The 65,227-nt window shown below is 44.5% G+C and overlaps 5 protein-coding genes across 6 annotated transcripts; 1 reads left to right on the top strand and 4 right to left on the bottom strand.

Moving 5' to 3' along the window:
- Nucleotides 1–14,477: 14,477 nt before the first annotated feature.
- LOC127338091 (tetraketide alpha-pyrone reductase 2) lies at nt 14,478–15,822 on the bottom strand. Its single transcript, XM_051364345.2, has 2 exons — nt 14,807–15,822; nt 14,478–14,717 (listed from the first exon to the last, which is right to left on the bottom strand). Exons 1-2 carry the CDS (start codon nt 15,703–15,705, stop codon nt 14,573–14,575), a joined length of 1,044 nt encoding a protein of 347 aa, XP_051220305.1. The 5' UTR covers nt 15,706–15,822; the 3' UTR covers nt 14,478–14,572.
- A 1,616-nt stretch (nt 15,823–17,438) lies between these two features.
- On the top strand, nt 17,439–18,344 carry LOC127338090 (uncharacterized). Its single transcript, XM_051364342.2, has 2 exons — nt 17,439–17,640; nt 17,719–18,344. The coding sequence occupies exons 1-2, from the start codon at nt 17,439–17,441 to the stop codon at nt 18,147–18,149; spliced, it is 633 nt and encodes a 210-aa protein (XP_051220302.2). The 3' UTR covers nt 18,150–18,344.
- Nucleotides 18,345–31,091: 12,747 nt separating this feature from the next.
- LOC139837821 (uncharacterized) lies at nt 31,092–32,184 on the bottom strand. Its single transcript, XM_071827112.1, has 2 exons — nt 31,746–32,184; nt 31,092–31,567 (listed from the first exon to the last, which is right to left on the bottom strand). The coding sequence occupies exons 1-2, from the start codon at nt 32,182–32,184 to the stop codon at nt 31,092–31,094; spliced, it is 915 nt and encodes a 304-aa protein (XP_071683213.1).
- Nucleotides 32,185–34,947: 2,763 nt separating this feature from the next.
- On the bottom strand, nt 34,948–42,483 carry LOC127340975 (disease resistance protein RGA5). 2 transcript variants are annotated; one of them, XM_051366745.2, is made up of 3 exons: nt 42,067–42,483; nt 39,106–40,866; nt 34,948–37,166 (listed from the first exon to the last, which is right to left on the bottom strand). In XM_051366745.2, exons 2-3 carry the CDS (start codon nt 39,903–39,905, stop codon nt 35,138–35,140), a joined length of 2,829 nt encoding a protein of 942 aa, XP_051222705.1. In that variant the 5' UTR covers nt 39,906–40,866; nt 42,067–42,483; the 3' UTR covers nt 34,948–35,137. The 2 variants fall into 2 exon arrangements, with proteins under 2 accessions (XP_051222705.1, XP_051222704.1); XM_051366744.2 differs by lacking the exon at nt 42,067–42,483 and having other exon boundaries at nt 39,106–42,060.
- A 21,413-nt stretch (nt 42,484–63,896) lies between these two features.
- Nucleotides 63,897–64,562, bottom strand: LOC139837820 (uncharacterized). The gene has a single exon (XM_071827111.1). The coding sequence runs from the start codon at nt 64,560–64,562 to the stop codon at nt 63,897–63,899; it is 666 nt and encodes a 221-aa protein (XP_071683212.1).
- Between the last annotated feature and the right edge of the window lie 665 nt (nt 64,563–65,227).

The following is a 65,227-nucleotide window of genomic DNA, read 5'->3' as shown; positions in this document are numbered from 1 at the left end:
TGATGTTGACGTAGCGTGTCGCCGAGGTTTCTTCTTCTCCTGATTCGTTTGACGATGTATAGCTTGAAAAATCGGAATCGGCCACTGATGATTCCGACGAAATCGGAATCTCGACACGATACGATCCTTCCTTCTCGACGCGAAAGTGGAACCTTCCGAACGTCATCTCCATGGGCTCCGCCAGATACGCATATGCATCCAAACGGGAGGGTGGGTGAGGAACAAAATCGACAAGACCAGTAGCGATCTGTTTACCTCGATCCATTGTGTTGCTTGCGGTTGACGATGTCGAAGATCTTGAGCGTGCCATCGAGATCAGCTCCTTACGCCTCTAATTCCCACAGACGGCGCCAATTGACAAGGTATTGCCTTGTCAATGCCTATGGATTGTAGGCTAGGGTTTAGTTAGAAGTAGAGGGCAAGTAGATCTCGAAGGTTTCAGCCGAAAAGTACTCGACGACTATGAAAACTAGGGTTTGCAGACAATGATTCGATTGATTCTTCGTCCCTCGACTCCCCCTTTATATAGGAGGTGGAGTCGAAGGATTCGTGTTGTACAAGTTTACAGAGTTCGGGACGGTTTCTAACTCATCCCGCCAGATTACAAGTAACACTTCCTATTACAACTCTATTTCTTCCTTAAACGCATCTTGGGCTCCCGAATCTTCTTATTCTTCGGGTAGTGGGCCTTCAATAAACCCCGGGTACTATATTCGGCAGGCCCATTTGGGATGCCTATGTCAGGGATTTAGTCTAGTGCTTTCGCTTCATATAGTTGATTAATCTTCATTGTTTTGATAAGTGTTGTGTGGGTGAACCTATGCTAATGCACCGCCCTTCCTAGGACTAATACATACTTGTGATTAAACCCCTTGCAAGCATCCGCAAATACAAGAAAGTAATTAAGATAAATCTAACCACAGCCTTAAACTCTGAGATCCTGCTATCCCTCATGCATCGATATACCAACGGGGTCAGGTTCTTTGTCACTCCGGCAACCCCACAATTAGCAAACGAATACAAGATGCATTCCCCTAGGCCCATAAAGGTGAAGTATCATGTAGTCGACGTTCACATGACACCACTAGAAGAATAACACCACAACTTAAATATCAAACCATTAAATATTACTCAACATAGTTCACTACTAACATTTAGACTTCACCCATGTCCTCAAGAACTAAACGAACTACTCACAAGACATCATATGGAACATGATCAGAGGTGATATGATGATGAATAACAATCTGAACATAAACCTTGATTCAATGGTTTCACTCAATAGCATCAATAACAAGGAGTAATCAACACCGGGAGAGTTTCCCCTATGAAATAATCAAGATTCAACCCTAGATGTTACAGCGGAGACGAGGTGCAGCGGTGGAGATGACGGTGTCAGTGGTGGAGATGATGATGATGATGATCCCAATGAAGTCCAGCTCGATGACGGTGACGATGGCGACGATTTCCCCCTCCGGGAGGGAATTTCCCCGGCAGATTTCAGCCTGCCGGAGAGCTCTTTTCTCTCTGGTGTTTTCCGCCCCGCAGAGGCGGCTGTGTCTATTCTCGATCGTCCTCTGCACCTTAGGGTTTCGGGTAGATGAAGTACGCGAAAGGGAGATGGCCGAGGGGGGTCGTGGGCCCCCTCCCCACGTGGCGGCGCGCCTGGCCTGGTGGCCGCGCTGGCCTATGGGGAGGGCCCATGGCGGCCCTCCTCGGCCTCCCCTTTTGGCTGGCTCCTTCTTCTGGAAAAATAAGAGCTTCGGTATATTTTCCGTCAATTGTTGATCTTCAGAAATATTGTATCCTGGCGGTGCTTTTTCCAGCAGAATCCTGACTCCGGTGAGTAATTCTCCAATAATCATGAAACATGCAAAATAGGTGAAATAACATAAGTATCATCTCTAAATATGAAATATATCAATGAATAACAGTAAATTATGATATAAAATAGTGATGCAAAATGGACGTATCAACTCCCCCCAAGCTTAGACCTCGCTTGTCCCCAAGGGAAACTGAACTCAGTAAACAAGACCACATGTTTATGGAGTGAAGAGTCGATAAATAAAATACGAACAAGAAGCATCACATTTATTAATTCACACAAGACATTCTAGTAAACAACTTCCTCATATAACTCAACTTGAAACAAGTAAAGGGAAATCACAAATAAAGGTGCATAGGAAATCATAATTGGTGATGGCAAACTTCGTTCTTGGTCAAAGAACAATTAACAGGTTGTACTTATCTTTCGAGCAGAGCCTTTATATTAGAGCTTATATGGCAGATCTTACATGCTCAGTCATAACAATCTCCTCATAATCATTGATAACCTTCAAAGTCATATTCATTCAGATAAAATTTGTACTAAACAAGGAAGAATAAAAGACATGATTAATAGATCACAATATAAATGGTTGGATCACAACAACTCAATTGCTTGCTTAAGATAGAGGGAAATAGGTTTACTGACTCAACATAAAGTAAAGATAGGCCCTTCACAGAGGGAAGCAGGGATTACTCATGTGCTAGAGCTTTTTATTTTGAAAACATGGAAACAATTTTGTCAACGGTAGTAATAATTCATATGTGTTATGCATAAAACCTCCTATAAGTTGCAAGCCTCATGCATCGAATACTAATAGTGCCCGCTCCTTGTCCTAATTAGCTCGGATTTCCATGGATTATCATTGCATTACATATGTTTCAACCAAGTGTCACAAAGGGGTACCTCTATGCCACCTGTACAAAGGTCCAAGGAGATAGATCGCATTTGATCTCTCAATTTTGATAGATCTCAACTTGAGGACATCCATACCGGGACAACATAGAAAACAGATAATGGACTCCTCTTTTATGCTTTAAGCATTCAACAAGATTTGAGGGTTAATGTCCAAGCTGAAACTTCCACCATGATACATGGCTTTGGTTGGCGGCCCAAAGTTCTTCTCTAACAATATGCATACTCAAACCATTTAACTCATGGCAAATCTCCCTTACTTCAGACAAGACGAACATGCATAGCAACTCACATGATATTCAACAAAGGTGACAGGTTGATGGCGTCCCCAGAAACATGGTTACCGCTCAACAAGCAACTTATAAGAACTAAGATACATAAGCGACATATTCTTTACTACAATAGTTTTTTAGGCTACTTTCCCATGAGCTGTGTATTGCAAAGACAAGGAATGAATTTTTAAAGGTAGCACGCAAGCAATTTACTTGGAATGGCAGAAAAATACCACATAGTAGGTAGTTATGGTGGACACACATGGCATAGGTTTGGTTTAAGGTTTTGGATGCACGAGAAGCATTCCTTCTCAGTACAGGGCTTTGGCTAGCAAAGTTGTTTGAAGCAAGCATAAGAGTTGAGGGAAACAAACAAATATACATGTGATAGAAACAATCATGCATCTTCCTTGTAAGCACAAACAATTTTAACTTCAGAATACTAAACTCATTAGCTAACAAGAAAGAAAGATAATGAAATAATATATCTACATGTATTTCCCTCTTTTCTACTTAAACCTCAAAGTATTGTTGCTGTTGACCAATGCTAAGTTTGCCAAAACCAAATAGATTTACTTAATGCTCCCAAAGTGATACCAATACTAACAACAAGATCAATCATATAACAGAAATTGCAAACTAAAATAAGGTGTGCAAAATGTAAATGATAAAACTTCTCATTAATATTCCATAACGATAACTCACATCAAGGGATACATAGATAACCAACTAAAAGAGAGATACTTTCATACTGCAACCATCTTATATGATAACTTCCCTACTCATGATATGACACTACTTGATAGTAAAAAGGTAAAAGATAGTGATGATGTGATACCGCGGCACTCCCCCAAGCTTGGAACAAACCAAGGGAGCGCCAATACCAATGATGAATTACTCCTTCGGCGGTGGTGAATTCTTCCCGTCATCAGACTTCCAAGGAAGAGGCTCTCCATCAACAAACGACATCTTGGTCTCAGGAATCCTGAAACTGGCAGCATAGCTTATGTGTTTAAACCTGTTTTCATACTCACAGTTTTGATTCTGAACATCATAAAGTTGCGCTTGGAGTTTGTTGGTAGTGTTGTGAAGCGAGAGGATATCGTCCCATAGCTTTGAAGTCTCCTTCTTGTGTTCATCAATAAGTTCAGACACAATTTTGTGGAAGATGTCCACTTCACGTTCAGCCATCTTCTTGTAGGTGAAGACCTCTTGTTCTAGTTTCTCCATCCTGTCCTCCAAACTTCCTTCTCCTTTAGGACCCCGGACATCTTCAATCTGCAACTCTCCATCTACGAGCAGCAATTCCTTGGGATGCATCTTCAGCTCGTTCATGTACGGGTTGACGACGTTCTCAAAGAAGCTATCCTTCGGAGTTCCCGACGAAGACATGGTGGCTCTAGATCTGAAAACAGTATCTGGCAGAAAACAGCTTGAAACAAAACACGACGAGAAGACGATATATGGACCTCGGGGGATCCGGGGGATTATATAGCAAAAATTTTCACGACAGAAGGAAAGCACCAGGTCGAACCTGAGTGGGAGAGGGACTCCGAGGAGCCATCCCCATATGGCGGCGCGGCCAGGGTGGGGCCCGCGCCACCACGTGGGGACACGCCCTCGTGCGTCTCCTCCGCTCCGATTCGATCTCGTAATTTTTCATATTTTCTAAAAATAGCAAAAACATTGTTCGGAAAGTTAAACGCGAAATTTTTATTACCAAAACGGTTACCTATTCGAAGTCGAACTCTGCAGAACTATCAATTTGATCTTTGATGAAAGTTTCCGGAGTCATCACTTGAATAACATCAACATCTTCATTATAAGAATCTCCAGAAATATAATGCTTGAGTCTTTGTCCATTCACCACTTGTGTGGTATCACCTTTCAGCGAACCAATTTTTATTGCCCCTGAACGATACACCTCCACAATGACATATGGTCCTTCCCATTTTGAGAGTAATTTCCCTGCAAAAAATCTGAGACGAGACCGATACAATAGGACTTTATCTCCAACATTAAATTCTCTTTTGATAATTCTTCTATCATGCCATTTCTTAACTTTCTCCTTAAAAAGTTTAGCATTTTCATAAGCTTCACTCCTCCACTCATCTAAAGAACTCAATTGTAGCAACCTTTTCTTACCGGCAAGTTTAGGATCTTTATTAAGTTCTCTTACAGCCCAATAAGCTTTGTGCTCTAGTTCTAAAGGTAAATGACAGGCTTTTCCATAAACCATTTTATAAGGAGACATACCCATAGGATTTTTATAAGCAGTTCTATAAGCCCATAGTGCTTCCTTCAACTTACTAGCCCAATTTTTCCTAGATTTATTAACAGTCTTTTGCAAGATAGATTTAATTTCTCTATTTGATAATTCTACTTGTCCACTAGTTTGAGGATGATAAGCTGAAGCAATTCTATGATTAATACCATATTTAGCAAGAGTTTTTCTAAAACCACCATGAATAAAATGAGAACCTCCATCAGTCATAAGATATCTAGGTACTCCAAACCTAGGAAAAATAACATCTAAAAGCATTTTTAAAGAGGTCTCACCATCAGCACTTTTTGTGGGTATGGCTTCCACCCATTTAGTAACATAATCAACAGCGACAAGTATATGAGTGTTACCTTCTGAAGAAGGGAAAGGACCCATGAAGTCAAATCCCCAACAATCAAATGGTTCAATAACAAGAGTATAATTCATAGGCATTTCATTGCGTCTAGAGATATTACCAACTCTTTGACATTCATCACAAGATAAAATAAACTTTCTTGCATCTTTAAAGAGAGTTGGCCAATAAAAACCTGACTGTAGAACCTTTTGCGCGGTTCTATCTCCGGCGTGATGTCCTCCATAAACACTACCATGACACTTACTCAATATCTCTTGTTCTTCATATTCGAGAACACATCTTCGCATAATACCATCCACTCCTTCTTTATATAAGTGTGGGTCATCCCAAAAATAATGCCTCAAGTCATAAAAGAATTTCCTCCTTTCTTTGTCTTGAAAAGGTTGGAGGCAAGTACTTGGAAACAATAAAGTTAGCATAATCAGCATACCAAGGACTATCTCGCGAGCTCACCGTTATTGCAGCCAATTGTTCATTTGGAAAACTATCATTAACAGGAACAGGATCATAAACAATATTTTCCAATCTAGACAAATTATCAGCAACAGGATTATCAGCACCTTTCCTATCTATAATATGTAAATCAAATTCTTGCAAAAGAAGCACCCATCTAATAAGCCTTGGCTTAGCATCTTTCTTTTCCATAAGGTACCTAATTGCAGCATGATCAGTATGGATTGTGACTTTTGAATCAACAATATAAGGTCTAAACTTGTCGCAAGCAAAAACCACAGCTAATAATTCTTTTTCAGTTGTAGCATAATTTCTTTGAGCAGCATCAAGAGTTTTACTAGCGTAATGAATAACATTCAATTTTTTATCTACTCGCTGTCCAAGGACAGCACCTACAGCAAAATCACTAGCATCACACATAATTTCAAAAGGTAAATTCCAGTCAGGAGGTTCAACTACGGGAGCAGTTGTTAAGGCTTTCTTTAGAGTTTCAAAAGCTTCCTTACAATCATCATCAAAAACAAAAGGTACATCTTTTTGAAGAAGATTAGTAAGAGGCTTTGAAATTTTAGAGAAATCTTTAATAAATCTCCTATAAAAACCAGCATGACCAAGAACACTACGAATACCTTTAACATCCCTCGGATAGGGCATCTTCTCAATTGCTTCGACTTTAGCTCTATCAACTTCAATACCTCTCTCAGAAATTTTATGTCCCAATACAATTCCTTCATTAACCATAAAGTGACATTTCTCCCAATTAAGAACAAGGTTAGTTTCTTCACATCTCTGCAAAACTTTATCAAGGTTTCGCAAACAATTATCAAAAGAATTCCCATAGACAGAAAAATCATCCATGAATACCTCTACAATCTTTTCACAAAAGCCATGAAAAATAGCAGACATGCATCTTTGAAAAGTAGCAGGAGCATTACATAAACCAAAAGGCATACGCCTATAAGCATAAGTTCCATAGGGACAAGTGAAAGTGGTTTTCTCTTGATCTTTAGTTCTAACAGCAATTTGTGAAAACCCAGAATAACCATCAAGAAAACAGAAATGAGTATTTTTAGACAATCTTTCTAGCATTTGATCAATAAAGGGTAAAGGGCAATGATCTTTCTTAGTAACTTTATTAACTTTTCGAAAATCAATGCACATTCTATATCCTATAACTACTCTTTGAGGGATGAGCTCATCATTATCATTAGGTAGAACAGTTATTCCTCCTTTCTTAGGAACACAATGCACAGGACTAACCCATCTACTATCAGCAATAGGATATATAATGCCAGCTTCAAGAAGTTTTAATACCTCATTCCTTACCACATCATTCATCTTAGGAATTAGACGACGCTGGTGTTCAACAACAGGCTTTGCATCATCTTCCATGTTGATGGCATGTTGGCAAATAGAGGGAGAAATCCCCTTCAAGTCATCAAGAGTGTAGCCAATAGCTCCTCGGTGTTTCTTCAATATTTCCAATAACCTTTCTTCCTCAAAATCTGAAAGCTTAGCACTAATAATAACAGGATATGTTTTCTTATCATCAATATATGCATACTTAAGATTATCAGGCAACGGTTTCAAATCAAAAACAGGATCTTCCTTTGGTGGTGGTGTTGTACCTAGATCTTCAACCGGTAAGTCATGTTTAAGAATAGGTTGACGAAGGAAAATTTCATCAAGCTCATTCCTTTCTTCCCTAAAGACTTCACTCTCATGATCCTCCAAATGTTGCTGCAAAGGATTATTAGGAGCAAGAGCAATAGATGCAAGCTGTTCAACTCTAAAATCATTATTGGGCAATTCAGCTTCATAAGGAACTTTGGCAAATTTAGAGAAATTAAACTCATAAGATTCACCAGCAAATTTAGTCACAATTTTCTATTTCTTGCAATCTATAATAGCTCCACAAGTATTTAGAAAAGGTCTACCAAAAATGATAGGATAAGTCTTACTAACAGCAGAACCAAGTACCAAAAAGTCAGCAGGATATTTAATCTTACCGCATAGAACTTCCACATCTTGAACAATAACAATAGGAGAGATAGTTTCTCTATTAGCTAGCCGAATAACCACATCAATATCTTCAAGTTCACAAGAACCAATTTCATGCATGATTTTCCTGTAAAGCTCATAAGGAATGGCACTAATACTTGCACCAATATCACATAAACCATAATAACAATGATCACCAATTCTAACAGAGAGCATAGGAACACTGGCTTTCCTAGACTTACTAGGATGTGAAACAATATTAGAAGCATCTTCACAGAAAATGATGTGACCATCTTCTACATTTTCAGTCACAAGGTCTTTAACTATTGCAACAGCAGGTTCAACATTTATTTGTTCCTCAGGTTCTATAGGTTTCTTTGCACTTTTGTTAACCACACTAGTTATAACAGAATACTCCTTCATTTTAGCAGGAAAAGGGGTTTTCTCAATATAAGCTTCAGGAAGAATGTGATCAATAGTTTTAACTTCAATACATTTACCTATAGGTGAATCGGTTTTATCTTTATAGGGTTCATGATACTTATTAAAATTCTTCCTAGGCAATTCAAAATGAGAGGCAAAAGCTTTATAAAAGTTTGCAACAACTTGAGAGTCAAGACCATAAGTAGCACTCATATTACGAAATCTATCAGTATCCATAAAAGTTTCAATGCATTCATAATCATAATTTATACCTGACTCTCTATCTTTGTCGTTCTCCCATCCTTCAGTATTCTCCTAAATCCGATCAAGAAGGTCCCATTTAAACTCTTCTTTGTTGCGTGTGAATGATCCAGAACAAGTAGTATCCAGCAAGGTTTTATCTTGAAAAGAAAGTCTTGCGTAGAAATTATCAATGATGATATTACCAGGAAGCTCATGAATGGGGCATTTGAGCATTAAAGACTTCAATCTCCCCCATGCTTGGGCAATACTCTCTCCATCATGAGGCCAGAAATTATATATGCGGTTTCGGTCTTTGTGAATTTCACTTGGAGGATAGAATTTAGAATAAAATAGAGGCACAATATCCTTCCAATCAAGAGAATTCCCATTCTTCAGCAATTTATACCAATGCGCCGCTTTACCAGACAGCGATATAGAGAATAGTTTCTTCCTAACTTCATCCATAGAAATACCTGCACACTTGAATAACCTGCATAATTCATGTAAAAACAGTAAATGATCTCCAGGATGGACAGTTCCATCCCCTTCATAGCGGTTATCCACAACACGTTCAATAATTTTCATAGGTATTTTATATGGAACCTCTTTCTCACCTGGCACCTCATCCACTACCTTTGCAGTAGTAGTAGATTTTCCAAATAGGAATTCAAGAGAAGATCTCTCCATAATGAATTATGGCAGCAGGCAGAAATAAAAACAGCACGTACAGTAAAAGTTTTCCTTACCAATTCCACTTACCAATAGCGCTTCACTCCCCGGCAACGGCACCAGAAAATAGTCTTGATGACCCACAATTATAGGGGGTGTATCGTAGTACTTTCGATAAATAAGAGTGTCGAACCCAACGAGGAGCAGAAGGTGATGACAAGCAGTTTCGATGAAGGATTCACTGTAAATGCTCACAGACAAGTTTTCAGGGGGTTTTGATATAGCAGATAAATAAAATACAAGTAAGTAAAATGCGGGAATAATAATTGCAGCAAGTGGCCCAATCCTTTTTAGCACAAAGGACAAGCCGGTTTGTTTACTTATGATGACCAAACATTCTTGAGGACACACGGGGATTTAGTCTAGTGCTTTCGCTTCATATAGTTGATTAATCTTCATTGTTTTGATAAGTGTTGTGTGGGTGAACCTATGCTAATGCACCGCCCTTCCTAGGACTAATACATACTTGTGATTAAACCCCTTGCAAGCATCCGCAAATACAAGAAAGTAATTAAGATAAATCTAACCACAGCCTTAAACTCTGAGATCCTGCTATCCCTCATGCATCGATATACCAACGGGGGTTCAGGTTGCTGTCACTCCGGCAACCCCACAATTAGCAAACGAATACAAGATGCATTCCCCTAGGCCCATAAAGGTGAAGTATCATGTAGTCGACGTTCACATGACACCACTAGAAGAATAACACCACAACTTAAATATCAAACCATTAAATATTACTCAACATAGTTCACTACTAACATTTAGACTTCACCCATGTCCTCAAGAACTAAACGAACTACTCACAAGACATCATATGGAACATGATCAGAGGTGATATGATGATGAATAACAATCTGAACATAAACCTTGATTCAATGGTTTCACTCAATAGCATCAATAACAAGGAGTAATCAACACCGGGAGAGTTTCCCCTATGAAATCATCAAGATTCAACCCTAGATGTTACAGCGGAGACGAGGTGCAGCGGTGGAGATGACGGTGTCAGTGGTGGAGATGATGATGATGATGATCCCAATGAAGTCCAGCTCGATGACGGTGACGATGGCGACGATTTCCCCCTCCGGGAGGGAATTTCCTCGGCAGATTTCAGCCTGCCGGAGAGCTCTTTTCTCTCTGGTGTTTTCCGCCCCGCAGAGGCGGCTGTGTCTATTCTCGATCGTCCTCTGCACCTTAGGGTTTCGGGTAGATGAAGTACGCGAAAGGGAGATGGCCGAGGGGGGTCGTGGGCCCCCTCCCCACGTGGCGGCGCGCCTGGCCTGGTGGCCGCGCCGGCCTATGGGGAGGGCCCATGGCGGCCCTCCTCGGCCTCCCCTTTTGGCTGGCTCCTTCTTCTGGAAAAATAAGAGCTTCGGTATATTTTCCGTCAATTGTTGATCTTCAGAAATATTGTATCCTGACGGTGCTTTTTCCAGCAGAATCCTGACTCCGGTGAGTAATTCTCCAATAATCATGAAACATGCAAAATAGGTGAAATAACATAAGTATCATCTCTAAATATGAAATATATCAATGAATAACAGTAAATTATGATATAAAATAGTGATGCAAAATGGACGTATCAATGTTCTCAACCCTATTGTCATCGTCTAGCTTGTAGTCATAATAAAACCTAGGATCATCCTCTTTTAGCTTCTCAAAGTATTTCAACAACTCAGGGATGTTTTTGATTTTGTGCTCTTCACTATGTTGGGCTCTGTAATTGCTTATGGTTTTAGTACTGTAAGGCACTTGCTTCCATATAATTCCGCCATGATTTCCATAATCCTACCTGAACTGAGTTTTACATCACTTAGCAAATCAATGAACTTCTTCTCTTCTTTTGGAATTTTGTTGTGCGACCTCAGGAATTTTTTCAGAGCAAATTTCTCAACAAATTCATGCGTATATTCCTCGACAAACTGAGCAACTTCCCATCTGGCACCAGATCTTTTAATCCTCATTTTTGCCTTGCAATCTGCCAATTTTGTGTTTGCACAATTTCTAATCTTCACAGGAGTAGGTGGTAATGTATTGTTCCCTGTTTTATTGCAAACAAACAAGCATCTGTCTTTCTCTCCATCTTCTGTAGACTTCCTAGATGATTCAATCCTAACAGAGAAGCCAACATGATGCGCATACCTATTGTAATGTGACAGAGCAGCTTCCCAGGTGTCAAATTTCATGCCAAGAAATGGTGTTTTGGGGGAAATCCCTTCTGGTGTTGACTGAACTTCACCTTCCTCACCACTGTCCTCACTTGGTAAAGTTACACCTGTCTGGAAACCTGATCCGGCGTTAGTGCCTCTGTTCGAAGTGTCCATCGGGTCGACATTTGCATAACCCGTTTGACCAGCCGAACATGGAAGAAATGGCCCAGTTGCATCAGCATTTTCCCAATTAGGAGGACCATGAGATGTTCCTGGAGCATTGCCATTACTCCCAGGAACAAAACCTTGATCAGCAGCATTTTCCCAATCAGGAGGAGCATGAGATGATCCAGCTTCATTGTCATTGCTTCCAGGAGCAAAACCTTGGTCAGCTGGCTCATTAAGATCAATTCCGAACCAGAAATCAAAACCTCTCGGCATCTGCAACAGTTGCACACAATTATAAAAAGAAAATTATACAGTGGAATCACTAAATGAACAAGAATTTCTTTTTTACATCGCAAGTAATTACTAACTTATGGATGTTGTTCAACATATTTTCATTTCATCTACTAACTTATTACATTTTTTTTGCCCCAGGTACTGAAGTGATTGGCTGAAGATCAAGCAAAGACAATATCGACAAATATCCAGATGCAGGTACTCAAAATAGTTAAGACCAAAAACACGGATCAAGTACGACATGAACCATGCACCTCAGATGTTATTACTGTTGTAGTCGTTTTGTAGATTCTGTGAGGAACATGGTGATGTAAGTAGTAAGGCATGCTACTACCTAGTACCTTACGTAGTATCATCCGAGAACTATCCCAGGGAATAAAACCATGCTGTTACTTTTGGATCGAAATATATCCAGCAGATGTTACTATCTGGATGATTTCCTGTTTGATCTATCTTCAGCAAATTACTTTTGGATGGAAACTAATGCATGAACTGAATCAGCTGATATATTTTCTCCATATGCATAACTGAATTTCGTGCTTTTCTTCTAGATTTTTTGTGTGGAACATGATAACTCAACATGACTGGATGTTGTCATGTTAAGATTGGCATGCAACTACCTAGTACATTACATGTTATCACCCGAAAACTTTCCCTGTAAAGAGAAATATGATGTTACTTTTCCTGTTTGATCTATCTTGAGCAAATTAATGAATTTTCTGAACAACAACTATTGCAGAAACTACTGTACCAACTACATTGATGTTTTTTTTCATTTGCAAGTAGTACATGTTATTTTTCTTTCTTCCCAGAATAGGAAAGTTTGCTTCTATATTATCTTTCCAGGAAAAAATATAAGAAAAACTAGTGGATTTACTGGATGTTATACTCAGTGCTAGTTTTCTGGAAGATGTTCTTCATCTATAATGAAGATGTATTATACCCCTTTTCCCCTGAAACTTTCTTGACATGGACAAATCAGGTAATGTTCCCCTTTTTCTGTGCATAACTGAATTTTCGTGCCTGTACTCTTGGTAGATGTAAGCAGGATGGATGAAGAACAAATCAGGTAAGCAACAGACTATTGGGTAGATGTAAGCAGGATTCTTATGTAGATGTCATGGAAAAAAGGTTGGTCCTTCTCAGGTAGATGTAAGGATTCAGTGGGTACCTGATTTGAAGCTACTGGTAGATATAACTTGCTGAAGGCTGACGGGGTGTTGTTTTACTCCCTGATAGAGTTCACAGATCGAAACTGCTGGGTAGATTCTTCAACATTGCTGGGGGATGTTTTTCGCTGAGTTGAATCTTCAGGGTCTTCTTCTTCCTGGTAGATGTAATTTCTGGATCTGGTTTCGGGAGCAGGGGGAAGCAAACGAAGAAGAACGTACGGCCAGAGAGGGGAAAGTTACACGATTTTCTTGGGGCTGGGGATGATCTTCCTACGACTGGGTCCCACCATTTTTTGTCCGGAAGCTCGGCTGGTGCCACCCTGTGTTCCCACGGGACGGCACGTGGTGGTCCACGTTTTTTCTATTTCGGGAAGTTAATACCGTACGGAAAAGGAAAGATACCGGACCTAAAGTTAACTTAAATCTAGGTTGACCTGAATGTAGTCGCGTCCATGATACAATGGAGAAAATAGTCTTCCCTTATTTCCTAAGAGATGATCCCTTAGCTAAGTGAAGACAACCTTCTCTCTTTTCATTCTTTCTCCTTCAACTAAGCAAAAATCTGACGTGGCATCTCTAAGGGAAGGCTGACATCACCCCATTGTACGTGCCCTTATATCCCACTTTCAAATCCATAGGTGTAATGCCTCTACTAATTCAGAGATCTATAACTGGCAAAAAAAAAAAAATCAGAGATCTATAAAAACGGGGGATGACTGAGTTGCCAGCGGTTTGATTCTTTGGTTCACGGTGGATGTCAAGTTGTCAACTGCCAGACCATTGTCACGTGGCAACTCCTGGATGCGTCCGCTATGCGAAATATTGACACCGTATTGGAGTCTAAAAAAGGAGGGTGACATTGTGTGATCGGCTGACGTTCGCAATTGTTATTGATTCTCGGTGGTTTAATTTTTTTTAAGGTTTCTGTCGATTTCTTAAAAGGACTCCGTACATCTTTTACGCGGGACGTACGTGGGTGGAAAACGCACATAAGTGCAAGTTGTGCAAATTGACTTAAGATGATGTTCGTCCACAGACCTCAGACCTTTGGCTAAACAGTTGGTGTTTACATGCATGCATATATACTTCGGTCCTTGAATGTTGCGCCTTACGAAACAAGTAATATAAACGATACATAGGATCCTACCGCATTTCGCATAGTGAGTTAGTGACTATATCTTCCTCACAAAGTTCGAACCTCAGCACCGGCCGTTAATTTCTTGATAAGTTAAGGTAATCCTATATTGCATGGAGTGGCTCTGAATTCTGATCGATCGATGTATGGCTTTCACGCAAGAATGCCTTTGTCGTGGAAGCTCTTGATGCAGTCGTCGAACATCTGCTGGATGGACAGGAACGGCGGGAACCCCAGCGCCTCCATCTTGCTCGTGTCCATCTTGTGCGCCCTGTCGTCCCCCTTCCCGCCGCTACACCTGATTCAGCACAATCCAAACACCATCCATGAGAGTTTGATCGATGAATACGTACGTAACAACATGGCCAGGTAGTTATAAACGCTTACTCCGTCGGGATTGGGTACTGCGGGTACCGCTCCCTGAGCTCCCCGAGCACCTCGGACCAGTGCGCGACGTCGCCGGAGCAGATGAGCCGCCCGGAGGCCCTGCCGTCCTCCATGGCCAGGACGTGGGCGAGCACCACGTCGTCCACGTGCACGAACCCGATCGTCGTGTTCGGGTACTTGGCCAGGTCGCCCCTCAGCAGCGCCAGCACCACCAGCGCCGTGCTGGTGGGCGCCGCCCGGCCCAGCACCGGCCCGACCACGAACGACGGGTTCACGACGACGAGGTCCAGCGCGTGCTCCTTCGCGAGCCGCCACGCCTCCTTCTCCGCCACCGTCTTGGCGTACGCGTACCACAGCCCGTACGTGCGGCAGTACTCCGCGTCGCTCCAGTGCGACTCGTTCAGCGCCGGCGCTGCCGCGCCGCCGTGGTGGTGGCGGTACCGGACGCAGGAGCAGGAGGAGGTGAACACGACGCGGCGCGGCGGAGGGGCCGCCCTGGCGCAGGAGCGGAGCACGTTGCCGGCGCCCTTCACGATCGGGTCCACCAGCTTCTCCTGCGCGTCCTTGCCGTCCTCGTAGGAGACGACGACCGGGGAGGCCGCGTGGAAGACGCCGTCGACTCCGCTCACGGCCGCGTCGAACGACCCTTCCACCAGCAGGTCGGCGCGCACCAGCTGCAGCCGCTCGTCGGCGCCCTCCAGGTCCCACAGGAACCCGACCTTGGACTCGTCATTCGGGTCACGCACGGTGGCGCGCACCGTGTGCCCGGCGGCGAGCAGCGCCCGGATCAAGTGCGACGCGATGAACCCCGTCCCGCCCGTCACGCAGTACTCCGGCATCTCGACCGGCCGGCCGATCGATCTGTATGTCCTCTGTGTTCTGAACTGTCGTTGGAACATCCGATGCAATGGTGCGAATTTATACCGTATATTTCCTTGCTCGATCTCGTGAGGAGAAAGAAGGTGGTGGATAAGTTGGCATGAAGATGCAACGCAAATGTGGCGCCATCCAGTTCGGTTTGGATTAGGTCGATCATCTTCTTGCAGCATCATAGTGCAAGGCCTATTAATGTTCATCAACTTCATTTCTTTATACTCCTACAGAAGATGTGAAGACAAGCAACTGCAGCACACATGCATACATATACAGTACTACTCATGGAGCGCGAAAACTTCAAACAAAAGCCCAGCTACACGTAACTCTTTATATTCAAACGCTCAAATAGAATTTCAAAATTTTGGAAAATCTGAATCAAAAATTGAGAGATAGATAAAATGATGTATGCTACAATGGTGTAAAATCTCAATACAAACTACTTTATATTCTAGGCTACACAAAAATAACAAATTTTATAGAGTATTGAATAGTACAAATTTAAGACTACTAATTTTGTCAGATTCATGTAGTCTATAATACAAATCAGTTTGCATTGAGATTTTGCACCATTTATAGCACACATCATTGGCTACCTCTAAGATTTTGTTTCAGACCTTTTTGAAATATTGAAATACGATTTTTGAGTCTTTGAAAATAAAGAGCCAAATGTAGCTCGGCCTAAAAAACGCCACACTCGAGCGGAGCGGGCTTATAAAGTGCCGATGGTTGAGTTTTAGTAACAAATTTTGGTTCATTATCATCCTGCTATTATGGACCGCGGTAATCATAATATCTCCATTCCAAAGCTTAAGGTTTATATTAATTTCAGAACGGAAAATTATGTCGAGTTTGATCAAGTCTTACAAGAAATCATTAACATGCAAAATACAACATCAATATCAGTAGATAGATAGTGAAATTGTATCATATTTATTGATACATTTTTCTAAAAATTTGGTTAGACTTTACTTTGTTTGACTTAAGAAAAGTCTTAAGCTTTGGAACGGAGATAGTATCGATTTTGCACAATATATATTCTTTTTGAGAGTACGAACAAAGGCGTACCATATTTTTATTTTCCGATGAAGAGCGCTTTATTACCTAATAGTTTTAAGCATTACAAACGATCTATGCATAGCAAAGATGCACACATTGATCCAAGATAAGACTAAACATATAAGCCGGTACAAAAACAAACACTAAAAATCTGAATAGTCCTAAGATTTTGTAGCTACCTATGTTAGGTAATAAATTTCGTAAAAGTCCACTTACATTTTCTCTCCCCTCCAACTAAACACTAATATTATATTTAAATTCTTATATCCTGCTCACTAATAAGTTTTACTTGTACTTGCTCTTATAACCCACATCGGCCAGGTTTAAAGACGATTCCTTCCATAGACGTAACTGTATTCTACTCCACTCGTTATCTTGTTGGCTCGTCACCTCGTATTCAAATCGCTGGAAAATCTTATAGCTTCTCGATCCACTAGTCGGACATGACGAGGCGAGTGCGTGGACGAAGTGTCGGCCGGGCACCGACCGGCATTGACATTACGGTTATCTAGGCAGCAAGTCTGCGCATGGGCATTCGGTATTGGATCCGACATGGGGTGCTGCGCACGCACGCGTGACGCGCCTCGTGCCATGGCCATGAACGTGCAAACTCGAGATCGATCAGACCTACCACGCGCCACGTGTTCGCCTCTCTGCAGCTTCCTGATTGGTCCGACGAGGCTACATAAGGCCCAGCCAAATGCGATGCGAGCGCCACACCATACTTGTCTACCCACCTATGCTTGCTTCAGCAAAACACAAAGCCATGAAGACCAGCGGCACCGCCATCCTGATGATGCTGCTCTCGCTCGCGGCGGCGGCCCTCCTTGCCGCCGATGCCACCGTCGTCGCCGACGTGGACATGGACATTATCCGCCTCCCCAGCGACGGCGACGAAGGAGGTGATCGATCGATCCACGCATGAACTGCATACCGTCCTAGCTAGTAGTTTCTTGCACTGATCTTGTCTTACGTTCTAGGTTCTGCAGCAGGCCTTGTTGCAAGCCAGGTCATGGAGGTTGCTGCGACGGACGCAGTGGTGGAGGAGAAGGAGGATGAACCGGTGGCGGCGGTGAAGAACATCGGCGGCGGCGTCCTCAACGAGGAGATTAGGCCGTGGGCGTGCTGCAACGAGACCCTGTGCACCAAGTCGTCCCCGCCGACATGCCACTGCCTGGATGTGGTCGATCGGTGCGCCGCCGCATGCAAGCTATGCGAGCCGTCTGCAACGAGCCCGTTCCGCCACGTCTGCAACGACGAGTACCATGGACTCCCCGGGCCAGCTTGCTCCGATGAGGATGACGAAGACTTCCCAAGCGCCGCGCATAGCCGTAGCTACCCGTCGCTCGCCGCTGCCGCGCAGTTGCTGTTAGCGTTTGTAGTCGTGTTCTTTACCCACAGTCATTACTAGCATGTCGCCTAGCGTGTGCGTGAGTTAAGTGGTAACTATGTTTGACCTGGCCGTTTGCTTGTGTTCCAAATATGAAGGGAACCGAATAATACAGCGAAGAAAAGCTCAGTTATTTTGAGGTGTGTAGATGGCTAGGACAAGTTTTGCGCCGAAATCGGCTTCGAATAAAGATATCCATATCTGATTTCAAATAAATCTTGAAGTTGTGGTCCAGATATGGTATAGATTGTGTTATAGCAAATAACATGCGGATATGAATTATCCAAAATTTAATTAGAATAATTTAAAGGTTTTAAACCGGATAATATGATTTCAAAAGCCAACACCAACCTCACAAAGTTAGTTTATATTGAGTTATCAATTTTTTTTTGGCAAACATATGTTTGATCAAAACTTATATCAATGCTTGAGTTTAGTGTATTCCGTCTCTTTTTTTAAACTACATAAACAAGGCCTCTCTTCCAATAAAATCTTCTCTACTTCAACCCGCATCTTGACGACAACATCAAGAAGCTTATGAGAGTGTTGTGGTCTTGAAGAGCTTCTTCTAGCTGTGAGGATTTTTGGAGGGTCAAGGAGCTTCCATTCGAGGAATTTCCATCCGCAACCAACAACATCAGGCTGGCACTGGTTGGGTGGGGGAGGGGTGCGGGTGCGATAGCGGTGGCACGCTATTGACACGGCCTAAAGTTTAAAGATGAAGGGCTTCTCAAGAATTGTTGCAATTTTTTCTTGATGTGCTTTGTACTATTCGTTATTTTTTTAATGGTAGGGTTTTATTCGTAAAAATCCCTCTCAAAATTTGTAAAAACTATAACTATCTACAGATGGAGAATACATCTATTTTTTTTTTGTTTCCAGTCCGAATCCGTTCTATTTCCGATTCAACTTCGCAATCTGGTAGTCCGCATTCAAAACCGGAACGGACCAAAATCCCGCTCTGATCCAAGTCTGGGAAAAATGGGTGGTAACGGACATGATATGAGCAAAGTCCAATCCTATCGGATCAGTTTACACCCTAGTAATTTACATCTAAAAAAATTCAATTTTTTTTTTCTACCTCAGTATCTCCATTAGCAGCCCATGAGGACATATTCAGGCCCAAAAGCAGTTCCGGAGGCATGAGGCTAAACTTTTTTTTAGATTGAAGGCTCGAGCAGAGCCCGACTTTAAATTAATAAAGCTACAATGGCCAGAGTAAAACAAGGTTCTCAACAACACGGACACCGACAAGAAAAAAAAACAAAGCTGAGGTCCAGCCAAGCAAAACAACACAATGCTCTAGACATAAGAGCACACACACAGTACAGTACAACAGCTAGTGCCCCAACACCTCAACACCTCCCTACAATACAACTCCGGAGATACATGACCCAAGGGAGACCGCCTAGTCTTGGTCCCTGGTAGTCGCATGAAGAGAGTGAATCCGGGTGATCGCCTCCTCCACCGCCGCGTGATCCTGGCTCCTAGCCATTGGCTTTCACACCTACATATAAATAGTCATTTTGTATAGCCCGTCAGCAGGTTGGCTCGGGAAAATCCGTTGATAGTAAACTTCTTTCTAAGATTCCAAAGCGTCCAAAGAAGCGCCGCACAAGCGATCCAAAGAACTCGTCTAGTTTTCCCCACTTGGTTCTGAAGGAGCCGGAAAATATCCGCAAAGCAAGATGGATTCCAAGTGTGACCAAGCAGTTCCCTAACTGCGCTCCACAGGAATTTGGCCAATGGGCAAGAGAAGAAGATATGGTTATTATCTTTCGTCTCCCGATAGAGGGCACAAGCGCCCATCATGGTCCCCTACGCCTCCTAATGTTCTCATTAGATGGGAGGCGCTTCCTGGCAAGCTGCCAAAGGAAGGTACGCACCTTCATGGGGACCGCAATCCGCCAAAGGTCTCTGAAATATTTGCTAGGGGTGCCCTGACACAGCTTAAAGTACAATGATCGGATCGAGAACCTCCCCGAACGCTCAAGCGCCCAAACCATGGTGTACTGCTGTTGGGATAACTAGGGTATAGAGACCTCTCTAGAAATATTGGCCCAATCAATGTGCTCCCCAACTCCCAACTGGCGTCGGAAGGGGATGTGCCAGCTCCCTTCCCTACGCGCTACCTCAACTGAGACCTCTGGCTCCTCTGCAATGGCGAAAAGAGAAGGGAATCTAGTACACAGGGGCCTCGACCCTTGCCACCAGTCCTGCCAAAAACTGGCCGCCTTCCCGTTATGCACCACATGTTTGGCCCTAAGCCGGAACAAGTGATTGAGTTTCTGGACCGCATTCCAAAATTGCGAACCGGCCCGATGGGTATCCAGCAGATCCTTATCTCTAAGGTATTTGTTCTGAATAATGTCAGCCCAAAGGCCCTGCTCTGCGTCGTACAACCTCCAAATCCATTCTACAAGGAGGCACATGTTCATTAGCCGCGTATCGACTATTCCCAACCCCCCTAGGCTTTTCGGCTTGCACATAGCCGACCAACGTACCCAATGGTACTTGCGCTTCGTGCTATTGGCTTCCCAAAAGAAGCACGAGCGATGTTTGTCCAAAGTGACATGGGTACCCTCTCCCAGCAGGCAGACTGCCATAGCGTGTAGGGGCAAGTTCGACAAACAAGCGTTGATAAGGGTTAAACGTGTTGGAGATCTGCCCAAGAGGCAAGAATAAAATGGTTATTAAAATATATCTTTGTGTTTATGATAAATGTTTGCATACCATGCTATAATTGTATTAACCGAAATATTGATACATGTGTGTTATGTAAACAACAAGGAGTCCCTAGTAAGCCTCTTGTATAACTAGCTTGTTGATTAATAGATGATCATGGTTTCGTGATCATGAACATTGAAGTTATTAATAACAAGGTTATGTCATTAGGTGAATGATATAATGGACACACACCCAAATAAGCGTAGCATAAGATCATGTCATTAAGTTCAGTTTGCTATAAGCTTTCGATACATAGTTACCTAGTCCTTCGACCATGAGATCATGTAAATCACTTATACCGGAAGGGTACTTTGATTACATCAAACGCCACTGCGTAAATGGGTGGTTATAAAGGTGGGATTAAGTATTCGGAAAGTATGAGTTGAGGCATATGGATCAAGAGTGGGATTTATCCATCCTGATGACGGATAGATATACTCTGGGCCCTCTCGGTGGAATGTCGTCTGATTAGCTTGCAAGCATGTGAATGGTTCACAAGAGATGATATGCCACGGTATGAGTAAAGAGTACTTGTCGGAGACGAGGTTGAACAAGGTATCGTGATACCGATGATCAAACCTCGGACAAGTAAAATATCGCGAGACAAAGGGAATCGGTATCGTATGTAAATGGTTCAATCGATCACTAAGTTATCGTTGAATATGTGGGAGCCATTATGGATCTCCAAATCCTGCTATTGGTTATTGGTTAGAGAAGAGTCTCAACCATGTCTGCATAGTTCACGAACCGTAGGGTGACACACTTAAGGTTTGATGTTGTTTTAAGTAGATATGGAATATGGAATGGAGTTCCAATGTTTGTTCGGAGTCTCGGATGGGATCCAGGACATCAAGAGGAGGTCCGGAATGGTCCGGAGAATAAGATTCATATATAGGAAGTCATTTTCTAGGTTTGAAAATGATCCGATGTATTTATGGAAGGTTCTAGAAGGTTCTAGAAAAGTCCGGAAGAAATCACCGCGGAAGGTGGAGTCCCGGAGGGACTCCAGCCACCTTGGCCGGCCAGCCTAAGGGAGGAGGAGTCCCAGGTGGACTCCACCCCATGGTGGCTGGCCACCCCACCAAGGAAGGGGTGGGAGTCCCACCTTGAGTAGGAGTCTCACCTTGGGTAGGTTTCGTCCTTATGGAAGGTTTAGGAGTTGGACTCTTATTCGTTTTCTGGGCAAACCCTTGGGGCTATTCCACCTATATATAGATGAGGAGAGGGAGGGGGCCGGCCACACCTTGGCCGCACCACCCTTTCCCCCAGAGGTCGGCGCCCATAGCCCCCTCTCCCCAAACCCTAGCCGCCCTCCTCCTCCACCTCTCCCGCATACGCTTTGGCGAAGCTCTGCCGGAGATCTCCACCACCACCGCCACCACGCCGTCGTGCTGCCGGGATTCCGAGGAGGATCTACTACTTCCGCTGCCCGCTGAAACAGGGAGAAGGACGTCGTCATCAACACCGTACGTGTGACCGAGTACGGAGGTGCTGCCCGACTGTGGCACCATCAAGATCTTCTACGCGCTTTCGAAAGCGGCAAGTGATCGACTACAGCAACAACGAGATCTAATCTCGTAGGCTTTGGAAATCTTCGAGGGTTAGTCTCATGATCTTCTCGTTGCTACCATCTTCTAGATTGGATCTTGGCTTGTTATTCGTTCTTGCGGTAGGAAATTTTTTGTTTTCTATGCTACGAATCCCTTAAGTGGTATCAGAGCCGTGTCTATGCATAGATTGGTTGCACGAGTAGAACACAATGGTTTTGTGGGCGTTGATGCTTTGTTGTCTTAATTTCGTGTACTTTGCATCTTGCGGCATGGTGGGATGAAGCGGCTCGGGCTAACTTTACATGACCGCGTTCATGAGATTTGCTCCACGCTCGACATGCAACTTGTATTGCATAAGTGGCTTTGCGGGTGTCTGTCTCTCTCACCATAGTGAAGATTTAATTTACTCTTTCTATTGACAACACTAGTATCACCGTTGTGGTTCATGTTCGTAGGTAGATTGGATCTTACTCGAAAACCCTAAACCACGTAAAATATGCAAACCAAATTAGAGGCGTCTAACTTGTTTTTGCAGGGTTTGGTGATGTGATATGGCCATGATGTGATGATGAATATGTATGAGATGATCATTATTGTATTGTGGCAACCGGCAGGAGCCTTATGGTTGTCTTTATGTTTCATGTAGTAGTGTTATTTCAAAATAGTTGTAATCACTACTAGAAAAAGGCTTATTAGTGGCGCACTGATTTTTGCTATCAGTGGCGCACCAGCGGTGCGCCACTGATATCACGCCACTGCTAGCCATTGCTAATCCAAATAGCAGTGGCGCACCACCTAGTGCGCCACTGCTAACCATAGAGGTGCGCCACTGCTGTGATATTAGGATGCGCCACTTTATATATGTAGAGGTGCGCCACTGCTGTGATATTAGGATGCGCCACTTTATATTAGTTAGGGTGCGCCACTGCTTGGAGAATCAATAAAAAAATAAAAAAAGCCGGCCACATGGGCCTGGTCGTGGCAGCGGTGGATTTGACCATCAATAATTATTACAGCGCCTTCAGTACTTCACCCTGTTTTTATTACTTTGTTTATTTATTACACCTGGATTATTACAGAACACTAAAAGAGACAAGTCCCTAATTTTACAACTAAAACCCTACAAAAATTAAAAAAAAGCAATCAGGTCCCTGAATCAAAAAATTAAAAAAAAGCAATCAGGTCCCTGAATCAACAGGGACGGAGCACACCAGATCCTGCAGCCGCCGCCGCCAGAGCACGCGCTTGACGGCGGCGTTGCTCTGCTCCCAGACCGCCGCCACTGAGTCGACCGCCACCCTCTCCTCCTTCCTGCAGGTGGCCGAGGGGATGCACTACGCAGCGTAGGTGCTGCCGGCAGCCGGCGTTGACGAGGGCCAAGACGAGCTGCATCGCCTGCGTGAAGTGGGGTGGCACGGCGACAGCCGCGTTCTGCACGGGCAGGCCGACGTGCGCATCGACGTAGTGGAGAAGGGGACGGTGGCGGGGGAGAGGACCAGGGGCGGTGGCGTGGGAGAGGACCAGGGGGCGGTGGCGGGGGAGAGGACTAGGGGCGTCGCCAGAGACCATGGTGCGGTGACGTAGCGTGGCCAAGGGACGGCGTCGCCGTGGTCGCCCCGGCCGTGAGCATCGCCTCCCCTCAGCCATCGACGACGCCGCCACCGCCGCGCTCATATGGCCGGCCTCGCAGGCGGCGGCTTCGGTGGGGCACGACGCCGTCGTGGTCACCCATCGCACAACCTCGCAGGCGGTTGAGAGGGGATAAGATTGGGGGGCGGTGGCGGGGGAGAGGACCAGGGAAGATTGCGGTGCGAGCCTGCGAGAAGATTGGGAAGAGAGAGACGAATGGGTGCGGTGGTGAGCAGATAAGATTGGGGAAGAGAGAGAGAGGGGTGAGTGCGTTTTGGTTCGTTGGGGCACGTGGTGGGTGGCCGGTGGCTTGGGTGGGGCATGTGGGCATGCAGCAAAATTATTTTGGAAGAGGCGGTGGCGCATTAGTAGGGGTGCGCCATAACTAACAAGTACCAGTGGAGCACTATAAACAGGTGCGCCACTACTATCTTAAATATGTGAGAATAGCAATGGCGCACCACTAAAGGGGTGCGCCACTGCTAAGTTTGGGGAGGTGTGAGATCTGGACGACCTTTAGTGGTGGCGCACCTCAAAAGCAGTGCGCCACTGCTATGTTTGTATTAGTGGAGCACCACTTTTTGTTGCGCCACTGCTAGTTAGCAGTGGTGCACCAATATAGGGGTGCGCCACTGATACCATTCTTACGGCTAGGCCTTTTCCTAGTAGTGAATAGTTGCTACATGTGGTGAAAAACCATGAAGACGGTGCCATGGACCTTAGTGCTACGCCGACGATGATGGAGATCATGCCCGTTGATGATGGCGATCATGTCCGTGCTTTGGAGATGAAGATCAAAGGCGCAAAGACTAAAGGGCCATATCATATCACATATGAATTGCATGTGATGTTAATCCTTTATGCATCTTATCTTGCTTAGATCGCGACGGTAGCATTATAAGATGATCCCTCACATTAATATCAAGATAATAAAGTGTTCTCCCTTCGTATGCACCGTTGCTACAGTTCGTTGTTTTGAAGCATCTCGTGATGATCGGATGTGATAGATTCTACGTTCACATACAACGGGTGTAAGCCATGTTGCACACGCAGAAATACTTGGGTTTGCTTGACGAGCCTAGCATGTACAGACATGGCCTCGGAACACAGGAAACCGAAAGGTTGAACACGAGTCATATGGATGATATGATCAACATGTTGATGTTCACCATTGAAGCTACATCATCTCACGGGATGATCGGATTTGGTGTAGTGGATATGGATCGTGTGCCTCTTAACAACTATGAGGGATGTTGTATTAAGTGGGAGTTCATTAGTAATTAGATTAAAACATGAACTAATTATCATGAACATAGTCTGAATAGTATTTTGAATTAATTTGTAGAACTGGCATCCGTTTTCTACCATGCGCTAGTCTTGTAATTGAGATAGAAATAATGTTAAGTCTGATAAGCAACTTTACGGACTGGTACTGTATTGTTAAAGAATCAAGAAATGATTAAGTCCTATTGCAAACTTTTAGTAAACCTCACTTTGCTGATTCAAAGAACAATGGTTTCAATTAGTACCTATAATCATCTTGTCTCCGTGAAACTTGAAGTTCAAATCTGTTTGAAAAGTAAGGAGCTGAAAATTTTGTTTTCAGAAATAAGCGAGGTATGATATATATGTGATATCTAAGACCTTATTGTAAGGTGATAGAATATAATTTGGTGAGATTACATAAACTCATAAGTTTTATGGGAATGTATGAAGGTTGAAGACGCCAGGCGTCTCAATCCTCCAACTATTGGGGCACTAACGATATTTTCATATCCATGAAATGATTGTCCTTAGTATGCACCGTTGCTAAGACTCGTCGTTTCGAAGCATCTCGTGATGATCGGGTGTTATAGATTATGCGTGTGCATACAACAGGTGCAAGCCAGATTTGTACATGCGAATACTAAGGTTAATCTTTATGAGCCTAGCATGTACAAACATGGTCTCAGAAAGTCATCATGATTTGATGGATAAAAATTATGAGTGAAATTGTTCATCACATTAAAAGGTTACTAATAGTGAAATCCGGAACACTTGTCATATGATGATCAACTTCAAAGTAAAAACCTCAAGGTTATTGGTATTTGACCAACAAACCTAGAAGTTATTGATGTTGAAGTGTTTTTCTGAGAATGAGGAAAGCTAAAAGAGAAACTACAAAAGTTTATTGGCAGAAAGAGAGAAAAGACTAGAAAGTCTAGCTCAGGTGTATATAGATGATATACATGTTATGAATGTATTCCTAGTTTGGTCACACAATGAAATTCTTGGGTATTTGTACTATATTGGTTGGTATGAAGTTTCATACAAAACAACGCAATACAAGAATACAATGGCCTAAGTGACTGACAAGGAATATGATAGGAATGCACGTCTGGAACAAAAATAAAGTGTTATTATGTTCGTCGTTGGCACTCTATCTAGCCCTTAGAATTTATAATAAAGAACTTAATAATTGTTATTTTGCTCTGGTCAAATGAAAACAATGAGTTGTTCAAATTATGACATTACTCCATGTACGATGGATAAGTTATTATAAATCTTAATCGTGAAACACACATGCATAACACTGACGCTAAAATGCCATAAGGCAAATGATTTGAATTCCACTTATTTGTGGAACCGCCATTTAGGTCATGTTAGAAAGGAACGCATGAAGGAACTCCATGCAAATGGATTTTTGGAGTCATTTGATTTTTGAATCGTTTGGCGCTTGCAAAACATTTTTTAAAGAGAATGACTGAAATACCGTTCATAGGCCAAGAGTTGAACGGGCAACTAACTTAGTGGAAACATACATGATGATGTATATGGTTCACTGGGCATAGTTGTGTGCGGGATATTCTTCTACTTCATGAAAACTTCCAACAATGAATTGAGTATATATATGTGGATATATTCGATAAGGAAGAAGTTTGAAACATTTGAATGGATTCAAATAAATTTCAGCATGAAGTGGAAATCATCGTAATAGAAAAGTCAAATATCTATGATAGGATCATGATGGAAATACTTGAATTACGAGTTTTAGCGGACATCTAAGAGAGTTATGAAATTGTTCTACAACTCACGTTTCTTGGAGTATCATAGTGATGATGGAGTATCCGAGAAACGTATCCAAACCTTGTTGGGTTAATGATGAGATAAAATAAAATGACGCCATTATATTTTTGTGAATTATGCTTTAGAGACTACTGTTTTTACACTGAATAGAGCATCATCATAATCCGTTGAAATGACACCATATGATTTATGGCATGGGTATGAACCCTAATAGTCCTTTCTTAAATTTTGGTATGCATAGCATATGTAAATAAGTTTACAACCAAAAATCGGATGAATGTCTTTGTTGGTTATCCCAAAGAATTGATTGGGAATTCTTTCCACTATGAAGTAAAAGACAAAAGTGTTTGTTAAAGTTACTTGATTATTTCCAAGAAATTGTTTTCTAGCAAAGTATTTGAGTGGGAGTACAATAGAAATTGATAAGGTTTATGAACCTAAGCATAATAATCAGAGTAGTGCAGCATTGGAATTGGTTCCGGAAGCGTCCACGATGATCATGGCTCCCATGTCTACAAAGTGTTATAGCCATGGAGATCGAAGTACCTATTGAATCTTGTAGGTATGGTTTACTTTGTGATCAAATAAATGATTTGTGGACAAAGGATTGATTTTGAACAATGATAAACCAACTACATACAAAGAAGTTATGATGGGCCCTGACTCCGTTAAAATGGCTATGCGCCATGAAATCCAAGATAGATGAATACCTTTTGAAAGTAAATGGATCTATAAAATTGATGGACTTGGATGGAATATCCTTGAAGAAGCTCGACTCGTCAAAAAGTTGTTTACGACAAAGTTCAAAGAGTTGACTACGATAAGATTAGATCTTCCGTAGCGATGCTTATAGTCTATGTGGATTATTCTAGTAATCGCTACATATTTCTTTTATGAGATATGCTAGTAGGATGGCAAAATACATTACTTAACAGAAGTGTGTTTTAAAGGTGTATACAAGATACAACCAAGAGTTTTGCTAGTCTGTGGAATACTAGATAGGTATACGAACTTCAATTGGATGAAGTGAGTATCGCGGAGTTGGAATCTTCACCGGATGAAATAGTCAAAGAGTTTTTGATTTCATCAGAAATGATGAAGATGCTTGCATTTACAAGAAATTAAGTGGGAGCGCTGAGACATATTTATAATACTTTATGTAGATGACATATAGTTGGTTATAAATGATGTAATTATATACTTGATTAAAAAGTTTTCATTGAGAATTAACTTCAATGAAAGGATATGGACTGAAACATATTTAGTGTCAAGATCTATGAAGATAGATTGAAACACATAATAAGTTTAAGTCAAAGTACATAGAATGGATATTAAAGTAGTTCAATATAGAAATATTAAGAAGGTGTTCTTTTCATGTGAAGGTTTAACAAGACTTGAGTGTGTCTGACACTCAATGAGTAAAAACACATGAGTGATTTTCGATCACGATTAATATGTACATAATTGGATATCCTGTGCTCTAAAGTGTTGTGAGTATATACCAGAATGATTCATGTGATGATCATTGGACAACAGTAAGAACATCCTTGGGTACTTTAGAAGAACCAAGGATATATATAGTTTTGTATGGGGTAATGACAAACAAATCGCTGTAAGGTGTTGCACCGATATTAGTTTGGTCACATATAAAAATGAATTTCAAATCTCAATTAGGCTAAATGTTGATTAAAAGGTAGCACAATGAGCTAGAAGATGTCTATGCTAGATTTAGATGAGTTCTAAATATTGTGACGGATTCTACAAAAGAAGGCAGAGTATGTCATTGTTTTGACAATGATTGAGGATGTTAAGTGAAGAAGTTTTTTGAGAAATTGGTGTAGTTCCGATAGTGTCAGAACTTTGAAGCTATATTGTGTGTGACAATATTAGTGACATATTTCAGACCGCGGAATTAAGGTTCCACCAGAAGACTGAACATATATGATTAATGTCGACTCATTTGGAAAATGAGTGATGCGTTGAGACGCAAATGAATTGCAAAATACATACGTTTCTGAGCATGTCAGATCCGTTGACTAAAACCTCTCCCGTGAGCAAAACATGATAAAGCATCAGAAGGCCAAGGTGTTATATCTTTACAAATATAAACTAGATTATTGACTCTAGTGCAAGTGGGAGACTGTTGGAGATATGCCCAAGAGGCAATAATAAAATGGTTATTATAATATATCTTTGTGTTTATGATAAATGTTTGCATACCATGCTATAATTGTATTAACCGAAACATTGATACATGTGTGTTATGTAAACAACAAGGAGTCCCTAGTAAGCCTCTTGTATAACTAGCTTGTTGATTAATAGATGATCATGGTTTCGTGATCATGAACATTGGATGTTATTATTAAAAAGTTATGTCATTAGGTGAATGATATAATGGACACACACCCAAATAAGTGTAGCATAAGATCACGTCATTAAGTTCAGTTTGCTATAAGCTTTCGATACATAGTTACCTAGTCCTTCGACCATGAGATCATGTAAATCACTTATACCGGAAGGGTACTTTGATTACATCAAACGCCACTGCGTAAATGGGTGGTTATAAAGGTGGGATTAAGTATTCGGAAAGTATGAGTTGAGGCATATGGATCAAGAGTGGGATTTGTCCATCCAGATGATGGATAGATATACTCTGGGCCCTCTCGGTGGAATGTCGTCTGATTAGCTTGCAAGCATGTGAATGGTTCACAAGAGATGATATGCCATGGTACGAGTAAAGAGTACTTGTCGGAGACGAGGTTGAACAAGGTATCGTGATACCGATGATCAAACCTCGGACAAATAAAATATCGCGAGACAAAGGGAATCGGTATCGTATGTAAATGGTTCAATCGATCACTAAGTTATCGTTGAATATGTGGGAGCCATTATGGATCTCCAGATCCCGCTATTGGTTATTGGTTGGAGAAGAGTCTCAACCATGTCTGCATAGTTCACGAACCGTAGGGTGACACACTTAAGGTTTGATGTCGTTTTAAGTAGATATGAAATATGGAATGGAGTTCGAATGTTTGTTCGGAGTCTCGGATGGGATCCAGGACGGACATCACGAGGAGGTCCGGAATGGTCCAGAGAATAAGATTCATACATAGAAAGTCATTTTCTAGGTTTGAAAATGATCCGGTGTATTTATGGAAGGTTCTAGAAGGTTCTAGAAAAGTCCGGAAGAAAAGGTGGAGTCCCGGAGGGACTCCACCCACCTTGGCCGGCCAGCCTAAGGGAGGAGGAGTCCCAGGTGGACTCCACCCCATGGTGGCCGGCCACCCCACCAAGGAAGGGGTGGGAGTCCCACCTTGAGTAGGAGTCCCACCTTGGGTAGGTTTCGTCCTTATGGAAGGTTTAGGAGTTGGACTCTTATTCGTTTTCTGGGCAAACCCTTGGGGCTATTCCACCTATATATAGATGAGGAGAGGGAGGGGGCCGGCCACACCTTGGCCGCACCACCCTTGCCCCCCAGAGGCCGGCGCCCATAGCCCCCTCTCCCCAAACCCTAGCCGCCCTCCTCCTCCACCTCTCCCGCATACGCTTTGGCGAAGCCCTGCCGGAGATCTTCACCACCACCGCCACCACGCCGTCGTGCTGCCGGGATTCCGAGGAGGATCTACTACTTCCGCTGCCCGCTGGAAGGGGGAGAAGGACGTCGTCATCAACACCGTACGTGTGACCGAGTACGGAGGTGCTGCCCGACTGTGGCACCGTCAAGATCTTCTACGCGCTTTCGAAAGCGGCAAGTGATCGACTACAGCAACAACGAGATCTAACCTCGTAGGCTTTGGAAATCTTCGAGGGTTAGTCTCATGATCTTCTCGTTGCTACCATCTTCTAGATTGGATCTTGGCTTGTTATTCGTTCTTGCGGTAGGAAATTTTCTGTTTTCTATGCTACGAATCCCTTCAAAACGTGCCGCCGAGGACATCAATTTTCCCATCCAATTTTTAGCGCGTTTGCCCACCTTGGTCGTCAGGGGACCCTAATCCGCTGCCGAGAGGGCCCGGTCACTGACCGGCACACCCAAGTAGGTGAAGGGGAAGGCGTCTTGCTTGCAATTGAGCATATGTGCAATCCTTAGGCCGTCCGCCGCCTCCAGCCCCATCACCATGACCTCACTCTTGTGGAAATTGATCCGGAGACCTAACATGCTCTCAAAGCAGAGTAAAATGTACCTCAGGTTCACAATAGCGAGGTCATCTGGCTGAATCATGATGATGGTGTCATATGCATATTGCAAATGAGAGACTCCCCCAGGAATCAGGTGTCGGACCACACCCGCAATGTGGCCCAACTCTCTGGCCTTATCCAAGATGGTGGCTAGCGCTTCGACAACATAGTCGAAGAGGAGAGGAGACAGAGAGTCTACCTGGCGCATGTCGCGACCGTTCCGGAAGTAGTTTCCAATGTCACCGTTGAGGGCGATGGTAGTCTGGCCCCCCGACCAGACCCATTGCCCTATGAACCCAAGCGGGTTCAAAACCTTTACCCATGAGCACTTCCCGTAGGAATGAACAATTCACCCTATCTTAGGCCTTCTCGAAATCAAACTTCAGGAAAACTCCCCTACGTTTCCTTGATTTAGATTCATGGATGATCTCTTGTAGAGAAAGGGCTCCCTCATGAATGTGTCTACCTTTGATAAAAGCCGACTGCGTTCTACTAATCATCCTATGCGCCACTGGAGAGAGCCGAATAGCGTAAGTTTTAGCAACAAATTTGAAAATGACGTTGATGTCTTCCGCCCCGGGGACGTTCGGTATGAGCGAGAGCACGCCAAAGTTGAGCCTGGAGATGTCGACTCTCCCAAGAGCGAAGCCATTTGAAATATCCAGGATCAAGGGTTTCACCAAGTGCCAGAAATGTTTGAAGAAGACAACCGAAAAGCCATCCGGTCCAGGCGTCGTGTCCACCTTCATACTAGCAAAGACCTCATCGATTTCTTCCCCCGAGAAGGCAATCATGAGGTTATCGTTCTCCTTACCAGACACACGTCCCGACCCGATGCCAGATCGTAGTGTGCATGAGGCTAAACGCATCCATTGGCAATCCACCTCCGGCACCAACCTCTGCATTGGTCTTGGCCTTGGGCGCCTCTAGACTCTAGTCTATATCGACTTTGTCGACAACAACGACGATGGCAAGTAGGTAGCCATGGCGGGCGTCATTGTTAGATAGGGTTTTTTTTTTAATATTTTTTACTTTTTTTTGGCACTACGTAAATGGTTATATTATAAATGAAAAACTATTTTAGGCAAAAAAAAATGTGTCATACCTGAGGAACACCGGATACGTGACGTGACCGCGCAGACGTAAACACGGTGCATATTTGAGCTGCGTTTACATCTCGGTTGACAGACCGGTCACTATACATCCGGTCGCTGGGTCTGAGTGCAAACGATTGCTCCGCATCTGTTTGTTGCGTCGACCGCTGGAGATGTCGCTACACATTGACGGCCGCAATTTATTTTGTTCAGTCCATCATAGTTGTAATATAAATGCGTACCCTCCAGATAAGCGAATGTGATATACTCCCCTATTCACTATTCACTAATGTAAGACATTTTAGTGTTTTGTAGATTCACTCACTTTGGCCCGTATCTGATCATTTTATTGTATCTATTTATTTCTTTTGGTTAGTATTTAGTCCAATTTAAAATACTAGCACAAATGCCCGTGCGTTGCTACGGATCGATTTTTAACAATTATTTTTAAGCCATGGGAATTTCAAGAAGCCGGAAACCTTTAATAGCATCAAACCATATTATTAGAACTCAGACAAAGCATTTTCTCCGAGCTTCAAATATTGATCTACGGCATGAAGAGCTCACTCCAACCTTCTACCAAACAGACAAATATCTCAATGTCATTGATCTATGGCATGAAGATCTCATTCCAACCTAGTACCAAACAAACAACTGCCTCAATGCAACTAATTGAAATAGAGAAATTATTAAAAAGTCAGATTAGGCCTAGAAGAGAGAGAAATCAATAAGTACCTGGACGATTGTAGGAGTAGGGAGAAGTTGCCCTATCTAGCTATTTGCTTGCAGTTTAGGCAGTACTGTGTTGGACTTGCAATAAGATAGCATCGCTAAGAAATCAAGATTAGTCAAGATCAATTTTCTTACACATGCAAGTAGATATGTAACATCAGCGAAATCCCCCTACAAAAAATAGCATCAGCAACTAAATCTGCATATCCTTTTTTCCTGCACAAAATGTCTATTATAAATCTAGATGCTATTTGAGCCACCAAATATATTTTGTATCACGACAAGTACTTATGCTAAAAATATCCAATGTATTGGTGCTCGGAAACACATATTTTTGCCTCTAAAATGCTGAACTTCAATACTCCAGTTCATACAAACACGATTCAGTTCTGCTAATTTAATTATCCTCTCGGCTAGGTCGTGCTTGGGGTTGCAGTCCGTCTCTGTAAGAGGCAGGGTCAGTTAACAGTTTGGATGTGATAGGAGAGAGCAGATTTTGTCGGCCACACCAGAGCACCTAGCGTGAAATCCCAATAGCTTCTGCATTTTTTTTTTTTTTTGCGATAAATAGCTTCTGCATATTTGATTGCAAACTACAGGTTCCGGCATTGAAGAAGAAAAGGCAGCGATGGGGCTGCGTGAGGCGGACATGGCCACCGCCTCCGTTGTGTCGGCCGCTGTCCTGGAGATCCGGTTCTGTGTCTGGGCTTTTGCTTCTACATATTTGATTGCAAACTACAGGTTCCGGCCTTGAAGAAGAAAAGACAGCGATGGGGCTGCGTGAGGCGGACATGGCCACCGCCTCCGTTGTATCGGCCGCTGTCCTGGAGCTCCGGTTCTGTGTCTGGGCTTCTCTGCACCGCGTCAGATCTCTGGTCCTTCACCGGCCTGAAGTCTCTGGCGCCGCGACTGATGCAGGGGCTGCGCGAGATGGTCGTGGCTGCCGCCTCCGTTGTGCCAGAGTATTGTCCTGGAACTCCGATCCAGGGTTTGGGCCTCTGCATCGCGTGCTGGTCCTTGACAGAACTCTAGTCGCCTGATGCCCATGAGGGTGACCCGGCTGCCGCCGATATGTAGCTCTAGTCCCACGGAGAGATCGAGTCCAGCAGCCCCGCCTCGATTTGATTTGCGAAAGTAGAATAGGTGAAGAAGACAACTCGTAGACAATCTAGCGACATGGTCAAGTGCGGCACCATGGAAACTCAGCAGCAGGCCAGCAGCGGACCAATCCTTGCATCTTCAAGCTGACTCATACTTTCAGGAAAGCTTTACTGCAGATCCGGCGCCTTGCTTCCTCCCAGCGCCGCCAATGGTAGATACCTCCGTCCTGGCCTCAACACCACCGTCCTGCTTTCCACGTCGGTGATCCCTCGCCATGCCACCGCTATTCGCCTCGCTGTGCTTCCGCTATTCGCCTAGCCTTGCCAATGCCAATTTTCTAGATCTAGATCGGGATAAAGGAAACACGTACGGAAAGAAACCGAGAAATCTGGCAAAATTTCTATGGAAATCGCTAGCAGAGGAGAGGATATATATAAGAGCGGACTATCGTGGACAGGGGGTAAGAAATTAAAAGGAAATCGACAGGGATTTGAGTTCGGTAAGAACTCGACCTGGGAGAAAAGCTCGTGGAGGAACTCGACGTGGGCCAGATTGGAACGCCACAGGCCGAATCGATGGGGTTTGACCTGCCGGTTTTTTCACTTAGCAGTGGCATCGTTGGTAATATGTTCTTTGGTGGGAGTGTAAAATTGTCCTATTAAAAGTTGGACGAAAATTTTGGCAAAAACCTTAGCTCCTTTATTATTAGGTATAGATTTAAACAGTCTTACATTACTGAACAGAAGAATGTAGTTGTTCAGATCAGTACCAACGCGGGAAGAATACAGTTGTTCAGATTAGTACCAACGCGGTGACAATGGGAACGAGTAAAGTTATCGGTTACATCTAATTTCTTCCCACGTTTAAACAAAAGTGGGAAGAAGTAACAAGGGATACAAAGTTGAGAGAATGGAAAAGTAGTGTACAATGTTTACACGGATTGAGTGCAAACATGAGGAGTCCCCGGATGCTTGCTTATCGCCTTCCTGAGCTGAGCCTCCAGACTGTCTCGGTCCCAGAATTTAGGCTGTGGTGGAGCATAGGACTGGAAACTAGCATTACCTGTTCGTGCAGACTGCAAAATGATACAGTCTCCTTTCCTCTCCTTCTTGTAAAAAATCGCCTTGAATGACACGAGGCTTCCCAGACGTACGATACCATCAAGTAACTCGCCAGCATGCCGTTCTGCTTCTTCGTAGCACTCCACAGTGAGGCTCTGGAGCTTGTGCATAGCCCCCGCCTCGAACACGAGGCAGACCTCTTCATACCTGAACACGAAATCCTGCAGATTTGGGAAAGACGCGGTGCGGAAGACAACACGTTCCTCATGAACATACTTCTTAACATGCAGTGTAAGGTGCACCAGTAAGGTGAGCCTCGCGAGAACCTCAGCGCCATCCCTCGGCAGGGAAAAGACATGAATTTTCAAGCTTCTGAGGTTGTCAAGGTGGCCGACCAAATCTTGAGGGACTGTGGAGAAAGGGAGTCCCAGCACATGTAGCCTCCTAAGATGTCGTGAAGGGAGTGACCAGCAGGCCAGGACATCATCAGTTTCCAGTGATCCATACATGCGGATTGTTAGGGACTGGAGCCTTCCGAGTCTGCAGAGGGAGGGAGCAAGATCATTGCAAGCTTCTTTGGAGATGCCTCTACGTAGCACTAGCTTCAGCTCCTTCAGGTCACACAGATCACCGAGACCTCTGATGTTCTTCACATCCTTGAGATCTATGCTGAGCTCGCCCAAAGTGCGGAGGGCAAGCATCCTGCTGATCTTGCCGACCGGCTGCATGGTGTGAGGAACAGTCAGATGCGACAACGTCGTGGGTAACTGCTCCAGATGTAAGGAATCTCTGATGTCGTCGCCAACAATCTCCAATGTCTTCAGATTTCGTAATTTCCAGAGTTGGGTCAATAGTTTCTTGCAGCCAATGCCTCTGATCCTCAGATATATCAGCTTGGTAAAGATGCATATGGGAGGCATGTCATACTGCTCGTTTCTGGAACCACATGCGTCAATGTGCAGAACTCGCAGCTGTTGGAAACTTGTTAGAGAAGGCATCCGTTGAGCCGGACCCCAAAAGCTGAATGATCTGGCCTTGGTGACAGCCATGCTTCTCAGCAAGTCCTTGTTGCCTTCTGATGTTCCGAATTGGAGGGACAACCGGCGAGCCTGCAAATGTCCTTTCATGCACGGTGGATCACTAACTGCAGGGGATCCCTTAATCACAGTGATGAAATTTTCTTCTGTGGACTTCACTATGATAAAGTCAAGCATTATGTCATGCACCCGACAAGACAACACGTGCCCGCAATCATCTAACTCGGCTATTTGGATCATGTTTTTGTTGATCAACTCGTTGAAGAAATATTCTGCTATCTCCTCCGGACTGTAACCATGCTTTCCAGTAACGAAACCCTCGGCTACCCATCTCTTCACCAACTCAGCCTTCATTATTTTAGAATCCTCTGGAAAAATACCAAGGTATAGCATACATGTCCTAAGGTCTAAAGATAAATTAATGTACCCCAGATTAAGCACATGTCTCATCAAATGTATCTCAGGGTTCTGCGCCAATTGGAAACCAAGGTAATTTTTTATGTTCTCCCATAATTCCTTTGAATGTACCTCTTTCTGACTAGCCAAAATGCTGGCTACACTGAATATGACCAATGGAACTCCTTCACATTTCTTCAAAATTTCTGTAGATACATCCTTCAGTTTCTCAGGACAATCATCTTGAGAGGGAAAAATTCTTCTATGAAATAATCTCCTTGAGTCAAGATCACTAAGAGGTTTCATCTTGTAAACATGGCCATCAAAATCAGAACAACATGCCTGAGCTACACCTTCGATACGTGTAGTAGCTATAACTCTACTAGCAAGACTATTCTCCACAAAGGCACATTTGATAGTGTCCCATGCTTCTATTGTCCACAAATCATCAATGACTATAAGGTACCTATGAAATCATGTAAAATAGAAGCTGTCATACTCAAAAACACCATAGGATCCTCACCGATGCTTTAGTGAAGCTTAAATACTTTATTTAAATCTGTGACAAGTGATTTAACTTGGGCTATATGGATGATACATATAGTGTTTAATAAGAGTACAAATGCTCACTTTTTACAGGTTATCCGTATGGTTCCGCTTTGGACCCACGACTGATCCTTTCTTCTACCGGAGGCATAGCGGGTGAATATGGTTTCTAGATGCACCCGTCTGGAGATGGTTGCTCGGGATATCTACAACCAGGGTGGCTGGCTGTTTTCTAAGAGATTATAAGATGCATAGGCACTATTTTCTTTTATTTCACTGGTTAATGGATACCCGCCAAGAGATGTAAAATTTGATCTCCAAACTCTGAAACTCTGCGATACAACAGTTGTGTGCATCAGTTGATGCAGAGGCCAAGACTATTTTCCCTTTCCGAAAAAAACTAAAAGTTGTTCCAAATTTAAGTAAAAAACGTAGTTTTTCTATGTATGTATGAATGTGGCTCCCTAAAAGTAACAGTGGGGGTGTGCTGTTTTGGCTCCAGAACTCACTAACTAGGGTTTACTTTAGTGTATATCGAATAATCAAACAAAATTCCTAAGACTTCAAAGGTGTACTTTGTGGATAACTCGTAATATCTATATATGAATGCACGCGTTGCAGTATGTACACCTATATATCTTTACATACTTTTTGCTAAACTATGCATTCGTATTTCCTATTGTACATGTATGTGTGTAATAGTTAGTATATATTCATTATCCTTACATGTTCATTTATTCATGTTGGTGAAAGTAATGTAGCTCAATGAATGAGTATACAGTAAGATATTCAGCTTTGTGAAGTCTTTGGCGAGTATTATTTAATACAGCGGTAGACTATTATTCAGTGTTGTTTGCTATGTTTTAGAGGGGTACATTGCCTAAATTGTATTTGTCGTGCACTAGAATGATTATTGTAAGGATTTTGTTATTGCTATATTTTGTGCATTTTCAAAAATTATGTACTATCTCAAATTAAAAAAATTCATTTGGGAATCTGCATGTACAGTTTGAAACTTCCAACTGCAAATATGTGATTTTGTAGTTGCATATTTTGAAGCGCATAGTTTGGTTTTAGGTATTCTATTGCATAGGTTGCACCTAAAGTCTGAAATTGCATATGTTTGGTTGTGCAGTTTCTGCTGAAAAAAAATTTAAATATGTAATTGGTAGATTGCACATTCTAAATCCTAAAAATACACGTAGGATTTTTGTCCCTTAGACTAACAGAGACCACATGCGTGTGGTGACAAAAGTTGCTCGCAAGTGAACCAGTAAGACATGGGCTAATCTCTAGCCATTTGAGTAATTGCGTGAGATTCTCTCAAAAGCAGACGATTGCCGTACATTAACGAACAGTTGACAAATTTCTAACAAAAAAAGTGTGACTTAAGCCTGAATTTTGATCACGGTGTAAGTAATATTTGATAAATTTCAGCTCATGATTGATTATGTAACTACCTAGGTGAAAATACTTCCATTTATAATTAAATAGGGAGGCAATTAATTATTCTTCAAATCAGACCTGCAGTACAACAGTGCCTTCTGTACTCACACTAAATTGGAAACATAATACATAGTCTGCTTTTATCTGTCCTTGATCTACACTGTCCTATGAGTATGACTAATACATCCGTATCATTGTACAGGCCAGGCATTAACAACTAATATAAAATTAAAGACAATTATAACATGCTAAAGTAAGAATTGTAGTTGCGTCAGAAAGTTGTCCAAATGGTGATAAAAGCGAACAAAGATGGAGAGACTCAAATATGTTACTCCTACAGTATTTCTTGCTAGAGTGTACTCAAACTAATTATACTGTGTTATAGCTGAATAGGTAGGGTCAGGCGAGCATACCTTTTGTCATTGAGTTGTGCTCTCAGTCGGGAGATGAGTTGGTGCTCATCAGTTAAGCATGAAGGGACCGAGTCCCCAACTTTTGAGAGTATCTCTGAAAAGATCTCGTTCATCCTTCGATTTTGAGATACCGACACTAAAGCCGCGCAGTCGAATTGACCTGCAACCTTCTCATGGACTTGGGTAGCGAGAGTTGTCTTCCCCATCCCTCCAAATCCAACAACAGCCACAACTTTAAGCGCCCGTGCGCCATGTTGCTCTGCTCTCAACAGCTCCATGAGCTTGTTCTTCGGGCCATCTATGCCCACAAGTCTGTCAGACACTGAATAGAGTGCACACAGACGAGGGTCAATAGCCACGGGGCTCTGACAAGAAGCACCAGCTCGCTCACCGAGCTTATATCGATCACGGCGTTTGCCTGCTTCCACAACCCGGGACTTGAGTCCTTTGATCTGACCGGCTATCTTGTGTGCCGCCATCAGTGTCGTAATCATGTTCAGCGACAAGGCCCTGGCACCAGCGCAATCAAGGTCATCGGTGATGGTGTCGACACAGTCCTCCATGTCGTAGGACAGGTCGCGCACCTCGTCCCGCCATGCCTTGTGTTGCGCGTCAAGCTCACCGTCCATCTTGGCTAGCTCCACGAGCACAGCCTTCATGCTGCTCATCTCGTCACACAGGGAGGCGATCTCCTTCTTCACGCCTTTGGGAAGCTTGTACTTCTCTCCCAGCAAGGCGCCAAGCTTGGGCAGGAGCGTCCGCATCGCTCCTGTCACAGCGCTCGCCACCACAGCCTCCATCGGCAACTAGCCGCAGGATCGTGACCACTCTTGGAACCAGTTTAGTGCAACGCAAGCGAAGAACTATGCGTGAATTGAGATTTCAGTAGAAAGATGGAACAGGTGCTGGTGAAGGAGCTGTTGCAATGACAGTATATAGAACTCCTCCACCGAGAAAAGATGCTTCCTTGTAGCCTTCTAAGAAATGTTCACACAATGGATCGGAAACTTCGTGTGTGGCTCCACCAAGAGCATGCACCACGCAGGCCACAGTGCGCCTCATCATGATAACATTGACAAGATATTATTCTACTAACAGAATACTGCAACATATTATCTTCAAATTTATCCAATATATGTATGTACGAGTAGGTTTCAAGTGTATATCCTAGTAAGGGTGTTGATTTTCGATACGACCCACCCAAGTCTTCGAGATTTCCAGATCAAAACTTGTTTTAGAATTGTATCGTCCAGATTTTATCAAATTCAAACTAAATTTAACTAAAATTGAATTTCATTTCAGTTGGTCTGAAACTGGTTCGAAAAATTCGGGAGAAGTATATTCAGAACCTAGTGAAATATTGTTGAAATTTTAATCCCTGATCCTAGTCCTCATGTATAATGACTAATTAGGTGACATCGACTCCACTCAAGAGTTTGCACTTACACCATGGGTGATTAATAGTAATGATGTCTCTAATTGTGAATTTAGCCGATGGTTTTTCCAAACTGACCATGTGACATGGATTATGAAAGGTGTTTTGCCTAATAGAGACTGCACCCCACTAACAATCTCGATGTGATCTTGATGTGATTGCTTTTATCATGTTAGGTGATGCATGCTACGCCTCTAAATTTTTAACAAGCTATCCACAATTATTAGAAGAATCTTTGTTTTGTTTTATGCACACTTGTATTGCCACTAGCATGAAGAAACAACACAAACTTCAATCGTTAGTCCCACAAAGTCGTGCTCGGCATCCTGCATAATAGAAAAAGATAATTACGATTGTAGACCTGCCTATAGAAATTAGAAAAAAAACATTAGTAAGTGGAGGAATCTAAAAAAGTCATAAAGGTTGCAATCTCTACTTTCCTTTTTCTCCCTTTTGAAACATAAAGTCGCTATAATTTTAATATGATAATCTTTGTTGTTATGAAGAATAGGTCAGCTTCTAGCAAGTTCATAATTATCTTTTGTTCACCGGTTCACTTTGTAGCAACCTGCTCATCCCAAGTTCAAAGCGCTCAAGCTTTGTAGGCCACATATATAGAATTTTGAGAAATGAAAACAGAAGTTCGTAGTACGTTGAGATTAGCTTCCTTGTGAAACTGGTCATTTTCAGCCTATACACAACCGAAGCTTCCCGAATAAATGCAGGATGGTATGTTTTTCAATTTCTTACTTTACACTAAGGATGATGGGTTTTAACCCTCCGCGTCTTGCCGACGGGAACCGCCAGTAACATGGTGGCCCCAGGCCCACTTGCTCCAACGACGACGACGATGACCGTGCGACTATGCTATTTATCTAGAGTCGTTAGCATCTCACAGCACACTGGTGTCATCGTGATTGCCAACAAGTGTACACAACAGCAGGAAACCATACTTTGAAGAAAACAGACCGGGTGATTGAACCGGTGAGGCTGTCAACTCAGTTTTCACCGGTCGAGAACCGCTGGTTGGCTCAATGTCTGGTATCTGAAGATACATAGTGATAAATGTTTTCTTAGAAGTGCAGCAATAAACAAATAATTTAGTATGCAGAAAAAATCAGGCTTAGATATTTGGCATAGCAGCACATGCACATGTAGGCCTGTAGCAAGCCAGCAACAGCCAAAAGCCAAGACCAACAGCAATGCACAAGCAACATGCAATTCCAGCCAGCAACACCAGTGCAGCTTGCAGTTGCAGCGCATACACATGGAGGCATGCAAAAAGCCAGCATTAGCAAGAGGCCAAGGCTAACTCTCCTTCTCTAGTGCCGTTCTTTCATGCAAGAAAAAAGCCAGCAAATACATCAGTCAAAATATACCAATCTCATTTTCTAATCTCCCAACTCCCTATGCCATTTTGGCATGATCTCTGTAACAAAATCTTCGCATGTAAATTGAATTCACAGAATCACAGGAAGAGGAGTGAAAGGAAATTGAAGTACTGAACATACTTTAGTTGTCCTCACCTGGCCGGTTCGGGGACAGCCGGGTCCGGGAGATGAAGCAGAATCGCTGGCCGGCGTCAGTCCGTGAACTGCGAATGATAGCAGCACGTACAGCGGGCCGGTGGAAGACCGCGAAGGTGGCCGGCTGGCGCCGTACTAGCGGCGGCCGGCGTTGGTGGCGGGTGCCCGCGGAATCAAGCGGCGGCCGGATTCAGTGGCAGCAGCTGGAGGATAGCGACGCCGGCGAGTGGCAGCAGGAGGAGGAGGAGAGGGATTCTAGTGAGTGGCGTCCCACCCGTGCACCCGAGCTTAGTCCCAAGCGGCGGCCGGCGGGACAGGAGCGGCCATGGCGGCGGTACTTGGTGGTGGCAGGACTGATGGGATGGAGATGAATCGGGAAGAGATAAGTCCAATTTACCCCTAAACTTGTCTCAAAGTTCATCCCACAACCTCAATTTTACTCTGGTTCAAACCCTGAATTCTAAAAACAGTTCAGAATCACCCCTTGCATTGTCTTAAGCCAGTTTTTTTTGTCACGTAATGTATCTTTACTATTATATTGGAGTTGGGATGGTGTGCCACTTTGACATCAAACATGGAGTAATCCGAGCCATCAAATCGCCTCAAACGCGCCCATATTGGGAGAATCAGTACCATTCGATTGCACTCGCTCAAGAGAGAAAAGGCAAGAAAATATTACATACCAATCGTATTCCCACGATCAAGGTTATCTAATATAGTACTCCCTCCGATTCATATTAATTGACTTCAATATGGATGTATCTAGACACATTTTAGTTCTAGATACATCCATATTAGAGTCAATTAATATGAACCGGAAGGAGTATGAACACATCTAACAAGGAAACGAATTATCCACCCACTCACGGTGGTAACCAGGGGATGTTTTATAGGAAAGTAATCAAGGATCATTAGGAAAGCAATCATGCTATTTTTCTGTCCCGCTCGTGTGGCTCCAGATGTTCAGTATGTTCAACTCCGATGGTGAGACCAGGACGAGCGTACATCGACGTCCAGGTGTTCTCCCGCTCCATCTACTGCAAGCTGCTAACGCTCAATGAGCCAATGAGCAAATGATCTTCAATGATGATACACATGGAGGTACGTTCACATGATCGCGGCAATGTCCTCAATGAGCCAATCATCTTCACGGAGGACGACAGACGATGGAGCAATTTCTTAATATTCCTATCAGCCAATAGCCCACTTAGCGCGGCGCCCTAGCTCCCATGCCTCGACCTACCACCCCAGCATGCCACCGGCACCGCCCCTGGCCGTCTGTACCAGCTCCGGCCTTCCGCACCACTGGATCCCGACCGACTGCAATGCTATCGACTTCCTCCTGCGCCATCGACAACTTCCCCATGCTCTAGCATGTGGTGTGGATTCCCCGCACGCCAGCTCACTCGAGCTGGGCACTAAGGACGAGGCCAACGCGCGCCTTAATTAAGGTGGCCGACCAGGAGAAGCCGCAGTTGGAGGCGGAGGTGGAGTCAATGTCCAACAAATTCTCGAGCCTCTGCCACCGCCACGGGAAGCAAAGTCCCGACGCTGCAAAGATGACGTGAAGATAGCCATGGGAGGCCTAAATGATGTAAGCATTGGATCCTCACCTCTGTTTCCTTCTCCCATGCCCGATTTCAGGTTTCGGCTGATTCTACTGCTGATCTGGGGCGAAGCTTATATCCAGTCCGTTGCATTCACCTAGCGATCCGAGCCTCCCGTTGACCAGACAGAGCTCACATGCGCGTATAGAATCCGTATCTGGTGTATATCCCGATTTCTGCGGTACCGTATTGGTCGGGGAAGATTCCCGCCGTGGGCCCCGCCCGTATGTCCACATACGCATCGTCACTCTCCCCACCCCCCACCCACCGCTCGTCTCTGTCTGTTCCTGACTCCACTCCTTTCTCCTCACGCCTGTAACTGCGCCGCCGCCATTACCGGAATCAACGGATAGCTTCACGCAGAGAGCATCTACAGATCGAAAGCCCGTTACCGATAGCAGGCGGGCGTCCGTACCTGCCTATGTCGCCGTGGTGCGGGTTCAAGGGAGATGAATCCGCCCCAGACCCGTCTATGCAGTGTGATGAGCACGCCGGCGATTCTGAATCCGGCAACGAGGTAAGCTTTCCCAGCCGCTCACGGATTTCATCCCGGTGCTCAACGCATTCTCGCGATGCGGCGATGCGGCTGCTATACACATGCCACTGACGCGAACCACCTTTTCATGACCTTGGCATTATCCTTTTGTTGATGGGAACAGCAGAAATCTGATGTAGCGGTGATGACCAATAAATTATCTTTCCGGTCGATACCACGCGTCGTCTGCGGGCCCCTACCGTGTATCGTACGTGGGTCCCTCCAACGTATCGTACTGCCGTAAACTCGTATTGGAGAAAAGTGGCCGGTCAAACCTTGCAGCTGGTGGGCCCGGTGCGCGAATCTTACAGCGACGAGGACGGCGGTTGATATCAACAACGCCCCAGATCAGCTGTGCGAATGCATTTTCGTTTCGGCTGGTATATTTTTCAGGTTTCAGCAAGGCTATCTTGGCATCACCTGCACCATGTGATGCATGTTCCTGACGTGATGTTATCTTTTAGGTTGCAACTCGGAAATATGTGGCCAATTTGTGTTTGCATATTTTGGTTAGATCCGCACACATGGATACTCTATCATACCAATTGGAAGAAAGCTTTTTGAATTAGTTCTTTCGATTTTCAGATCTTTTCTAGAGCATCGATTTACTATGCAATTGGCATAAACAAGAATAAACTATATTTCTTCTTGCATAGTGATTTGATTAGTTTATTCTTGCACCACATGGTGGTCAATCAGAATGTGGACTTGAATCTTCACTCGACGTGAGGTGGAAGGCAGTGATCTATATAGGCGGCCAACTTCCCCAGATCTGCTTAAATGTAGGACGGAGAACAAATGGGCTTTTTTCCCTTGTGCTTATACAAAAAAATCTTCTCCAATCTTAATGTTGGTGTTGGATAAAGTAAAATATCATTGGTCGTACTTTGTGATACATAAAAGGGGTGTTTTTAAGATGCATGGTAGAATAAGAAACACCCATACCATATTCACTCATGTTCCTACTCTAATTTTAGTTAGTGATTTATTGATGCTCCTACGCTATTTTAGCTATTGGCTTACTGATGTTCCTAATCTAATTTTATTTACTTGCTTACTGATGTTCCAACTCAGCTTGTTTCTACTACAAATTTTTATCTGATAATGCTAAATAATATGATTCTGGATAATCTTACAACATTATAGTGTCTTACGTCATATTTTTTATATGTCTAACATCTCTGTACTAATATGCAGATGCAAAGACGCCATGTTGAGGCAAGTTTTGTCTTTTGCTGCAGGATACATTTCCATAGTTTTATCAACAGTTATGAATTGCTTGAGAAAGTAGATGAGTGGGCAACTCGGTCCTACGGGGAATCGGTAGTCCACAACATCTACATGTCAAGAGTCATAAAAGTGTTTGCATGCAAATCCACAGGGAACATAGCTGATTCATAAGATTAATAGTCCTTGTTTTGCACATATGTGCAGGATGCCAGAGTGGCTATCTCCACTGGTGTATCAGCTACATACCAGTTTGGTCTTTGGTTTGTCTGGAAGATTATACTTCAAATATAAGGGGAGTGGTGTTTTGAAACATGGGAGCATATGCTTCCTTTATTTTAAAATTCATCTTACACATATTTTGAATTTCAAAAAATTGAAACAAATAATTCGCACGTACATTTTCACGTGCTACACGCTCACAAAGTTGTTTCATAAAAAATGGACTTATCATGTGACGTGTGTAAAAAAGACAAAACTCAGTACTAAAAATAATGTTTTTTACAAGGTAAATTATCTCTTTTTTACATAGACCACAAAAAATATTGATTTTTCCTGAAACTTGAGGAATGCACATATATTATGGAGATGTACATGTAGAATTTTTTGTCAAAAATTTTCGACAACTCGAAATATAATTTTTCGGTATAGGGAGCATACGCACCCGGGAGCCGAATTGAATTTCCGAAATATAAGCAGACGACTTTGGTCTTTGGACAAAGTTTGAAATGGTTCAGCTCAGTAGCTTTATTTGTTTTGTTTCATGCATAGATTTTACTTGTATCATGCATTTTTTGCCCGGAAAATTGTTTGGTAAAAGGATATGTGAATCTGCATGAAAACAACGCATTATATATATTCACAAGGAAGGCCTAGATTTCTGACATAGTAAAACATAAGGGATTGACATTCAGATCGCAATCGACGCAAACTACACAATTTTTATCAGTATTGTCTTAAACTTGTGAAGAGAAAAGAAATTGAAAAGCAGGACGTGATACTCATCAGGATAAAGTATATGCACGGCGATAATGATTGTAAGGCAATCATAATGCATATATTGTAACCAAAAATGTTTTGACCAATGTGTGAGGTCTAGGTTTGTTTGACCGTAGCAACGCACGGGCATTCAACTAGTTGTATTGGTAAAATAGTTTGTCATGTATTCTATGTCTTTAACTCTTCATCTTCAACTCTATGCTTCATCTTCAACTCTTGACCTGCCGGAATAAAAATGCCTCACTCGCGGCTTGCTGCACTGCGTGGTGGTTGCTCCGTGCTGGCGGAAGGCTAGGCACGACAGGAGATGTAGAGGGCACACGCCGGGTGTTATTGTCCGATGGAGGCATCCCTCTGTGGTCGCCATGGCCTCGTTCCAGGGAGGAAGACGATCATGATAAGGCATGATGTGATCATGCGATATGATGAGAGAGAAAGTACATGTACGGTGTATGTTATATGTTAATGAGTTGAAACAGTATATAGGGAGAAAACCGCTAACTGGCAAGAAAAACCGGTTCAAAACTTGTCAAAAATGGTAGAAGGTTCAGTTCCGAATGGTTTATAGAATTCAGGATTGAAGATTGAACCAAATACTACTAGGAAAAAGCCTAGCCGTAAAAAGCTATCAGTGCCGCACCACTTTACCGCACCAAAAAGCGGTGCTCCACTACTAACTTATTACCAATGGCGCACTACTATATTGATAGGCCACTACTAAGTTTTGAGCTGAGTTACAGATGGGTCTCAGGTTAGCAGTGGTGCACCACATATAGGTGCGTCATTGCTATTCGATAACAATGGGGCACCTATATGTGGTGCGCCACTGTGCTGCAAACAGCAATAGCGCACTGTAACGTGTAACGTGCTGTGCCACTGTGCTGCAAACAACAATAGCGCATTGTAACGTGCTGCGCCACTGTGTACCGCACCGCGCATGCTTCTACCGCACAGCATCGCTTGGAAACCGCACCGCACTGCACATCACTCCACCGTCCCCACCATCAGAGAGAAAGTTCCCACCGACAGCCAACCCACCGTCCCACCTCTTCAATCAATCAATCGCAGAGAGAAAGTGCCCTCTTCCTCTCTCCACACCACACCTAGGGTTCCTCTCCCCACCGCCGCCTCTCCCCCCCCCCCCCGGTCTAGACCAGCCCGGCGCCGCCCCTTCTCCCACCCGCGCGGCGGCCATGCTCGACCGGTGTGTGGAGGTCGCGGCCACGCTCCCGTCGACGCGCTCCCCGCCGGCGACCTCTCCCTCGCCCTCCCCGCCGGCGCAGCCGCGGCCCGCCGCGATCTCTCCCTCCGCGTCGCCGGCCGCGGTACCCACCCGCCTCGTAACCGCGGAGGACGACAGCTCCCAGGCGAGTTTGACCCCGCGGCGCCGCGGCCGCTCGGGTTCGCGCCACACCGAGCACCACCCGCCGCCGCCACCATCCGCTCGCGGACGAGGATACCGCGGAGTGCGCACCGCTCGCGGACGACGAGACCGCCGTTGGAAGACGCGCACCGCTCGCGGACGAGGATACCGCGGAGCACGCGGCGGTGGGCCAGGACGGGCTCATCTTCCTCCTCCACTCCCCACCAGGGCGGGCGACGGACGACGGCGACGGTGCGCCGGCGAGGAGCACGTCGACGGGCAGGCGGCGCTGGCGGCGACGCGGTTCTTTAGGACTAGATTGCTTTTTCGTTTTTGTTTACAGGGTGCTTTCTGTAAAAAGATGTTGTAATTTTTTGCTTAAGTGCTCTGTAATAAGTAATATAATTATTATAATGTTATTAAAGGATGACCTGGTCCAAGAATGTTTGTTGTTTTCGTTCCTGGTCAACTCGGCAGAACAGGTCCATGTGGCCTTTTTTATTTTTTTATTCATTAACAAGCAGTGGCGCACCCAATATGTGTAGCGTGGCGTACCCTATACCTGGACTAGTGGCGCACCCTATATTTGAACCAGTGCGCCATTGCTATATAATTTACTAGTGGAGCACCTCGAGGTGTTAGCAGTGGCGTGATATTAGTGGCGCACCACTAGTGCGCCACTGATAGAAAAAATGGTGCGCCACTGATAGCCTGTTTTCTAGTAGTGAAAGTAAAGTTAAGGGTTGTAATCTAAACTTTGAGACAAATTTAGGGGGTAAATTGGACTTCTCTCAATCGGCAATTCGGGATCTTTCTTGAACTGACAGAACCGGCGGTTCAACTAACATCGTCCATTTTACTGGTTTAACCAAACAGTTAACGGGCTGTTTGGATGCCTCGAATTTGTTCTCTAAGAGCATCTCTAACAAGAGCCCTTGTTCTCTTGAACGGGAAAAATAAAATACAGTTTCTAGAAAATTAAATTTAAAATTAAATTTGTGGTGTAGAATAACATCCATATTCGGAACCTAAAAAATGCTAAAGATGGTAACTGATCATCGCAAACAAGTTTAGAAAAATGAAATTCAAACTACATAGTTGTATATTTGCATAGTTGCGATCGCAAAAGAGATTACATTTAGTCTGGTCGTCGGTGACCAGCTCCTAACTTAGCTAATTTCGCCCGTCAGCGGCCTACTGTACGCGCAGCGGAGAATGACACCGTCGGCGGCCTACTCGGAGTCGAGGTCGATGACCTTCTGCTTCACGCCGCGGACGGTCGCCTCCTTATGCGCCACCTCGTACGCGCACACGGCACGGACGGCTTTCGCCTCCTCGCGGCAGAAGTGCGCGCGCGCCTCGGCCTCCGAGATGACGGCGACCTGTTGGATCGTCGTCGCCGTTGAGGACGTGATCCGCCGACTGGAGGACGATGTGCGCCGGCGCCGCCTCCTCCTTCTCCTCGCTGCTGCTGTCGGTGACTGGAGGCGCAAGCGCACAACCGGACGCGCCGGAGGAAGACCCCTCGCCGCTATTGGCGTAGCGGGCGAGTTTCCCCGGCGGCATCAGGCCCCAGTTGGTCTAGCGGCACGCGTTGCGCTTCCGCGCACCCTCCGAGAGATTCCTTTTTCGCCGCTCGGCCTCAGAGTGGAAGACGGGAGGGGGGCGTCGGCGGGTTGTTGCCGCCAATCCACCCGTCTCCCCTGTTCAAGAAAGGAGGGTGTATACATCATGATATCGTGTGCAAATTTGTATTTGAATTTAAAAATCTATCGGAGCCGTCTGTTTGGGGGCGCCGGTGTGAAAACAGCGTCCCCAAATGGAGGATTCAGTGCCGGCACCCCACAAATGGAGGTGCCAGCGCCTCTGCCGGCGCCTATTTGGAGCTACTGATGGCGATTTTTTTTAAAATAATACACTTTTTATTATTAAATCCAGGAATAATATTCGTTTTGAGCAAATTTCAGAAATAATACACCGTCGGGGTGAACGTACCCGAATTTACAAAATCGGGTTTGAGGAACCCGATTTCTCAATCTCGGGTATGACGAACCTGATTTTAGGATTCTTCTGCGGTGCCAGCCAAACGAAAAAAGAAATCGGGGTGGAAAAATTAAAATCGGGCATGGGAAACCCGATTTTATTAAATCTGGCCTGGCGAACCCGATTATATTAAATCGGGCCTAGCGAACCCGATTTTAGTAAATCGGGCCTGGCGAACCCGATTAAGACCCAACTTGTGCACACCCACGATTTTTCCCGCCTTTTCGCGTTCACACCGCTTCCCGGCCGCTACCCTTCCCGCCACTCCTTCCCACAACTCGTTCCCGCCACCATTTCCCGCTAAATTTTCCCGCCCATGCTGTCGAATTTTTGCCTATAAAAGCAGCATCGCTACTCTGGATTGCACAAGTGCTTCTGTCTCTCTCTCACCCTTAGCTATCATGAGTGTGCCGTGCTCTGACCAGGAGTTTAGGCCGGTGAAGGCGAAGGCTGCAAGTTTACCCCCGGGTGTGACTGCAGAGCGTTGTTGGTGCGGCCGTCTTGCTAAGGTTAAGCAGGCGGAGGATTTCTCCGACCAGTTCGGCATGAAATTTTTCATGTGTGCGAGCTATGAGCATGATCCACCCCGTAGTTAAGCTTCGTCGTCCACCAGGCCGCCGGTATGTTTCGACATAATTTTATGTTGGCTTAATTTTGTTTGTGAATGTGATTTAATGTTACTGTTTGTGTTGCAGTCTCCCCCGCCCCTATGCAAATGGTTTCACTGGATAGACACGGAGCAGCCGGATTGGGCGCGCGAGGAGGTTGAGGAGAAACACCGGCGTGCGTGGGCAACGTTCTTTGAGGAGGAGCGTTGGGAAAAGGTTCGTGCTAATGAGAAAGCAGAGCGAGAGAGGCAGATACAGAAACTAAGGGTGGAACAAGCTCGTAATCGAGAGGTGAATCAGAAGAGGATGGATGATGAGGCTGCACGTAGGTTTGCAGAGGAAGAGGTGCGCAGGGAGGCTCGTGAAGCGGAGAGGAAGAGACTAAGGGAAAGAGCTGCTGAAGCGCAAGCGGCAGAAGAACGCGGCGACGGGTCTGGAAAATGGCCACGGTGGACGCAGGGAAAGTAGTGTGATGTGTCGTACTGGCTATGTATCTTAATTTCAGTTGTAGTGTCGTTGTATCTTAAATTCCGTTGTAGTGATAAATCGTGTTTTTATTTCAGCTGCAATGTATCTTAATTTCAGTTTTAGTATAATTGTTTCCCGCCTTTTACTCCGGCCCTAATCTCCCGCCAATTTTTCCTGCTCACTTTTTCCCGCCTTTTACTCCCGCCCTAATCTCCCGCCAATTTTTCCCGCTCACATCTTCCCGCTGAAAGTCATCCCTTCTAGCCTATAAAAACCCCCCATCATTTCCTTCTGTTTCAGTGAAATCTCTCAACAAGATGGATCCCCCATATAAGAATCCCCCCATCTTTTCAACGAATTCATGGCCAAACCTCTTCTAGACGAGGCCCGCAAAGTGATGAGGGAGAGTAAGGTAGACACATTCGAGGAGTTCATCAGTAGCGACGCCTTGCTCCGTAAGGTGGGTAGGGAATTTGAGAAATATTCTTATGGGTGGCCAGTGAAGAAGATGCCTGCTCGTAGCCCACGGGAGATAAGGTGTGAGCTTATCAGGTTGAATGAGAAGTGGAAGTCACTAACATGGAAGAATGAAGAAGATAGGGAAAGGGATTTCAAATATCCTTTTGTGTGAGCGGTTGAGAGTGAGGACGACGATGATATTTTTGAGCCTAGCAGCAAGGCGAAGAGAGCTGCATCGTCGTAGGGCAAGAGTGCGAAGTCCTCGAAGGGCAAGAGTGCTGCACCACCGGTCGTCGACTCGGACGACGACTTCGAGCCTAGCACCAAGGCGAAGAAAGCTGCATCGTCGAAGGGCAAGAGTGCCAAGTCCTCGAAGGGCAAGAGTGCTGCACCGCCGGTCGTCGACTCGGACGACAACTTCGAGCCTAGCACCAAGGCCACGAAAGCTGCATCGTCGAAGGGCAAGGAAAAGGGTGTGTTGCGTTCTTAGTGTTCTAGTTATCAGTAGTCATGGATCTTGCAGTATGTTGTAGCGTTGGTGTACCGTTTAATTTGTTAGAATAGAGGTATGTTGTAGTGGTAAGTTGTATCTTAATTATCACTTCATGTTGAATTTGAAATGTTTGTTGAACACAAATAGTACTCATACATGGTCCATACAAATAGTAGTCCTACATGGTGCATACAAATAGTACTCATACATGGTCCATACAAATAGTAGTCATACATGGTGCATACAAATAGTACTCATACACTAGATGAAGGAAATAGTAGTAGTAATAAGTCTCATCCGTACAGATGACTCAGTGCGTGTCATCTCACTGACCACGGCCCCTTCCTCGACGCCTTAGTGGTGGTCCAGCCTGAAAAGGTGAGGGCGAGTACCCTATGATAGGTGGCTGCCGCTGTCGGGGAGGAAGCATGTACCCCTGCTCGTGCTGACTGTACTGCGTGGGCTGTGTGGGATCTGGAGGTGGAGTGTGATGTTGACTTGACATCCAGTCTTGATACATCTGCTGTGTTTCTTCCTGATCCTGAGCACTAGACCAGAAGGATCGTGATCCGGACATAGACGACATATGTGCATCACCTTTGGTTGGATAAAAAAACCGTTAGTCACGAAGAAATTCACAAATGGTGCACAATTAATATGGATAGTGATGAATTGCATACCCTCTGGCTCATCCATACGGGGACGCCACCCCAAGTTAGGCATGGGAGTTTGCTGCTCCATGCCGAAACCGCCACGCTGCCAGTACTCGTAAGTAGGCTCCTGCTGCTGCTGGTTTTGACAACCAGAACCTCCTGCCTGGTTAGGAGATGGTGGCCTTGGGCTCGGCGGTACCTCCATACATGGGCGCGGGGCGTGCTGCAGCTGATGCACCTGCAAAGAGGGATGAGGTGGCCGCTGTGCTGCTCGGTACTCGACAACATCCGAAGATCGGGTGCATGTGATAGTCGCGTAGATACGACGTAGTTTCTCCTGAAGACGCTGTGTGAAGGAGGCGTGGTGCTCATACCGTCCAAGAAGTGGGCCGGAGGAGAGCGAGCGTTCATACTGGGTGGCATCATCTTGCAGCTCTGCCGTCAACACGGCCTACAATTGTGAGCTCAAATTAGTAAAGTGTTGGCAATATGTAGAAAAAATATATTTGACTTACTGCGTGATGCCGAGTGCCTGAAGTGGAGTGGCAAGGGTAGGTGTCCCACTGTGTCAAGGGAGCCCTCTCAACTGGGTCACACGCTTGGCTCAGCCGAAATCGTGTCCTAGGCATGTACGTACGCCCGCAAGTAGTGCTGAAATTCCTGAAGATCAAACGGCTCCCTAGTGGCCCATGACACGGCCGGCGCATTGGCCCAACCAGCAAGGTATGGACCCAGGAGCTGTACCCATCCGGCAGCAGTCTTGTTCGCTCCTTTTCTGTTGTACCTGAAAATTAAATTGTACCCATCCGTCAATGATTGTCCAATTGATGTAATAACTGATGCTAAAATTAAATTGTACTCACGCGTGGACGCGTGGTGGTAGAGAAACTGTGGGAGGTGGTGGCTCGATCAACTGACGCATTCCAAACTGTCTCATGACCCTCTGCTGCGACATCTCCTCCACGAAGATATCGAAGATGATCTTCGCTGTCGTCATCCAGTAGGCCCAATCTCTGGTACACATCAATGATATACCGCCTGGGTATGCCTCGTCGCGGTGGTCCTCACTGTATGGCTCCCAACTAACATCGCTCTCCAGTAGTAGGTCAAACTGCTCTGTGAAAGCTGGGTAGCCTTACACATACCTCGGTACGTAGCGGCTAAGACCACAGAACCCCAGCTCCTATGTGTGATGTGCTCTGCTTCTGTGGCCTCTGCTATCTCCTGAGCTATAGGGATGTACCGCGCACTGATCGTGTTCCCGTGATTGTCCGTGAACATCGTCTTCCCGAGTAGCCACATGAGGTACGCCTCCAAGCTACGAGTGATCTGGGCCGCAGTTATCGGTTCATCGGGGTATCCGAACTGCTCGATCTGTCAAGAAATATTCAATGTTAGGACTACATATTATGCGGTAGTTAAGGCTTGATAAAAAAGATGAAACTGTTACGAACCTGGAACTCGTGTAGCCACGCCTGGCGAGGGCCGTGAGCCTCAAAAGAGATAGGGCCAACGCCACCGCGAACACCAAGGAAACGTGCATCCATGCTGTGCATCCAGCCCACGGGTTCCTCCAATGGGCCGATGGGCTCACCAGCCAACGGAAGGCCCAACAACATAGACACGTCCTCTAGAGTAGGAGCCATCTCACCCCAGCGAAAGTGGAAGGTGTGGGTCTCGGGCCTCCACCGATCCACTAAGCAGATGATCAAAGCAGCATCGTAGTTCAGACGCGAAACGTTATCTCGGGCCTCCACTAATCGAGCGAAAGGTAGTAGTCCAGCCCACTTCAACCTGCAAAACAAATCATGAACAAGCTAAAGCAGGTCCAATTCGAAGATAAATTTCAAATTAAAGCTAAAACACCTACATGTCTTCCCACTAAGGGTGTATCATCCAGTTCTTCTTTGGAGTACGGGTCTGCAGTGGCTCGATGCTCTGCGGGTCGGCCTCCAAGTGCGATGCACGATGTTTCTGATCAATCCCTGGATCGAGCAACGGTCGGGCCGCCATATCTGTAGAAAGATATCAAAAATTGTAGCATATATTGTTCAAAGATGATACAAATTAAACCATTGATCACAAAGATTACAAATTAAAGCATAGTTCATAAAAAGTACAAATTAAAACATAGTTCATAAATATTACAAATTGTAGCATTGTTCAGACTAAGATGGTTCACACGTACTACAACTTAAGCATAGTTTATAAATATTACAAATTTGCTACTGTCTCCCTCTAGTTCTTCCCCTCCCACGCCTTCCTCGGTTGCCTCGCCTTCCTCGGTTAGCCGCCGCCGCTGCAGCCGCTGGGTAGAAAGTGGGACATAGGGGGTCCCTGTGTCCAAATTGGTTGCAGAGAAAACATTGCCTAGTTGGACCACCCGCTTCTGCTTCATCCATATCATTTCTAATGTGGCTTGTCTCCCGTCGACCTCTGTTTGTACGCAATAACCTTGGGTCGGGGATGTACCGCTTTTCATTTGGTATCACCATAGTAAAATTTCTCACAACTCTATATCCTAACATCTCACTGGTCCAGGTGTTCATCACAGCCTCTTTCATGTAATACGGAGAGACGAAAGAGATTGAGTCCATCCCTAGTTGTCTGGTAGCTGCCAGCACATGGGAGCATGGAAGGTGAAGCAACTTCGGTTTGTTGCATGTGCACTCACACGATGGCCATTCTTCATTTCCAATTCTCACCTCATGTGTTCTCACCGCATTCACACAACCAAACCTGTCGGTTGGTAAGCACACCTCAAACCTCCTTTCCTGATTACCGATGGCCAGAACAGTGCGTGACATACCCTTCTTCATATTCACATCCATATATTCCATAATGGCCTGACAGTACGGAGTGTTTGGATTGTCCAGCATATGACTCACAGCCAACTGTCGTCTCTCTTTGAAATAATTCATAGTGCCATATAAAATACCCTCCAGAAGGGTTGTCAAAGGCAATGCCCTATTTGTAGGGATTCGTAGCATAGAAAACAAAAAAATTCCTACCGCGAGAACGCAATCCAAGCCAAGATGCAATCTAGAAGACGGGAGCAACGAGGGGATGAACGAGACTTACCCTTGAAGATTTCCAAAGCCTACAAGATGAGGCTCTTGTTGCTGCGGTAGACGATCACCTGCCGCTTTCAAAAGCGCGTAGAAGATCTTGACGGTGCCACAATCGGGCAGCACCTCCGTACTCGGTCACACGTTCGGTGTTGATGAAGACGACGTCCTTCTCCCCGTTCCAGCGGGCAGCGGAAGTAGTAGCTCCTCCTTGAATCCGGCAGCACGACGGCGTGGTGGCAGTGGCGATGGAGATCTCCGGCGGAGCTTCGCTAAGCGTTGCGGGAGAGGGGGAGGAGTGGGGCGGCTAGGGTTTGGGGAGAGGGGGTGGCCGGCCTCCTTGGGGTGCGGCCAAGGTGGTGGTGTTGTGGTGGCCGGCCCCTCCCCTTGGCCCCTCATTATATAGGTGGAACCCCCAAGTGTTGGACTACAAGTCTTCGAATAAGACCCCAACCCAAAACCTTCCATGTGTAGGGAAACATACCCAAGGTGGGACTCCCACCTCAAGTGGGATTCCCACCCTTCCATGAGGGGGGGTGGCCGGCCCCCTTGGTGGAGTCCACTTGGAACTCCACCCCTCTAGGGTTGGCCGGGCATGGGTGGTGGAGTCCCTTCGGGACTCCGCCTTCCAAAGTGATTTCTTCCGGACTTTTTTAGAACCTTCTAGAACCTTCCATAAATGCACCGGATCATTTTCAAACTTATAAAATTACTTCCTATATATGAATCTTATTCTCCGGACCATTCCGGAACTCCCCGTGATGTCCGGGATCCCATCCGAGACTTCGAACAAAACTTTGAACTCCATTCCATATTCAAGTTCTACTAGTACGACATCAAACCTTAAGTGTGTCACCCTACGGTTCGCGAACTATGTAGACATGGTTGAGAACTCTCTCCGACCAATAACCAATAGCGGGATCTGGAGATCCATAATGGCTCCCACATATTCAACGATGACTTAGTGATCGAATGAACCATTCACATACGATACCAATTCCCTTTGTCACGCGATATTTTACTTGTCCGAGGTTTGATCATCGGTATCTCTCTATACCTTGTTCAACCTCGTCTCCTGACAAGTACTCTTTACTCGTACTGTAGTATGTGGTCTCTTATGAACCATTCATATGCTTGCAAGCTATTTAGACGACATTCCACCGAGAGGGCCTGGAGTATATCTATCCGTCATCGGAATGGACAAATCCCACTGTTGATCCATATGCCTCAACTCATACTTTCCGGATACTTAATCCCACCTTTATAACCACCCATTTACGCAGTGGCGTTTGATGTAATCAAAGTACCTTTCCGGTATAAGTGATTTACATGATCTCATGGTCGAAAGGACTAGGTAACTATGTATCGAAAGCTTATAGCAAATACCTTAATGACGTGATCTTATGCTATGCTTAAATGGGTGTGTCCATTACATCATTCATATAATGATATAACCTTGTTATTAATAACATCCAATGTTCATGATTATGAAACTCTAATCATATATTAATCAACAAACTAGTTAAGAGGCTTACTAGGGACTCATTGTTGTTTACATAACACACATGTATCAATGTTTCAGTTAATACAATTATAGCATGGTATATAAACATTTATCATAAACACAAAGATATATAATAATCACTTTTATCATTGCCTCTTGTGCATATCTCCAACAGTCTCCCACCTGCACTAGAGTCAATAATCTAGATTACATTGTAAGGTACCTAACACCCATGGCATTCTGGTGTTGGTCATGCTTTGCCATAGGGAGAGTTTTAGTCAACGGATCTGCTACATTCAGATCAGTGTGTACTTTGCAAATCTTTACTTCTCCATCTTCGATGTACTCGCGAATCGAATGATAACGCAGCTTGATATGCTTCAGCCTCTTGTGTGACCTTGGTTCTTGTGCATTGGCGATGGTACCCATGTTATCACAGTAGATGACTAGTGGGTCCAATGCACTAGGAACCACACCGAGCTCTACAATGAACCTCTTCATCCATACCGCTTCTGATGAAGCCTCTGAAGCCACTATGTACTCCGATTCTGTTGAAGACTTCGCCACCGTGCACTGCTTCGAGCTTGCCCAGCTTACTGCAGCACCATTCAATATAAACACATACCCAGACTGTGACTTAGAGTCATCAGGATCAGTGTTCCAACTTGCATCAGTGTAACTGGTTACAACGAGCTCTTGGTCACCTCCATAACAAAGAAACATATCCTTAGTTCTTTTCAAGTACTTCAGGATATTCTTGACCGCTGTCCAGTGTTCCATTCCTGGATCACTTTGATATCTGCTAGTCAAACTAACATCATGTGCTATATCCGGTCTAGTACATAGCATGGCATACATGATAGAGCCTACTGCCGAGGCATAGGGGATCTGACTCATCCTTTCTCTTTCTTCTGCCGTAGCCGGACCTTGAGTCTTACTCAAGACTTTGCCTGGTAACATAGGTAAGAATCCTTTCTTACTTTCGTCCATTCTAAACTTCTTTAGAATCTTGTCCAGGTATGTACTCTGTGATAGCCCTATTAGACGTCTTGATCTATCTCTATAAATCTTGATGCCTAATATATACGATGCTTCACCAAGGTCTTTCATTGAAAAACTATTATTCAAATAACCTTTTACACTGCTTAATAGTTCTATATCATTCCCAATCAATAATATGTCATCTACATATAATATCAGGAACGCTACAGAGCTCCCACTCACTTTCTTGTAAATACAGGCCTCTCCATGACACTGTATAAACCCGAAGTCTTTGATCACCTTATCAAAGCGTCGGTTCCAACTTCTCGATGCTTGCTTCAGTCCATAAATTGAACGCTGAAGTTTGCATACTTTGTCAGCATTTTTAGGATCGACAAAACCTTTGGGTTGTACCATATACAACTCTTCCTCAATGTCTCCATTAAGGAACGCCGTTTTGACATCCATCTGCCAAATCTCATAATCGAAAAATGCAGCTATTGCTAACAAAATCCTCACAGACTTTAGCTTCGCTACAGGTGAGAAAGTCTCATCGTAGTCAACTCCTTGAATTTGTCGGAAATCCTTTGCGACAAGTCGAGCTTTATAGACAGTAATATTACCATCAGCATCTGTTTTTCTTTTGAAGATCCATTTATTCTCGACAGCCTTGCGGCTATCAGGTAAGTCTACCAAAGTCCACACTTTGTTATCATACATGGATCCCATTTCGGATTTCATGGCTTCTTGCCATTTGTTGGAATCTGGGCTCATCATCGCTTCTTCATACGTCGCAGGGTCTTCATCATTGTTGTCCACAATCATGACATTTAGACAAGGATCATACCAATCAGGAGTGGCACGTTCCCTTGTCGATCTGCGAGGTTCAGTAGCTATCTCGTTTGAAGTTTCATGATCATTATCATTAGCTTCCTCTGTTGCCGGTGTAGGCGGCACAGGAACATCTTCCGGTACTGCGCTACTCTGATCAACGAGTGAAGATTCATCAATCTCATCGAGTTCTACTTTTCTTCCAGTCACTTCTTTAGTGAGAAATTCTTTCTCAAGAAAGGTTCCGTTCTTAGCAACAAAGATCTTGCCTTCGGATCTGTGATAGAAAGTGTACCCTATATTTTCCTTAGGGTATCCTATGAAGACGCATTTTTCCGCTTTGGGTTCTAGCTTGTCCGGTTGTAACTTTTTTACATAGGCTTCGCAACCCCAAACTTTAAGGAACGACAACTTAGGTTTCTTATTAAACCATAATTCATACGGTGTCGTTTCAACGGATTTTGATGGTGCTCTATTTAAAGTGAATGCCGCTGTCTCTAATGCATAACTCCAAAATGATAACGGCAAATCAGTAAGAGACATCATAGAACGAACCATATCTAAGAGAGTTCGATTACGACGTTCGGACACACCGTTTCGTTGTGGTGTTCCCGGCGGTGTCAATTGTGAAAGTATTCCGCATTTCATTAAATGCATGCCAAACTCATAACTCAGATATTCACCTCCGCGATCAGATCGTAGAAATTTAATCTTCTTGTTACGTTGATTTTCTACTTCACTTTGGAATTCTTTAAACTTCTCGAAAGTTTCGGATTTATGTTTCATGAAATAGATATACCCATATCTACTCAAATCATCTGTGAAGGTTAGAACATAACGATAACCACCGCGCGTGGCTACACTCATTGGTCCGCACACATCGGTATGTATGATTTCCAATAAGTCTGTAGCTCGCATCAGGCTTAGGGCCATTCTTAGGTTTCACAGGAGGCGTGGCAGCTTTCTTGCCACCCTTCTTGAATTTTCCCTTAGACTTGCCCTGTTTCTTGAAACTGGTGGTCTTGTTGACCATCAACACTTGGTGCTCTTTCTTGATCTGAATCTCAGCAGATTTCAGCATGGCAAAGAGTTCAGGTAACTCTTTGTTCATGTTCTGCATATTGTAGTTCATCACAAAGTTCTTGTTACTAGGTGGCAGTGATTGAAGGACACGATTAATCCCCAGTCGGTTAGGAATCACTATTCCCAAGTCAATGAGTTTCTTCGCATGCCCGGTCATGGCGAGCATGTGCTCACTAACGGAGCTGCCTTCTTCCATCATGCAGCTGAAGAAGTGTTTCGATGCTTCATAGCATTCCACGGCCGCATGAGTTTCAAAGATAGCTTTCAGCTCATTGACCAACTCATGAGGATCGTGGTGCTCAAAACGTTTTTGAAGATCGGCTTCCAGACTGCATAGGATGGCACACTGAACTTGAGAGTACCGAGTTTTCCGAGTCGCGTAAACATTCTTTACTTCATTGGTTTCAGTTTCTGCAAGAGGGTCACCTAGCGGCGCATCAAGCACATATTGCAGGTTTCCACCAGCTAGGAAGATCCTCACATGACGGAACCAGTCAGTGAAGTTGCTACCGTTGCTCTTAAGCTTTTCTTTCTCTAGGAACTGGTTAAAATTGATTGGGGATGCCATATCTACAACATATATTTGCAATAGTTTAGACTAATGTTTATGACAAATTGAGTTCAAATTTTAATTCAACAAAATTAAAAAAAAACTAGGTGAACTCCCACTCAAAACAATATCCCCCGAATTGTCTTAGTGATCACACGAACCAAATCCACCACACCAAGTCCGATCATCACGAGACAAGATGTAACTTCAATGGCGAACACTCAAAGTGTTCATCATATCAATCATATGATTCATGCTCTACCTTTCGGTATCACGTGTTCCGAGACCATGTCTGTACATGCTAGGCTCGTCAAGGCCACCTTAGTATCCGCATGTGCAAAACTGGTTTGCACCCGTTGTATGCACTTGTTGAGTCTATCACACCCGATCATCACGAGATGCTTCGAAACGACAAGTCTTGGCAACGGTGCTACTAAGGATGAACACTTTATTATCTTGATATTTTAGTGAGAGGGATCATCTTATAATGCTACCGTCGCGATCTAAGCAAAATAAGATGCATAAAAGGATTAACATCACATGAAGTTCATATGTGATATGATATGGCCCCTTTGTCTTTACATCTTTGATCTTCATCTCAAAAGCACGGACATGATCTCCATCATCAACGGGCATGATCTCCATCATCGTCGGCGTAGCGTCAAGGTCAAATGGCGCCGTCTTCATGATTGTTCTCCCATGTAGCAACTATTACAACTTCTTTGAAATACTACTCAACATGAAATTTAAAGACAACCATAAGGCTCCTGCCGGTTGCCACAATACAATAATGATCATCTCATACATATTCATCATCACATTATGGCCATATCACATCACCAAACCCTGCAAAAACAAGTTAGACGTTCTCTAATTTGGTTTGCATATTTTACGTGGTTTAGGGTTTTCGAGTGAGATCTAATCTACCTACGAACATGAACCACAATGGTGATACTAGTGTTGTCAATAGAAGAGTAAATTGAATCTTCACTATAGTAGGAGAGATAGACACCCGCAAAGCCACTTATGCAATACAAGTTGCATGTCGAGCGTGGAGCAAATCTCATGAACGCGGTCATGTAAAGTTAGCCCGAGCCGCTTCATCCCACTATGCCACAAAGATGCAAAGTACTCAAACTAAAGACAACATAAGCATCAATGCCCACAAAACTATTGTGTTCTACTCGTGCAACCATCTATGCATAGACACGGCTCTGATACCACTGTAGGGATTCGTAGCATAGAAAACAAAAAATTTCCTACCGCGAGAACGCAATCCAAGCCAAGATGCAATCTAGAAGACGGGAGCAACGAGGGGATGAACGAGACTCACCCTTGAAGATTTCCAAAGCCTACAAGATGAGGCTCTTGTTGCTGCGGTAGACGATCACTTGCTGCTTTCAAAAGCGCGTAGAAGATCTTGACGGTGCCACAATCGGGCAGCACCTCCGTACTCGGTCACACGTTCGGTGTTGATGAAGACGACGTCCTTCTCCCCATTCCAGCAGGCAGCGGAAGTAGTAGCTCCTCCTTGAATCCGGCAGCACGACGGCGTGGTGGCGGTGGTGATGGAGATCTCCGGCGGAGCTTCGCTAAGCGTTGCGGGAGAGGGGGAGGAGTGGGGCGGCTAGGGTTTGGGGAGAGGGGGTGGCCGGCCTCCTTGGGGTGTGGCCAAGGTGGTGGTGTTGTGGTGGCCGGCCCCCTCCCCTTGGCCCCTCATTATATAGGTGGAACCCCCAAGTGTTGGACTACAAGTCTTCGAATAAGACCCCAACCCAAAACCTTCCATGTGTAGGGAAACCTACCCAAGGTGGGACTCCCACTTCAAGTGGGATTCCCACCCTTCCATGAGGGGGGGTGGCCGGCCCCCTTGGTGGAGTCCACTTGGAACTCCACCCCTCTAGGGTTGGCCGGCCATGGGTGGTGGAGTCCCTTCGGGACTCCGCCTTCCAAAGTGATTTCTTCCGGACTTTTCTAGAACCTTCTAGAACCTTCCATAAATGCACCGGATCATTTTCAAACTTATAAAATGACTTCCTATATATGAATCTTATTCTCCGGACCATTCCGGAACTCCTCGTGATGTCCGGGATCCCATCCGAGACTTCGAACAAAACTTCGAACTCCATTCCATATTCAAGTTCTACTAATACGACATCAAACCTTAAGTGTGTCACCCTACGGTTCACGAACTATGTAGACATGGTTGAGAACTCTCTCCGACCAATAACAAATAGCGGGATCTGGAGATCCATAATGGCTCCCACATATTCAACGATGACTTAGTGATCGAATGAACCATTCACATACGATACCAATTCCCTTTGTCACGCAATATTTTACTTGTCCGAGGTTTGATCATCGGTATCTCTCTATACCTTGTTCAACCTCGTCTCCTGACAAGTACTCTTTACTCGTACTATAGTATGTGGTCTCTTATGAACCATTCATATGCTTGCAAGCTATTTAGACGACATTCCACCGAGAGGGCCCAGAGTATATCTATCCGTCATCGGGATGGACAAATCCCACTGTTGATCCATATGCCTCAACTCATACTTTCCGGATACTTAATCCCACCTTTATAACCACCCATTTACGCAGTGGCGTTTGATGTAATCAAAGTACCTTTCCGGTATAAGTGATTTACATGATCTCATGGTCGAAAGGACTAGGTAACTATGTATCGAAAGCTTATAGCAAATAACTTAATGACGTGATCTTATGCTATGCTGAAATGGGTGTGTCCATTACATCATTCATATAATGATATAACCTTGTTATTAATAACATCCAATGTTCATGATTATGAAACTCTAATCATCTATTAATCAACAAACTAGTTAAGAGGCTTACTAGGGACTCATTGTTGTTTACATAACACACATGTATCAATGTTTCGGTTAATACAGTTATAGCATGGTATATAAACATTTATCATAAACACAAAGATATATAATAACCACTTTTATTATTGCCTCTTGGGCATATCTCCAACACTATTTCCCCTAAGCACGAAGTTGTATGATTCAGCTAGGTTGGTAGTCATCACACCATACCTAGCTCCATGTGTGTCATGCAGCAAAGACCACCTTTCTAATGGCTCGTGCTCTATCCACTCTGCAATTTTTTTAATCCGTAGTCCAGGCCTCCTTCTAGTATTGGGTGGGTCAAATCCAGGAAGGTCACATAGCCCAATAGGATCTGGCTCGGGGGCTACTGGAACCTGTGTACCCTGTGCCACAACTGCTGCATGAGTTGCTACTAATGCAGCTCGGGCGGCTAACCTGTGCCGAACATGGTCCTTAGTGAACTCATCCAGCTTGCCGCGGAGAAAAGTGTACTTGCATTCTTGACTCTACTTGCACAACTTCTTGAACAGATTCATAAGACCCTTGCTCCTAAACTGCAAGAAGAAATTGTCCCCCAGGTGGCACATGCACCACCTACTCTGCATATCCTGCCATGGCGTCTCTTCATCAGGTCCGGCTTCTTTCAGCGTCTTGATAGCCGCAAGTATACCAGCATGCCTGTCATGGAGCACACACACATTTGGGCGATCTTTCACTATCGATTTTTTTAACTGCTTGAAGAACCATAACCAGCTAGCAGTGTTCTCGCTCTCAACAAATGCAAATGCGAGAGGCACAATTCGATTGTTGCCATCCACTCCAATTGCTTTCAGAATCTGTCCCTTGTACCTCCCAGTCAGAAAAGTTCCATCTACACACATCACCGGACGACAGTGCATGAAAGCCTCGATGCATATGATGAATGCGAAAAACACCCTGTGCAGAACCCTGACATTAGGGAACTCTGGTATCACAAAGTCTTGTATGTCCACATGGGTGCCCGGATTCCGGTCCTTCAATGTCTGCAGGAGAAGGACGACACCGTCATAACCATCATAGAAGGTCCCGAATCTGTTCTCCAGTGCCAGCTGTTTAGCCCTCCATGCCTTGCCATATTCAATTTCATACTTATATTGAAGGTGAACTCTTCTCTGGATGGCTTTAACCCCCATCGCTGTATTCTCTACAATCTCCTTGTAGAACAGGCGAGCAAGCAGAGTGGATGTAAGGTTTCGGTGATCCTTCAGCATACTCTTAAGGACACATGTGTGCGGCACGGGCAGTCGCTCACCACCCATGTTGTGTCATACTTTGGACAGTACCCATGCACCCTTGATGGACATCTAGCATCGCTGCAGACCACTGTCAAGAATTTCTGACTTGAAACGGTGGTTCTGAATACCCTTTGTGTGTTCATTGCCCACTGAGTGATTGCTTCCTGCAGATGTCTCTTGTCAGCATATCTAGCACCAACTGAGATGGTGTTAATGCTGTACTCCCAGGCAGAATCGTGCCGATCATCGACTATCATTGCATCCGACAAATCATGGCTCCAAGAAGAGGGGATCGGATCGTCCTCTTCGTTATCATCTGAAGTATCGGATCCACCGGATTCATCTGAGTCAAGCTCATAGTCCACTCCATCCTCGTCTTCCTCGTCCATCATGTTCTGCATCTGGTCTTCTTCTTCATCCTCGCTTTCAAGCTCGACACTACCGTCATGACCACCTGCTGCATGGCTACTCTGCCCGGATTGGAAACTGCTGCCGCCAGCATCAGAACTTTGACTGCTCTGGCCTGGATGGAACTCACCCTCGCCTTCTTGGGAATTCGCCAC

The sequence above is a fragment of the Lolium perenne genome, chromosome 3 (genome assembly GCF_019359855.2).
Source record: "Lolium perenne isolate Kyuss_39 chromosome 3, Kyuss_2.0, whole genome shotgun sequence".
NCBI classification, from domain to species: domain Eukaryota; kingdom Viridiplantae; phylum Streptophyta; class Magnoliopsida; order Poales; family Poaceae; genus Lolium; species Lolium perenne.
This window is presented reverse-complemented; position numbering and strand designations above follow the sequence as displayed.

Excerpts from the sequence above, each read along its gene's own strand:
- LOC127338091 (XM_051364345.2), bottom strand. The coding sequence starts at position 15,705 with ATGTTCCAACGACAGTTCAGAACACAGAGGACATACAGATCGATCGGC. Across the intron at positions 14,718-14,806 it reads CAGTACCCAATCCCGACGGA|GTGTAGCGGCGGGAAGGGGG; the intron begins GTAAGCGTTTAT and ends GTGCTGAATCAG.
- LOC127338090 (XM_051364342.2), top strand. The coding sequence starts at position 17,439 with ATGCGATGCGAGCGCCACACCATACTTGTCTACCCACCTATGCTTGCT. Across the intron at positions 17,641-17,718 it reads CAGCGACGGCGACGAAGGAG|GTTCTGCAGCAGGCCTTGTT; the intron begins GTGATCGATCGA and ends CTTACGTTCTAG.
- LOC139837821 (XM_071827112.1), bottom strand. The coding sequence starts at position 32,184 with ATGCAGAGGTTGGTGCCGGAGGTGGATTGCCAATGGATGCGTTTAGCC. Across the intron at positions 31,568-31,745 it reads GCAGTCGGCTTTTATCAAAG|GGCAATGGGTCTGGTCGGGG; the intron begins GTAGACACATTC and ends TTGGGTTCATAG.
- LOC127340975 (XM_051366745.2), bottom strand. The coding sequence starts at position 39,905 with ATGGAGGCTGTGGTGGCGAGCGCTGTGACAGGAGCGATGCGGACGCTC. Across the intron at positions 37,167-39,105 it reads GCACAACTCAATGACAAAAG|GTACCTTATAGTCATTGATG; the intron begins GTATGCTCGCCT and ends ATGATTTCATAG.
- LOC139837820 (XM_071827111.1), bottom strand. The coding sequence starts at position 64,562 with ATGGGGGTTAAAGCCATCCAGAGAAGAGTTCACCTTCAATATAAGTAT.